The sequence below is a fragment of the Lampetra planeri genome, chromosome 16 (assembly GCF_965212315.1).
Source record: "Lampetra planeri chromosome 16, kcLamPlan1.2.h2, whole genome shotgun sequence".
Classification (NCBI taxonomy): domain Eukaryota; kingdom Metazoa; phylum Chordata; class Hyperoartia; order Petromyzontiformes; family Petromyzontidae; genus Lampetra; species Lampetra planeri.
The window spans coordinates 2,582,211-2,654,299 of record NC_136122.1 but is presented as its reverse complement, the minus strand read 5'-3'; the positions used below and the strand labels follow the sequence as shown (position 1 = coordinate 2,654,299).

Here is a 72,089-nt window from a genome sequence, read left to right as displayed (position 1 = left end):
CTTCGCCCGCATTATTTTGTTCTGTTTCAGCCGAGGACGGCTGGAATTTTCTCTACGGGGGAGGGTGGTGTAATGCGGGCGTAAATGGGCGGGCCGGATGTGACGATCCGAGAGGGAGGAGTCAGGGTCACGTGGGGGGAGATGGTATAGCGGGGAGACAGGAAGACATCTGGGTCAGTCGGGGGAGTGAAGAGTGGAGACTACGTTGGGTGGTCGCTGTGCCTCAGCCTGGTGGCTGAGGGGTCATGACGGCGCCAGCCAGCGGGGTGGAAGAGAGAGTGTGGGAGATAGAGTTACAGTGAGGCCACGCAGGGCGGAGGTCGAGGAGTGGCGAGATCGCCACACATACGGAGAGTAAGACTTGGCAACGTCGGCCAGCGGTGACCAAGCACGAAGGAACGACGGGCAGCGTTGGAGCTGCAGTGAGGGCAGCGGTGGAGCTGCAGGGAGTGCAGTCGGAGGACTGTACAGGAGTCTGCAGCGGAGCTGCAGAGGTGTGGAGGCTACGGGAGCGAGGGCAGCTACGGAGCTGCCAAGGGGAGAGCTCTGAGCGAGGGCCGTGTGGGAAAAGTGTAGGAACCCGAATAAAGGACACCAAGCCAGATACCGTGCTCGAGTCCTTTATTACACAAGGACAAGCGGGACGAGGGGGTCCAGGGTCCTAAGCTGGCTGGTCTTGGGTCTTGAGCTGCGACTGGCCCCGATCGGCTAGGGAGCGGCCCTTTTATCCCTCTTGCCCATCGAGGGTGGGGTTGTGTGGGCTCCCAGATACCCCACAGCCTCCCGTTGGTAGCGCCAAGGGGCTTAGCTGTCTGGGATCCTAAAGCCCGGCGCCGAGGGCTTAGCTCCCTAGGATCCTAGAGCCCCCAGCAGCCCCCCCCCTCTTGGGCTGGCACAGTGGCCCCTCCCCTGGGGGTCCGAGGTACCTGCAGATGGGCCCTGTCCACCATTGCCGGTAAGTATGGCCCATCTATGGCACTACATCACCCCCCTCCTACGAAGCCTCCAGCCGACCCGGCTGTCAAAAATACAATGGTACAATAAATTATTTGTTAACCATAAGAATGAGTGTATGCGTGTGTCAATGATTAAATGGGATGATAAAACAAGAAAAATGAGATGAAAGCGCCTCTCCCCCTCCTGTGGTCACGCGTAAAAAAAACAAAAATTCCAGGCCACCGATGCAGAACAACACTGTATAAACACATATATGCAGGACGAACGCACGCAGCAACCGCCCACTATACATGATGGCAAGGTGAGTGACGGCGCGTTGGGACGAGAGTTTGTGGGCAGGGGTCATGAAAATCTTTGAGTTTGGAGCGAGTCCAAGTGGCAAGTCCATCGGTCGCGACGGAGGCGGGAGGGGCCGACGACCCGCTGTTGCGCTTGTGTCCTGGGTCACTGATCCCGCGGGCAAGCTTGTTCCCGCTGGGTCGGCCGTGGCGGGTTTCATTCCCGAGGCACTTGAGGGCGGGACAGCGGGACCTGCCCGAGAGTTAGATCCAGCATCGTCGTGGCGCAGCTCGTTGGGAATGTCGCGCTCTCGGCCCCCGAGAAGTGTAGGGTTGGATGTAAGGTTTTAGGCGTGACGGGTGCACGAACCAACGGCGCTTGCCATGTTGGATCCTGACACACTGCGGGCGGATAACGCGAATAATAACAACCGGGCCTCTCCAAGGCTTAAGCAGTTTTGAGGAAGTAGCCAATGGTACCTGCGGGCAGTGGAGCCAGGCACGGTCCCCTTCTACCCAAACGTGGCGGGACGTGCGGAGTTTCCGCAACCGCTCGTTGGCAAGCTGACGGGCTTCTGAGTTATTTTGAGCAGCCTCCTGGGCATCCACGAGACGACGCACATTAGCGCGGATGTGGTCGGCAATCTTAGCCTTAGGTGCGGGCTGTTTAATGCGCAATTGTACGTCGATTGGGGGGCAAACCTCCCTACCATACATAAGATAAAATGGCGAGTACCCCGTGGCAGCATGGGGTGTCATTATAGACGGCCAAGACACCAGGTATGTGGAGATCCCAAACAGTCTGTGACTCAGACACCTGGTGGCTTAGCATGGAGGTAAGTGTCCTATATAATCGCTCGACCATACCGTCAGTCTGGGGGTGATATGGCGAGGTGCGAATTTTGTGTGTCCCTATCAGGTTGCACACATCCCGCAACAGGGTGGAAGAGAAATTTTTCCCTTGGTCGGTCAGCAGAAGTTCGGGAGCACCCTTATCCAGGACGTAGCCCTGGAAAAAGGCCTCCGTAATGGCTGCTGCAGACTGGTTGGGGAATGGCCAGGCCATGGCCCATCGGGTAAAATATTCCACCCCAACCAAAAGGTACTTATTACCCCGAGGAGTAGCAGGAAATGGACCCAAAATGTGGGGTCTGTACTGCTTTATGAAAAAAATGATAGCAAGCAATTCTCTGCGAGTCACGCAGTAACGTTGCTCCGCGGGCGACAGCACCCTGCTGCCATAGGCAACGACGCACCCCACTTCATTGACAATTTGCGACAGCACCCCTCCAATTCCGGTGTTGCTGGCGTTTGTATCCAGAATAAACGGAGTGGTAAAATCTGGATAAGACAGGGTAGGAGCATCGACCAGTGCTTTTCGGATGGCATTGAACGAGGCCTGTCCTAACTCTCCCCAATGGAATTTTACACCTTTGGCCGTTAATGCGTGGAGGGGCTTCGCGATGGATGCGAATCCCACAACAAATCGGCGATAATATGAGGCGAAGTCGATAGAACTCCGCACATCCCCAACAGAGGTAGGAGTTGGCCATGAGCGCACGCAATTTGTCTTTTCTGGGTCCGTGGCAATGCCCGAGCGGCTGACAACATGGCCCAAGTAACGAACCCAATCCCTCATGAGGTGGCACTTTTTCGGTTTGACTTTGAGGTTAGCCTTTAAAGGAAAACTGCCTTCAACCGCGTGAGGTGTTCATCAAAAGTTTTGCTGAACACGATGACATCGTCGAGGTAGATTAGGCAAGAAATCCCACTGGAGCCCAGAGAGGACCAGCTCCATCAGGCGCTGGAACGTCGCCGGGGCCGAGTGAAGACCGGAACGGCGAGGGTTGATGAGACCAAAATGGGCCCAACTAATTGGACGTCAGCAATGCGAATCTGAGCATTGATCCGTACGGTGATGCCCAACGAACCCCCATTTGCGGCATAGCATGGCACATCAACTGGCTGCAAGGGACGGCATTTATTGGGCAGAATGTTATAAATCATGTCTAAAATGATGATCGCCGACGCATCTGTGTCGATCAACATACGAACATCAACCCCCTCGATGGAACCCACTACGGCGGAGGACCCTGCCGCCATGGCAACGACTCTATAGGCCAACTCGGACGATTGACCTGGTCCGAGCGCCTGGTTGCTCAATGATGGGCCCGAATCCCCCTCCTCCGAAGCATGACCCCCCTGTGTGGTGTGAGGGTGTGAGCTTGGTGTAAGCGGGGGCCGAGAGTGTGAGGTGTCGCGACTCGCCTGGGTATGCCAAGGATACGGTGGTGAGCGAGGCGCTGGGGTCGGAGGTCCTGAAGTCCGGCGTCGGGGGACCCGGCAGCCGGATGCCACATGGCCCCGAAGGCCACAGTTGTGGCAGATGGTGGACGCCCCGTCCTAGCGCGAGGTTGGCCGGTCACGCTGGTGGTGATCCCGCTGGGATCGCCAGTTGGACGATCCGCGACTTCCTGTTGCCGCGAAGGCCTGATGAGGCCCCGAATGCACGTGATAGGCTTGTGCCTCAGGTGGGCCTGCGCAGGCGGCGATGGCCGTGTCCTCATCGCAATGGAGATGTGCTTGGATGCACCTGGCAGCACGTAGCGACGTGAAGTCGTCGTCGTCGGCTGCCGGCATGGCAACTCGAAGCTGCCGGGCCAAGCTCATGAGCTTCTGCAGCACGAGTGAATCCACAGCGTCTTCATCCATGCGAGGGTAGACAATCCCCGCCATGGCCACAAGCATGCTGTGGTACCCCAGCGCCGACTCGGATTCCTTCTTCTTCCTTGCATCGAAGCGGTGACGTACTTCGGACGGGGGTCCGTACATCAGCCGCATCTGATGAAGGGCGTCCGTCAGCGTGGCTCGTTTTGCCCTTGGCATCGAATGGAGTGCGGCGAGGGTGTCGTCGTTAAGCATGGCCGGAAGGACGTGGAGCGCTTCATCCTCCGACCAACTGGACGTCTCTATATGAGAGACGAACCGGCGTTCGAACGCTGCTGGGAATGGATTCTTTGCTCCGCTGCGAGTTTCCCTTCCCTACTCTCCCATTGACATATTTCGTTGCTTCCTCTTAGTATCTTTCACACGACGGTCAATGGTACAGTATATAATAACAAATAGTATAACATTCATATGCTTAATACAATGTACAAAGTAATATATAGTATCGTAATTCTATAGTGAATATACAGCAGTGTGATATACATTAGGGTGGGTAGAATAATACAGTGTAATATTACAATGTATAAGGGTGGTTTAAAGCAATACAGTATGTAATTTAATGTTGGGTTTGTCTATGGCAGTATATAGTACGGTGTAGACTCGTGTGATGTAAGAGAATAAAGTTTAGATGGAAGCACATTATATATTTTTTACGACGTAGAATTGTAATGTATTACTTACTGTTAGTAACTCAGCTTATTGTAGAGTACATTTAGTATACTGATGATACTATGTAGTTTATACTTTAGTTGTTTACATGGTGGTTTTAGTTACTGCAGCTACATACTATTAACACTCCTTCCCTTTGTAGTGACATAGAACGGTCACTACTGTGTCGGCCCGTACGAGGGCTGGGGGCCCCAAGGGGGTGCCTGGGGGGTCACGTGGTGGAGGGATCCGGACCTTCCCAGAGGTGGGGGAAGTGAGGCGTGTCCTGGGAAGGGAGGCGTGGCCTGGGCGGAGCCGGCCACGCCTGGGCGGAGCCGGCCACGCCAAAGCAGATATAAGTGTGGTGTGAACGCAGAGCGAGGCTGTTGGACTGTACTCCAAAGTGAAGACATCATCGGTCGTCAAGTCCCGAGTCGTCGTCCTGGGCCAGGCAGGCCGTTGCCTGCCTGGTCCAGTCTGTGTCGTGTTCCAGAGTGTTAGTGAGTTGAGAAAGGTGCTCACCACCTTATGTGCAGTGTTATATTACTTACCGTTTAATAAATAGTGTTGCCTCCAAGCTGCGTGTGTGTGCACCTAATTCGAACCCATTACATTTGGTGTCAGAAGTTGTGGAAATATAAATATTGCTAGGTGTTATCCTAGGGAAGTAAAATGGGCACACGAAAAACAAAGACAAAACTCATCTGGACGCCTTCGTACGACGGGGATGGTGTGACAACCATCCTTCGGACAGCCCCGGGGATGGCAGCCCCGGTGACAGAGAGAGAGAGATGGCGCTGCACGCGGAGCGGCGGGACTGGCATCGCACCGCTGCTTCGCCGCCATCGGGAATGGAGCGATGGAGCCGCGGGGAATGGACACCGTCGTCTCTGCGGGGGCTGGCGGGGGGAGGCCCAGGCATGCGGGCCACGCGGTGGGGCCGCCAACTCGGCGGCTGATCGTGGCGCGCTTCCCGCCAAACGCTGCTCCCGCCAACTCGAGGGCTGGTCGGGGCGCGGTTCCCGCCAACTCGAGGACTGGTTGGGGCGCGGTTCCCGCCAAAGCGCCGCTCCCGCCGACATCAACGCCTGCGGAGGGGGAGTTCCACACGTGCAGGTGGCGCCCCCGTCTTGTGGATGGGGGTTCGCAAGAGCAGGCCGTGTTCACCATGCAAGATTCTTCGGGCCGTCCCAGTGCTCCACCTTGCCGCCCTCCGATATTCACAGTTTGCCAGGCGAGTCGTGACATGACACGAGAAAAATAATAATAACTTCACCGATCTTGCGTGTGCCGGGTTGCGATCGCGGTTTTTTTTTTTACTCGCTGGTTTGCGGAGCGTGTTCGTCCGGTTGTGTGCGTGATGACGCGGCGACCATGCGGGTTTCTGCTTGTAACAGTGTTGTTGTTAATTACGGCGTCGAGATCGGTATCTTCTGGGTGTAGTTAATGATTAATTCGTTGTTGGTGTCCCGAGTTCCGTTGATATCCTGTATGTTGCCGTGTTAATGACTCGTGTTGTTACATCGTTGTGTTGCGAAATCGCCATTGTTATTGTGTATACTGTATGGAGTTTCGCTCGTGATTGTCACTTGTAACTGTCAGAAACTTTGATCGTCATTGTTGCCAATGTACAGACCGTATGGAGCTTTGCTTGAAATTGTTAACAGTGTAGGGACTGTTGGGTACTTGCTTGTGATTATTTACTATGTACGGATTGTCTGGAGTATTGGTTGTGTGTGTTGCCATGTGGGGACTGGATGGAGCATTGCGCCAAATGATTGACTGTACGAATTTCATATACTGCATATACTGTATTAATCAATTCGGCGATTCTTGGGGGTTGTGTATAGTTTTTTTGCTCTCAAAATTCGAATGCCCTGAGTCCCATGGTTAATGTTGAAGGGGTTTTTTAAATTACAGGTTCGGTGTGTTTCAACCTCACTGGTTGGCCCCTGTCCGTTGTTGCACAGATGATGTCTTTTGTGCGGGAATGCCCCTTGTGTTCTACATCGATCGGGGGTGCGTTTCCGTTAATTGCTGTCAAATTGCGTTGCTCTCTCCACTCGGTTGGTACAGCTGCATGCTGCAATGCGAGTCTCGGAGATGATGTGTACGGATACGGGATGTGAGGTGTATTGTTGTGACCATTGAATATTCGGGATCGTCACAAATTGTGCGTACCTGTTCGGCATTGGATCAGTTCTGTGGGGGATCATAATTCAAGTTGTATGTGTTGTGATGGTGTTAAATTGCGATGGTGACGTGCTGCCAGGAATTTGGAATTGTGCTGCTGGCTGTCACCTATCTTGGGGCGCAGGTCCTGACCAGGATGGCCCAGTGAGAGTTGCGTGTCTAACATGAATGTTGTGGTCCCGTCATGCTATGGCTGACGGCTTGACCTGACAGCCCAGAGATTGAAACACTCCGTGGTATGTCTAGCCTAGTGGGCTGTGCGCTCACAGGGCTCGGAGAGTGTGGTCCCGTCATGCAATGGCTGACGGCTTGACCTGACAGCCCGGAGATTGAAACACTCCGTGGTATGTCTAGCCTAGTGGGCTGTGCGCTCACAGGGCTCGGAGAGTGTGGTCCCGTCATGCAATGGCTGACGGCTTGACCTGACAGCCCGGAGATTGAAACACTCCGTGGCATGTCTAGCCTAGTGGGCTGTGCGCTCACATGGCTCGGAGAGTGTGGTCCCGTCATGCAATGGCTGACGGCTTGACCTGACAGCCCGGAGATCGAGACACTCCGTGGCTTGTCTAGCCTAGTGGGCTGTGCGCTCACATGGCTCGGGGAGTGTGGTCCCGTCATGCTGTGTCTGACGGCTTGACCTGACAGCCCAGAGATCGAGACACTCCGTGGCTTGTCTAGCCTTGTGGGCTGTGCGCTCACATGGCTCGGAGAGTGTGGTCCCGTCATGCAATGGCTGACGGCTTGACCTGACAGCCCGGGGAGATCGAGACACTCCGTGGCTTGTCTAGCCTAGTGGGCTGTGCGCTCACATGGCTCGGGGAGTGTGGTCCCGTCATGCTGTGTCTGACGGCTTGACCTGACAGCCCAGAGATCGAGACACTCCGTGGCTTGTCTAGCCTTGTGGGCTGTGCGCTCACATGGCTCGGGGAGTGTGGTCCCGTCATGCTATGGCTGACAGCTTGACCTGACGGCTCGGAGGTTGAGACCCTCCGAGGCGCGTTGAAACAGTGGGCTGGAGATTCGTAAGGTTCAGGTGGAGTTGTCCTGTTACGTTTAGACTGTATCCCTCAGTTGTTAGGGTGCATGTTGTGCAGTGAGTGAACGATTGGTCGTCTCAGCTTGGTCGGTACAGCTATATGCTGCGATGCGAGTCTTGGAGAGAGACTGGGTTAAAATCCCACCGATATGGCCGACGCGTGCTGCTGGTTGTGACGCCGCGTCGGAAAGGCGGTGGGGTGGTAACATGGAAATTCCACCCCCGATATGGCCGACGTGTGCTACTGGTTGTGACGCCGCGTCGGAAAGGCGGTGGGGTGGTAACATGGAAATTCCCCCCCCGATATGGCCGACGCATGCTACTGGTTGTGACGCCACGTCGGAAAGGCGGGGGGGTGCTAACGGGTGACTGTCATTGCATGCGTGATTCTAACGGGGGGGGGGGGGGGGGGGGCTGTGCTGGAGCGTAAGTGGGTTAGCCAGTTTTCATGTATATTTGTTGTTAATTTCCCGTTTTCTGTGCGGTTCCCTTTTACCCTCGTCGATTCTGTATATATTACGTGATTGTATTTCTTATCGGTCACCGGTCATTTATTGATGTTGCTGGTTCGGAGGCACACCTTTTCGATGTTTCACAGTTGTGTTACAGCCGGGGACGGCTGTGTGTTTATACAGGGGGGGTGATGTAGTGACATAGAACGGTCACTACTGTGTCGGCCCGTACGAGGGCTGGGGGCCCCAAGGGGGTGCCTGGGGGGTCACGTGGTGGAGGGATCCGGACCTTCCCAGAGGTGGGGGAAGTGAGGCGTGTCCTGGGAAGGGAGGCGTGGCCTGGGCGGAGCCGGCCACGCCTGGGCGGAGCCGGCCACGCCAAAGCAGATATAAGTGTGGTGTGAACGCAGAGCGAGGCTGTTGGACTGTACTCCAAAGTGAAGACATCATCGGTCGTCAAGTCCCGAGTCGTCGTCCTGGGCCAGGCAGGCCGTTGCCTGCCTGGTCCAGTCTGTGTCGTGTTCCAGAGTGTTAGTGAGTTGAGGAAGGTGCTCACCACCTTATGTGCAGTGTTATATTACTTACCGTTTAATAAATAGTGTTGCCTCCAAGCTGCGTGTGTGTGCACCTAATTCGAACCCATTACACCTTTATTAATGCTACCCATATCCCCTCCCTTTGATGCTGCTAATCCTGCATAATGCACGGGCATAAGTAGTACTAATCACATACCTGCATTTCCCATATCCCCTCCATTTGATGCTGCTAATCCTGCATAATGCACGGGCATAAGTAGTACTAATCACATACCTGCATTTCCCATAAATATGCTAAATTCCTCTTGATATGCAAATTATTTCGTCAAGGCGCCCTTTCCCCCCCCCTCCAACCCAGCTTAAATATATGCTCCAAGCATGGTGCTGTTTCATTCAGACGCCGTCGCCTCGACAGACCTGGTTTTCACCTGAGGACAGCTGCTTGCGTTGTGGCCGAAACGTCGTGAGAATTATTTTATTATGTTTTATTTTTATTATTTTATTACTTCCCTTCTACGTGACTTTACCGAAAGAACCAAGAAGAAGGTAAAATCTTATTTAATAATAATATTTGGATAAGTTCGGCGGGCCGGATTAAAAAGCCCAACGGGCCGTATATGGCCCGCGGGCCGTACTTTGCCCATGTCTGGACTACATAGCTTACTTTCGAGAGTGTGTTTGTGCCGAAAATAAAAGTATTACCACCGATTGTATGTGGCGTGGTGGTTGCGATTTCCGTGTGGAGCGACTGCGTGTACGTGCTGAGTCCTTTGTGCTGGTGGGTGACCACGCAGTGAGGGTGAACGTGGGGTGGCGCTCGCGATGTAGCTACCCCGGATACGCGAGTCAATTTTGTGGGTGGTTGGGCGCGTAGCGGCCATCGTGTGTTGGCCACCACGTACATGTACTCATTAATTGCACAGGTAGGGTAGAGCAGTTCGCGGCCTCTTGCCTGCGGCAGCTACGACATGCGTGAGCATGTTTTATGGTGGCCCCGGCCACCAAACAGCATGTTCCTTAGGGAAGGCTAGGGGGTAGAACGGGTTGACGTTGCGCCCCACCTTCCCCGTGAGGGCGGCGGGGTGGACGTCGGGTCCCACACCTACACACCCTACGTACAATAGAATCAGTAGTATACACTGACTCTATAGTAATATCTACTGACTCTATAGTAGTAACTGCACACATTGGGGTGGGGGGGGGGGAGAAGAGGACATCACACTGTTCAGTATTATCCTCAGCCTGTGCTTCTGTCGTGTTGCAGATTCTGGAGACGGATCTTGGAGGCAACACTTGTTTATTTATAACATACACAGTAACGGCCAGTTATACAGTCTAAGAATACAGCCTATGGCTAGCGTGCCTTGACGCTGGTCACGCTCTAGGGTCCTCTGGCTATGAGTTACCTAGGGGAGGCTATTCGTCCCGAACTAGCCAGGGTGCGGGTCCCAACCACTGGCCCGCTCGGACCCGGCCCTGATAAGGACGTTGGGCCGGAGGTTCCCAGGGTTCCACCACTGAACCGCACAGAGTCCCGGCCCTGACAAGGGCAGCGGGACTAGGGGTCTCAGGGTCCTAGCTGGCTTGCTCCGTCTTCTGTTTTCTCAACTGGCCCCGAACCTCTGGAGAGGTCCGTTTATATACGTTTTTCCCACCGAGGGGCGGGGCTGCATGGAATCATGGAACACCCCGCAGCCCCCACACGTTGGGAGGGGCTATGTGGGATCCTGGAACACTCCGCAGCCCCCACCCGTTGGGAGGGGCTGTGTGGGATCCTTGAACACCCCGCAGCCCCCTCCTGCTCCGGGGCTAGGGTTGCTGCAACTGCCCCTGTAGGTAAGTATACGTATTGTTGTGTCTATACCCCCTTTTTATTTTATTTTATTATTTTCATTAAGAATTATTCTGCCAATATATATAATACATTTTGTTTAATAGACACAGGGCAACTTGGGATCGAACATAGACGCGTGGAAAACCCGTTGTCCACTTACACAGATGCGCGCACACCTCAAAGGCCAGAAAGCATGAAAGAGGGCAATAAATGTCATAAAACTCCCCTAATTTCACACAAGAGGAACAAGGGAGGGGGAATTGCAAGCGGGGGTTAGGATGACATCCATTCTTTAAAAAAAACCCTTTGATAAATACAAAACCAGGCCACGAATATATATATAATTATATTCTTAACAAAGAAATAACATTGATAACAAGAAGCACAGACGGGTTTTGAACCATGTTAAATAAGCAAGTTACCAACTTAACCATGAAGATTAAACAAACATTATCTATCCTCACTCCAATTGGAAGCCAGACTACAGTCTGCACCAGGGTCGCGATTCATCATTTGTTAATTAAATACTGACCTTATTTACCTTAAATAATTTCTACGCGGCCAGGCCGAAGCATCAAAGAATAATTATGGCAGTCAGGGTCGCTCAAAAAAAAAAACATAAAACAAATTCCCTAGCCCGGGATATCAGTAAATAATAACAAGAAGTCAAATAATAAGCACAAAATTAAGGTGAATCTCCTAGGAGAGTAAGGGCGGAGAAGTCTCTCATAATTAACCAAGACGCAATACTCCATGGGAAGCGAGCAGCTCACAGCCGTCTTTGTCTTCCCGAGAGGATCTCCACACCACACACAAGACAGGAAATGACCCCAATAAAGTCGGAACAATGGCTCAGAAAGGAAATTAACACATGCATCCGAAGATAAATAAATAAACATACGCGCAGGGTGCTTCCACCACGGAGCACAGCCGTCTTTGTCACCCCGCAGCACGGACAGCAAGATTTGCACACGCGAGCAAATAACATTTCCATGGGGAGATCGGGCCACGATGAAATACCGTGAACACGGTTACGGCATAACTTGGGTCGCTTGCAATCAAATCACATGGAACTAAGCAGCAAATAAGTCGCATTTCAACTTCCAAACCAAAACAACTTAAGCTGTGTGAGACAAAAGATATAACGCCCAGAGCAAGGGAGGGGATCATTAAGCTCGCTTAACGCGTAGGTTTTCGCGACGAATAATTCATAATCGAAACATGGATTAGGATTTTTTATAACTCGGTGCGAACGCGAATCGTCGGTCTGGTTAATGGATAACTTAGGTGGCGCCGTCGCGAGGCCCCCACCCCTCCTTTCAGAATAATTACACAGCTGTGTCTTCAAAGCTAATAAACATACGGATGGACACGCACGCGACACATACGGACGAACACGCACACAACGCAGACGAACAAAGAGAAAAGTTATATGACACAGCCTTTGAACAACTCTGATATAAGCAGAGGCAAAATCCATTCAAACCATCTCGTCTCCAGGCTACGGCCCCCATCTCGTCTCCGGGCTACGGCCCCCACCAGGGATCTCCAGGGCTGCGGCCCCCACCTCATCTCAACGCCGACAACGAAGAAGCTCTTCCTTCATCCAGAATGACGAGGTTCGCGGGGTAGCGACGTGCAGCAACAAGCCGAGGTCTGCACCACCTTGAGAAGAATCGCTACCCTGAGTCGCCGAGCTGCGAGTGAAGCTGACGGAGACTCCAGCTATCACTCCCGAGCCAACAAAGACACCCAACGTCCACCCTGCAACGAACGAAGCATCGCTCCTCGTCAGAGTGACGACCAGCGAACAACCCGCAGGAAGGGCGGAGATCGCCAAGCGAGCAAAGCAGAGAGCACGAAGCAGTGGAGAAAGCCTGATCGAACGGCTGTGAGGAGGAGGACAGCACCATCGAAAGCGCCGTGTGTTTAAAACACACACCGACCAACGACCAGTGAGAACAGACTAGACGTCCAGAGCGACGGCGAGCATCGTGCCGACTCAACAATCGTCCAGCAGTGGAGAAGCCGGGGGCTGCCACCAAGAGAGAGAAAGAGCTATCAAATGCGCAGTGTGTTTGATACACATGTAGTGGTGGTGTTGACGTGCGCCGACTGTGACAGTGATGGATCACGGGGCGGCGCGAGGTGCGGGGTTGGGCACGCGTTGTGGGCGTGGTGTGGACGCGCGCGCCGGGAGTGACAGATGACGGGGCGGCGCGGCGTGGGTGCTGAGGCACGCTGAGATGTGGGAAAACAGGATCGTAGCCAGCGCCCAGTGATTGGTCGAATAGGATGGGTGCTCGCAGCGACGTCCGCAGGTGGGGTATAAAGGGGGACGCGCGAGAGCACTCGGGGAGAGTTACCCAGTTGAAGACCAGAAGACGGAGCTGAAGACCTAGTGCCCCGAGACCCCTAGTCCCGCCGTCCTTGTAGGGACCGGGGCCCTGTGTGGCTCGGAGGCGAGACTGTGGGACCCGGGGTCCGACGCCCCCGTGGGTCGGGCTGGGGACCCACAGTCAAGACGGACACCCCGGGCAGGGAGTGTCCCGAGTAGCTCAGTGGGCGTTAGTCGCCAGGGTAGCTAAGTGGGTGTTGGTCACCCGAGTAGCTCAGGGGCGTTAGTCGCCGAGTAGCTAAGTGGGTGTTGGTCACCCGAGATACTAAGTGGGTGTTTGTCACCCGAGATACTAAGTGGGTGTTTGTCACCCGCGATACTAAGTGGGTGTTTGTCACCCGAGATACAAAGTAGGTGTTAGTCACCTGTGAACGAGTTTGGTAAAATAAAGAGTGTGTTACCCGTGAAGTCGTCTCCCGCCGAGTTACTACATTACAACTGGCGTCAGAAGTAAACCTGTCTTCAAGAAGTATGGACACGAGGAAGACTACCCGTACCCACGAGCGAGGTCGGGACGACGACGGCGTACCGGGGACACCAACCTCGGGAGGAGAGGACGAGGAGTTGCCGCCGATGCAGCACTTCGCGGTGATGGCCGACGCTCCGCTCGCCTCCGACACCAGCCTCCAAGACGCGCACTCCCGGTTGGCGGAGTTGCTACTCGCCGCCGCCGCTGTCTTGGCGGACATCTCTGTTCCGGCGAGCGGAAAAACGGCTGCGGGGTTGGTGGAGAAAGCGACGTTGGAGGGATCCCGCCAAAAGGCGCTTCGCGCCAAAAGTCTGGAAGTTGCCGCCGTTTTTGAGGGGCCGCCATCGATTGGCGGGAAACACGGACACCACGTGGCCGGAGACCTCCGCTCAGCGCAGCCCACGTCATCAGCGCGCGCCGGAGCTCTCCATTTTGCGCCTGAGAACCGAGCCGACATTTTACACAACTACAGCGGAGCGCGGGAAAATCTCTCCGACGTCGACGACGATCGGGTCCTCCAGCAAAGATTGCCCGCGCTGTCGGCGTTCAAGGCGGATGGGGGCGACTGGGGAGCCTTCCAACGAAGGTTCCTCGCTCATCAGGAGATGTCGGGGTGGTCCGACACCACTGCCCTGCGTGCGTTGCCAGCGATGCTCGACGACGACGCGCTTGCAGCCTTCACATCTGCTGCAAGGTCGTCCCGCTCTACGCTCCAGGCCGCACTACACCTGATGGCGAAGGTGTTCGGACCGCCCTCCACGTGTCGCCACCAGTTCTACGATTGGCGGAAGGTGGCTGGAGAAACGACGCTCGCCTATCGCACGGCACTGCTCGCCTTGGCGGACGCAGCTTTTCCCCGCATGGATAAGGAGGGGAAGGACGCCATGGTGACGGAGCAGCTGCTGGCGTTGGCCCACGAGTTGGGGGTCCCCATCAATGTGGCGGACGAAATGGATATCTGCTCCCTGGCGATCGCCACGAGCATTCACGCGTACGAGGTCCTCAAACGCAAGCCGGGGGTCGTCTGCAAATGGGCGGGGAACGCGGCACTGGCCGCCACGATCGCCGAACCTCAGCCAGCTGCGAATCAGGAGCAGGCCTTCGCTGCATCGCGTCCGGGGGAGTGGAGAACGGGAGGTCGTTCGCCCACACGTTCATCCCGCAAGCTGGAGCAACCGAAACCTACGACGTCCCTCGTCGTCTGCTACAACTGCGGCCTTCGGGGCCACGTCGCAGCCGGGTGCCGGGCCCCGCGTCAGCGCGCCACAGGACCACGTCGGGACGACGACCAGGCCCACAAGTCATCCCAACAAAACCCGGCAAGTCGCGGCACCTCACACGTTCGGTCCACAAACACGGCACATTCGGGTCGCCGCTTGGCGGTGGGGGGTTCGCGGCTGGGTGCCGGGGGTTCACTTCGGCGAGGGGGGTCCGTACACGGCCCGCAAGCAGTCGAGTGGTCCGAATTGGCCCACAGGATAGTGGCTGCGTCGGCCGGGTCGTCCGTGGTGACGGGGTTTATTGACGGGGTTGAGGTCCGGGTGCTGGTGGACACGGGTGCGTCGGCCACTATCATCTCGGACCTTATTTATAACATTCTTCCCGTCCAAAGTAGACCCCTTCTGCCAGTAGACGTGCCATTTTATGCGGCGAATGGGGGATCCCTGGGGATCATCGGCCAGATTCGGGCGACTATTTGCATTGGTGACATCAAATTGGCGGGCCCTATTTTTGTATCATCATCGCTGGCCGTTCCCTGTTTGCTAGGTACGGACTTTTTGTCCAAAATGCCCATCAAAATTCTTATAGATCAGGCCTGCATTGAGCTTCCGTCAGGTCGGCGGGTTGCGTTCTTGACGAGCCCTACCAAAATACGCACGGTTTGTGCGACGGTGCAGGCGCTGGCAACTCACACTGTACGGGTGCCCCCGGGATCGCAAATGTTGGTACCCCTTCGGTTGAGGAAACCACTCGAGGTGGGTGCGGAGGCACAGGGGGTGCTGTTGGGGCCGTCTAACAGGGCCAGAAGGGGCCTCGATTTAGCGGTTGCTCAAACCATGGTGAGAGGGGACAGTGAGCCGTTCGTAATGGTCTTGAATACGGGCTCGCGGCCGGCCGTAATTGCGCAGGGAACGGTGCTGGCTCATGCCGCGCCGCTACCCGTTGAGGAACGGCTCGTGGCTCAAGCAGATTTCACTGTCGAGTCGCATCCTCCAAGTGATGAGGGGACTGAGTGGTTGGACTCGTTGTGTGCCGGTTCGGCTAACTTGTCCAAGGTGCAATTGGGAGCATTGAGGGGTTTGCTACTCGAGTTTGCCGACGTGTTCAGCAAACATAAGTACGATATCGGCTGCACTGACCTGTTGCGCCACCACATAGCTACAGGGGACGCGGCCCCTATTCGTCAGAATCCCTTCCGGCTCAGCCCAGCCGAGAAGGAGCATGTGCAATCGGCGGTTAATGATATGTTGGCGGCCGATATCATGTCGCCCTCTTCTAGTCCGTGGGGTGCTCCTATTGTCCTAGTAAAAAAACAGGACGGGTCCTTGCGGTTGTGTGTCGATTTCCGCCGCTTAAACAAAATCTCGATGGCGGATGCGTATCCGCTCCCCAGGATGGATGAGTCGCTGGATGCCTTGGCGGGAGCACAGTTTTTTTCCACACTCGATCTGCTTTCCGGATTTTGGCAATTGCCACTCGATAACGAGTCTAAACCTAAAACCGCTTTCCGGACACCTGGTGGCCTATTTGAATTCAACCGGTTGCCCATGGGCTTACATTCCGCTCCCGCCACGTTCCAGAGACTCATGGAATTGGTTTTGTCGGGCCTCCAATGGGATACCTGTTTGATTTATCTCGACGATATCATCGTCTTCAGTCGAACTTTTGAGGAGCACCTCCAGCGACTGAGAGCGGTGTTCCTCAGGATGCGTTCCGCTAAGCTTAAATTTAAACCGGCTAAATGCTTTCTGCTTCGGGAATCGGTCAGGTATTTGGGCCATATCGTGAGTCGTTCAGGGATCTCGACGGACCCTGCTAAGACGCACTGCGTCAGCTCATGGCCAACGCCAACCTCGGTCACGGAGGTTCGCAGTTTCATTGGTTTCGCCTCCTATTACCGTCGTTTTGTCAAGCAGTTTGCCACCATAGCCAGGCCCCTGCACGCTTTGACGGCTAAGGGTGTGGGGTTTCACTGGGGGGCGGAAGAGGAGGCTGCGTTCTGCTCCCTTCGTGACGCCTTGGTGCAGGCTCCCCCCTTGTGTTACCCCGATTTCACACAACCGTTTTTGCTTGACACAGATGCCAGCAACACGGGTATCGGGGGGGTGCTCTCACAGGTGGTCGGGGGGGTTGAACGGGTGGTCGCCTACGGTAGTAGAGTTCTTTCCCCCGCCGAACAACGCTATTGCGTAACTCGTCGTGAATTGTTAGCGATTGTGTTTTTTACACAGCAATTCAGGCCGTATCTTTACGGCCGTCATTTTACGGTCCGTACGGACCATGCGGCTCTACAATACGCTATGCGCGTGGCACAGCCATCGGGCCAATTGTCCCGATGGTTGGAGGTCCTTCAGGACTACCAATTCACGACGATTTACCGCAAGGGATTGCGACACTCAAATGCGGACGCCTTGTCGCGGTTGCCACCGTGCACGGACTGCACATGTTTGTTGGGATCGGCGCGGTGCAAACCCCCGGTCGCCGGCACCCCGGGAGTTGCGCTCGCCGCCACTGACACGCCGGGAGTCGACGCCCCCACGGGGAGGGATTCGCTGTTGTCGTTGCCCCTCATTGAGTGGGGCCGTCTCCAAATGTCCGACGGTTCCCTACTTACGCTACGTCAAAAAGTTGGCGCTCCCGAGGTAGGGGAGGCGCGGGTCGGTTCCTGGGTGTGCAGACAGGGCCTTTTGATGAAGTGGGACAACATGTCCCGGCGTCACGTGCTCGTTGTGCCTGTTGCTATGCGGGGTAGGGTCGTTCTGGCAGCTCATGAACGGCTCATGCATCTGGGTTTTCACAAAACGCTCGCCCTAATCCAGCGGGACTATTATTGGCCGGGGATGGGTAACGACGTGGCGAATATTCTTAAGGGATGCGTAGGGTGCGCCAAAAGAAAACCGCCACCATTGGCAGCTAATCCACCGCTGCAATCCATTCAAGTTTCGCGCATAAACGAATTAGTTGAGTTGGACATCTTGGGGCCCTTTCCTGCTACACCAAGGGGAAATAAGTTCCTGCTGGTTGGCGTAGAATACTTCACCCGATGGCCCATGGCATGGCCACTCGCCAACCAGTCGGCTGCAGCGGTGGCGGACGCCTTCGTCCAGGGCTATGTTTTGGACAAGGGCGCCCCCGAACGCTTGCTGACGGATCAAGGAAAGAATTTTTCGAGCGTTTTGTTGCGCGAGGTGTGCGACCTGTTGGGTACAAAAAAAGTGCGTACTTCCCCCTACCACCCGCAGACTGACGGGATGGTTGAGCGTCTGAACAGGACGATTACGTCTATGTTGTGCCAACAGGTCTGCGACGATCAGGTTGATTGGGACTTACAGGTGCCGGGGGTACTCGCGGCCTATCGAATGGCCCCTCATGCGGCGACGGGGTTTTCCCCATTTTTTCTTATGTATGGGCGGGAGGCCGATCCGGCCATGGACGTCCAACTGGGGATTTCCCAGCCACGTGCAAAATCAAAATTGGCAGACCACATCAAATTTAATATCGCCAAATTGACTGAAGCGCGGGAGGCGGCGAGGTTGAATTCGCGGTCTCGGCAAATTGCGAACGAGAGATTGCATGGGCGGAGGGTGCATACGCATGATTGGAAACCAGGCGATAAGGCCTGGCTGCATTGTCCACATGCACCGTTGGCTACGTCCCCCAAGTTGTTGAGACCTTGGAGGGGACCGGTGGAAATTGTGCGGGTTGCACGACCCCAGAGTATACAGATTAAATGGGAAAAACGCCGTTGGTACGTGCACCCCTCCCGACTGAAGCCCTATGCGGCACCGTGTGACCCCGTTCTGTGCCGTAACGACCGGGCGTGTGATGTGACCGTCGACTCGGGGAGGGAGGTGTCGCAGGCTGATCCTCACGTGTCTCCACCTGACCCACCCCCAGGTGCCTCGGGCTTGACGGCTGCTGACCGTCGGGAGCCTGAACCCCGCGGCACGCACGGGTCCTCGATGCCTGGCCGATGTCTTCCTGAACCGCCGGCACCACCGGACGTTCAACCGCGTCTGGTGCCGTACGACGGACCGGCAAGGCGGACTCGGGCTAGGGCACAACAATTTCCATGAAGACGTTTTTTTTCGACACCGAGCTCGCCCGGTGTTCCCCTCTGCCGGGGTAATGTCCCGTTGTAGGGACGCTCGGAAAGAATGGGACGCTGCACGAGTCGAGAGAGAAAAAGAAAAAAAAAATTTCCATTTATTTTTCTTGCTGCATACACATTGCTATTGTCACTCGCCGGATTGTATATATTGTTCTGTTGTCGCGGTGGCATTGGTTGATGGTTGCGGATGGTAGTGTTCGCGTTGTGTTGGGTTGTTACGTTAGTTGTTGTTCTTGTTGTTGTGTTGTGTTACGGGGCACACAGGGGGGTTTGTATATTTTTATAGCAGCCGGGTCGGCTGCGAGCTATGTGGTAGGGGGTGATGTAGTGGTGGTGTTGACGTGCGCCGACTGTGACAGTGATGGATCACGGGGCAGCGCGAGGTGCGGGGTTGGGCACGCGTTGTGGGCGTGGTGTGGACGCGCGCGCCGGGAGTGACAGATGACGGGGCGGCGCGGCGTGGGTGCTGAGGCACGCTGAGATGTGGGAAAACAGGATCGTAGCCAGCGCCCAGTGATTGGTCGAATAGGATGGGTGCTCGCAGCGACGTCCGCAGGTGGGGTATAAAGGGGGACGCGCGAGAGCACTCGGGGAGAGTTACCCAGTTGAAGACCAGAAGACGGAGCTGAAGACCTAGTGCCCCGAGACCCCTAGTCCCGCCGTCCTTGTAGGGACCGGGGCCCTGTGTGGCTCGGAGGCGAGACTGTGGGACCCGGGGTCCGACGCCCCCGTGGGTCGGGCTGGGGACCCACAGTCAAGACGGACACCCCGGGCAGGGAGTGTCCCGAGTAGCTCAGTGGGCGTTAGTCGCCAGGGTAGCTAAGTGGGTGTTGGTCACCCGAGTAGCTCAGGGGCGTTAGTCGCCGAGTAGCTAAGTGGGTGTTGGTCACCCGAGATACTAAGTGGGTGTTTGTCACCCGAGATACTAAGTGGGTGTTTGTCACCCGCGATACTAAGTGGGTGTTTGTCACCCGAGATACAAAGTAGGTGTTAGTCACCTGTGAACGAGTTTGGTAAAATAAAGAGTGTGTTACCCGTGAAGTCGTCTCCCGCCGAGTTACTACATTACACACACACCAACACCCAGTGAGAACCACAAGACGTCCAGCAGCGACGACGGAATCATCGCGCAACACGACGGCGAGCTTCGCGCAAAATCAATCGAGCAGTGGAGAAAGAGAGTCAAAGCCTTCCGAACGAGCGCCGCCGCTCACCTCGCAGCGGACCCGCACGGACAGAGGAATCTCCTGATCGGTCGTATCGCTTCCCCACACACAGACTCAAGGAAGCACACAGAGAATCTCTTGTCAAACCGGTTTCTTTGTCATAGAGTTTCGCCGAAGAATTAATTAAAACAGAGCCAGATTCGCTCTCCCACCAACACACACGCCCTCACCCACCATTGTCTCAAACATTCCGTTACCAGATTTAATCTTGCCAACGAATCGATTGAAGTATGCTTCGCTTTCGGGGTACAATAAGTGCTTTTATTGCCGCCATATGAATATTGTGTCATACTTGTTTTCAAACTCAGCCAGCCGCCGATTGTGATCGATACATGGGGAAACTAATGAGATGCCTGGTGGAAAGGTAAAGGTTACGATTGTTAGAAGAGTTAGCCTTCAGTTTAGTTAAATGCATAATATCGCAAATGAATAAGTGATTTTAGTCATCCATTTTCGTTACTTGCATAATCTTGCTAATGAATTTATTGACGCATGTTTGACCTGCATGCTAGAATGTCACATGTTGTTTAGAATAAATTGTTATCACAGAAGCATATCGAGTGTTCCTTCCAAGTCCGTGCAAAACTGTCTTATTCCTAAGAACTGTAGCCTGTGATGAGATATGAAGTTGGAGACCTAACATAACATAAACACACTAAGATAATCAGTAAATGTTAATCAATGATAATCGTGTTATCCTGATTGATACATCTCTGGATAAACGAAACTAAGCCTAATTATCATAACTGCTCACATTAACATAATCGCAAGCATCCGCATAAATTACTACAATTGTCTCCGTGATTATCATAATTTATGCATATAATTACACACATTAACATAATTAATGCGATTTGCACATTTTTTGGAAAATTATTAATTTTGATTATTTTTATCAAAATTTCATAACCCAACATATACAACATAATGGGGGCTCGTCCGGGATCTCTCGCAGACAGTGTTTTGCATGGATGATGGAATGAACCACTACGTGTTAACCAGAATATCGTGATCAAACATTGCATTGTGACTGTAAACGGGCGTAAAAAAAAAAAACGCCCTCTGAGGTTAAACCCCAGAATAGCAGGTTGGAACAAAGACAGTGGAATTAAGATAATATCATATCAAACCGATTGCATTCTGTGATAAATGGTGTTAGAGGTATGCACTCTGAATCGGAAAATAACAGAATAGCTCGAGTCAAACTGACTACACTCTGTGAGATAATTGTTCTATATGCACCCTGAAAGGGAATGTCAAAGTAGCTCTTGCCACACTTGAGATGCTAGGATTAAGAATAATTTTTGAATGGATTACGGAATACGGGAACTCGTATTAAAACGTACCGACCGATCTGTTACAAAGCAGGAAGGCAGAGAGACATGTGGGGAGGGAGCTGTATCTATGACACTAACACACTCCGTGGGAAACTAATTGACTGGATAAAATGCAACAAAGGCGAACACGATGTAAAAACATTAGGAAAGGCAGGACAGGACTCATTCCTTTTCACACAGGCATACAGACAGGGATTGTGGAATGAGGAAAAATTCGGAAAGGAAACGGGAGAGAAATCGTCTCTAATAAACGAGGAAAAATGTCCTCACACCCTCGAAAGGGAGGAGAAATCAGTTCTCGCGACACCAGCGAAACTCACAGACGTTGATCCACAGAATAAATTTGAAAGTAACAGTAAATCACACTCTTGGGTACGTGGACAGAGTCCAGGGATAGATCGCACAAAAGTTATGGATATCGAACAAAACATCCTTGACAAAGGAAATCCCTCACAATTCGAGAGAAGGGATGGAGAGATACAGATGCAAACAAAAACATGTGGGACTGACAACTTCACAGCTAGAGGGAGGCAAAATGTTAAAGTAAAGTCGGCAGAATATGCTTCACTAAGGGCAGAGGCAAAAACTGCAGGGAAATGGCAACACGAGCGACACAGCACAGAGCGCTAACACAAAAAATGCACGCCGCTAAAACACATCCGACACAGCACAGATCAAAGTGACAGATTGCCTGATGATAACTTGTTTGATGATGACGCTGACGGCGATCAACTTTCGGAATATTTATTCAACAGTAAAACCCTTGAATTGATGGACAAAGTTCTCGTCAGAATTCCCGATTTTGACCCACACAATAAGACCATGGATATACACACACATATCGCAACAGTAGAAGAAGAGGCAATGATTAGAGGGCTGATGAGACGGGATGAGAAAGCGAGTCTATTGAAGAGGAGCTTACATGGAGAATCTATACCATGGGTAAAGTCGCTACCATATGAAGTTAGAAATGATTTCAAACAACTGAGTCTGGCAGTGATTCGGAAGTTTGGAGAATATTCGACACTCACTGAGGGGTTTTATGCGGTAAAATCGATGACCCAGGGCATGGACCAAGACCCACGTGACTACCTTTAACAATTTAAAAGAGCGTATTACGCAGGCGATGTGAATCAATACCACGAAGGAGAACACATGTTCAAAATTATGTTTTTTTAATCCTTGAGCCCAGAGATTACAGAAAGGGTGAGAATGGTTGCTCCACATAGCCCATTTACACCCCTACACTTCTGCAGCAGTAATTGTGCAGTCTCTGTCGTCTCCATGCTTGCTGCCCTACAGTTTTCTCAGCCCATGCTGCTGAGGCGCCTTCGTTGTTTGTTTGCTGTTGGGACAGCCGCTGCTCCTCCACTGATTGTTTTGCGCACCACAGTGCCACTCTGTTTTTGTCTTGGAGAGACTTGATTTTTTGGGCATTTTTAACGCAAAGAACCTCCCTCCCATTTTAGTCGCTCAGCAAGCTTGTTTGCATTGCTAGGGGCAACCACGAGTCGGCGTTCCGCGCATATACAGATACGTGCTTTGGCGAGCTGAAAGTTATCATTACGATCAGTATACATTGTTACAAAGTGTGATTTTCTTAGTTTATATTGGACCAAGGGCAAAAACAAATAACTGTGATGCCGCCACCACGAAGCTGTTCAGCAGGCGCCCCATCTGCGGCCTCGCCACCACCAAGCGACGGAGCCGACCCCACGTCCCCCTCACCTCACCTCACATAAACACACCCGCACGCATCCCCCCCCCCATAGAGCGGGAAGGGGAGGACACCTGATCGACCGGTTTTTATCCGAGAAACCCTTATCGGGATTAACTCTCACGGTTTCCGGCGATCAGGGAATTGGATGACTTCCCCCGACGCTACGTTGCACCGCGGCGCTGCGACCGGCCTTAATATGGTGTGGCCGCGGCGAGGGGCATTCGGCCACCACGGTTGAGACGCATCCCCCACACACACCCCCCCCCCCCCATGCGTCGACGAGGCCAGCAGGGGAAGGACGGGACAGCATGAGTAGCAGGACCGCAGGGGCTCTTGCGCATAGTCGCGGAAGGTTGGGATAGTTGTGCTTGAGCGCGCAGGCACAATTGTTGGGGAGGGTAAATGATTGAGCTGAAGGTATGAATAGATCGGGAGAGGGGAGGCGCGCGGGGAGCCTGTGCACAGATTCCCACGGCGAGCCTTTGTGATGGACGCCGCCGCATGAACTGCAATAATGGGGGGGCCTGCGTGAGAAAGGGATTGATTGGAATTTGCGCTGCGCAGGTTGAGCATTAATTAGCATATCAAAAGCGCCCAGAACCGCCGTGCGCGTGCCAGAGGGTCGCGAGCCTATTGTTCAGAGCCGCATCCCTTTGAGGTAGGGAGGATAAATAGGGAGCGCAAAGGGGAAATCGCTCTCTTGTCTCCAGCACCAGAGGACCAGCAGCAGCTCCAGCCAGCGACCCGGACGTCCGTGCGACGCACCGAGGTACGCTGTTAGCACAAGGATCAGCGGACCGCCGTGGACACTTGACGGGGAGTAAGGAGGTGAAGTAGGATAATAGCCGATAGATAGGGAATAGGTACAGGTTTAGTGGAACAGGCCAGCCTCGTCGACCCACTGATTTAACATCAATTACCAGGTAGCAGATAATAAATCATTAATAGCGAAGCGTGGCCTCGCGTGATCTTGTCGAGCAGTGTGAGCGTGTGGATGCGCGTGTGTACACAGTGGTTCGCCACGTGAGTGAGCGCTGCGCGGAGCTGAGCGCTTGGGTGAGCATATGTACACAGTGGTTCTGTAGTGCTGCGGCTCGCCTCGGGGGAGCGCTGCGCAGAGCGGTGCGAGAGTGGGTGTCGCGTGTGTTCACTCCGTGTGTGATACAGGTGCGCGATCATAACGCGAGTATTCAGTGGTGAGTGAGTGCCGCGGAGAGCTGTGTGCGTGAGTGCGCATACGTTCGTTACGTGTCGGATACGGATGCGCATTGGTAACGTGGTTATTCGACGTGGAGGCGAGTGCCGCACAGGGCTATAGACGGGCACACGCTCGCAGTGTGCGAGAGCTGTACGTAGCGGTGTAAAGAGGGGGAGTGTGGCGTTTGATTGATGATGCTGTGCGCACGTATGCTCACAGCGTGGGAGCGCGGCGCGAGGCTGTAACAGTAGGGGTGTCGCGTTCGAATGCCGGCGAAACCGTAGCGGGTAATAGGGAGGTGGGGTAACGTAAACGGAATAGGGGATGCAGGCGGGAGGGACCCCGGGGGCCAACGGCCCCCACATATTGGTGTCAGAAACGGGACGATCCCCCGCGCCCCCAAGGGAGAGAGACCCCCCAACCCAGATTAAAATCAAATGCACATTTACGGGCAAAGGAATTCCATCATGGAAATCGTTTGCCCGCAGCATCAGGGGGGCTAAAAAAGTTAATGGGTGGTCAGATGAGGAGGCGTTGCAGCAGTTAGAGCTACATTTAGATGGGCGGGCAGCTGACTTTGTGGAAGCTTTGCCCGCAAGCGCACAAACTCAGTGGGAAAAATTAATGTGCGAACTCGAATGGCGCTTCGGCGCCTATGACGAGGAGGATGCGCAAGCGGCCTTAGAGGCACGGCGCCGCCAACCCGGCGAGGATCTACGAGATTACGCCGAGGACGTACGCATGTTGACCCAGCTCGCGTACCCCGAGTACGAGGCCAAAATAATTGAGGGCCTCGCCGCCGGTAAAATCCAGCGATATTTGGCACGCACCCCGTGGTGGCAGCCAAATGTCGACGGTGCACGCCTCTCCTTTAACACCCTCGTCGAGCGCGCGCGCAAGTGCGAGAAACTCTCGGGTGAGCGCGCGCATCCTCGAGGGAGGGGACGAGAGTGCGCCGTAGTGAGCCTACTCTCCGACGAGGAGGAAGAGCTCGCCATCGCAATAAGGGGACGGGCAAGGGAGCCCCAGAGACCCGGCGAAACAACCCCGGGTTGGGTAGCCGGGTTACAGACCGGCATAGGAGATATGGACGGTAAGATAACCAACGTAGGTGAGAATATGACCAAGCTGCAATCCTCCGTTGAGACCATCCGATCCGAGATGGGGGAACTAGACTCCACGGTAGGAGGGCTAACTGGAAGGATAGCCCGACTAGAAGCAGAGCAGCAGCGCACTGGGGGAGGAGGGAGTGGGCAGAGCCCACTACGGAGCCGCCACCCCTCCCCGGGCGTGTTATGTGTGCGATCGGCGAGGGCATCTCAGGAGGGACTGTCCTCAGGTCGCCCGAGCTAGACAAGAGCTAAGGTCAAACACTAAGGCCCCCCTAGAGAGGGGACCACCGGGGGGTCAAATCGACGTAGCCCTGACACAAACAAGTTGTGAGAATAATGGCGAGCGAGTGATCTCCACACAGGTTCTAGCAACAATGCCAACGGAAACGGTGACTCATGGCGACTGGCTATGGGAGCTGGTGGCGGGGATCACGGGGGCCACGTTGCTGGTGGAAGGGGAGGTAAACAGAGTGCGTACCCGAATCCTGCTGGACACGGGGGCGGTGGCCTCGCTCGTGAGCGCAGCGCACTGCAGCGCGATCGGGGTCGACGTGCGTCACCTGCAGGCCCCGGACCGCGCGCTGCACACGGCGAGCGGAGCCGGAATGGGGCTGCTGGGGAGAACCACCCTAGAGGTCCGCATAGGCAGCCAGGTGTGCACCCAGGAGTTCTACGTGTCGAGTGCGTTGTGTCACGAGTGTATCGCAGGTACCGACCTCTTAGAATAGCTGGGACTCAACGTGCAATCCCGCCAGCGATGCGCCACCATGGAGAGCAACGGCGAGCGGATTCCATTCCTGGGACGAGAACCAACGCGCCCCCGCTTTGCACCTGTGGCCGCTATCCTGGCGATGGCAGTCACCATCGGGCCGCTCACCGAGATGCTGGTGCCGGTGGCAACATCCCCCACCGACCCCGTGCTCCGACCATCAGGAGAGGTAATGCTAACTCCTCACCCGGAGTTGGCAAAACGGTATGGGGTCGTGGGATCCGCCACGTTGGTAAACGCAGATGGGGACCGATTGTTTATGCGGATGTTTAACCCGCACAATACCCCAGCGATACTGCGACGGCGCACCCCGATCGCCACTGTACACCCCCTGCACGCACGCCACTCTGACGAATCGGTGTTCGCACTCTAGGCTGAGGACCCCGGTCGTTCGGAGGGTGACCAGGACCTGGCCTGGCGAGTCGGCCCGACTCCCCGAGCCGAGGTCGTCCCCCTGCTCGACGCGTTACATGTGCCATGGGCGGATTTACCTAAGGGAGAGGCCGATCGGCTGCGCGAGTTACTGCGGGAGTATGCCGACGTGTTCAGTGAACACGACTCGGACGTGGGTCGGACCGACCTTGTTAAGCACCAAATTGACACCGGTGCAGCCCGACCCATTAAACTCCCTGCGTACCGAGTGGACGCACCCGAACGCACCCAAATCAAAGAGGCAGTTGGGGACATGCTTCGCGATAACATAATTCAGCCCTCGGCGAGCCCCTGGTCAGCCCCAGTGGTACTAGTAACGGAAAAGGATGGGTCAACCCGGTTCTACGTCGATTACCGTAAACTGAATGCAGTCACGCTCGGCGATGCCTTCCCCATACCCCGCATCGACGACACCTTCGACAGCCTCGCCGGAGCGCGATATTTTTCCACCCTCGATCTCGCCTCCGGGTACTGGCAGGTGGAGATGGCGGAGGAGGATCGGCCGAAAACCGCATTCACCACCCCGATGGGGCTATTCGAGTTTCGAGTACTCCCGTTCGGACTCACCAATGCGCCCGCGACGTTCCAGCGGCTGATGGAGTTGGTGATGCGGGGCTTGCAATGGGAACAGTGCCTGATTTACTTGGACGATGTGATCGTGTTCAGTAGATCTTTGTCTGAGCATTGGTCCAGGCTACGAGAGGTGTTCCAGCGACTGCGAGCGGCTCATCTCAAGCTCAAGCCACGTAAGTGTTACATCGCACAACACGAGGTGGGGTACCTCGGGCATCGCGTCAGCGAGGCAGGCGTGCGCACCGATCCGGAGAAGGTACGCGCCGTAGTGGAGTGGCCACGGCCAAGGAATCTGACGGAGATCAGATCATTTTTGGGGCTCGCCACCTATTATCGTCGATTTGTAAAGGGATTCAGCGAGATTGCACGCCCCCTCACCCAACTCACCTCCCCTAAGCACCCCTATCAGTGGACGGGGGCCTGCCAGACGGCCTTCACCACTCTCAAAGACCACCTCACCCACGCCCCCACCCTCGCTTTCCCCGATTTTACCACCGATTTTATTTTGGACACCGACGCCTGCAGCAGCGGGCTGGGCGCGGTGTTGTCACAGGTACAGGATGGGACGGAACGAGTCATCGCGTACGCCAGCCGGACCTTGAGTGGGGCCGAGCTGAACTATTGCGTGACCCGCCAAGAGTTGTACGCCGTGATTTTTGCATGCAAACAGTTCCGGCCGTATTTGTACGGCATGAGATGTCGCGTACGCACTGACCATTATGCTCTGCAGTTCCTTCTTACATTCAAGGAGCCGCGGGGGCAGATGGCCCGGTGGTTGGCGCAGTTGCAGGAGTACAACCTGCAAATCGAGTATCGGGCTGGCCGGACGCATGCAAACGCGGACGCCTTGTCGAGGCGGCCCACGGTGTACGCCGAGACAAGGGCGGAGGAGGCCTGCCCGTGTTTCACGGGGGGACACTGCCGGCAGGCAACAGACCCCCGAGAGGCCGCGGCCACTGACCCCCCCCCAGCGAGAGAGAGTGCAGTGTGCGCCACAGAGACCCTCACAGGTGGCACCAAGGATCCCGTCGACCGCCCGGCAAGCGCGGGACCCGCGGCTCGGGACCCGATCGGACGGATCCAGGAGGACGTCGGCTGCGCCTTCCCGGGCCTAAACGACGAGCAGCTGAGACAGACCCAGCAGCGAGATCCGGATCTGGCGGCAGTGGAGGCGGCACTGCGGGAGGAAAAAAGCGCCCTACCAGGACCCTGGAGCGGTTTGTATGCCCAGTTGTGTGTGCAGAACGGAGTGGTACGGGAGTTAACCGAGGCCGGCCAGCCGGGGTGTATCTGTGTTCCTGCCCAGGTGCGACCCCAGCTGCTACGGCTGGTGCATGACCACCCACTCGGGGGCCACGATGGGGAACGACGCACTCGAGAGACCCTGCGTCGCCAATATCTCTGGCCCAAATTGGCACAAGACGTGGCGGCCTGGGTACAGGGCTGCCGCGCCTGTCAGCAGTGCGGGCCGAAACCGGCACGATACCAGGTACCCCTAAGGCCGTTCCGCGTCAGCCGCATCGAATCAGCTGGTCGGGATCGACCTACAGGGGCCATTCCCGCGATCCCATCGAGGCAACCGGTATATCCTGGTCGCAGTAGAGTATTTCACCCGCTACCCCGTGGCAGTGGCCATCCCTGATAAAACGGCCTTGGTGGTGGCCCGGGCATTTGTGGAACATTACGTACTGAAGCACGGGATCCCAGAACGAGTCCTCACCGACCAGAGTAGCGATTTCGAGGCCGAGCTGCTCCAGGCACTGTGCCGAGAATTCGGAATCCAGAAGGACCGAACCACAGCGTACCACCCCCAAGCGAACGGTATGGTAGAGCGCATGGATCAGACCCTAGCGGGGAAACTCAAACGTATGGCGGCCGCAAATCAACGGGATTGGGACGAACACCTCCCCTACGCCCTTTTCGCCTACGCCACCACCGTACACACGTCGACGGGACAAACCCCGTTTTTAATGATGTTCGGCCGTGAGTCTCGTTTACCCGCAGATCTGCTATTCGGCGTCCCTTCCCCCCAGCCGGAGGAGGGAAGCCGCCCCGTGGAACACCTGTTGGAGACCCTACGAGAAGCCCGAGGCCGAGCATACCCGCAAGGGGAAGCCGCGCATCGGCGGCAGGAACAGGGCACCCGACCCCGCATGGAACCCCCCTTATTCCTGACAGGCGCTAAGGTGTGGCTACACACCCCTCGCGTCGGGGCCGGGCAAGTGGGGAAACTGACGACCTACTGGCGGGGACCCTGGACCGTGGTGCGACAGATCTCCCCCTGGACGGTACTAATTTATGGCGGGGAGAGGGATCGAGAGACGGTGGTCAACGTCCGCAGCTTAAAACCGTGGAAAGCGGCCCCGGCGAGAGAGAACCCCGTCACCCGAAGGCCCCGAAATCCCGGAGTACCCGCACCCCTCGTGTTGGGGGGCCTCGCACCCTACATGGGCCTCGCCGGGCCCCCGAGACGCCCCGATCCAGTCAGGAGACGACGCGGACGACGGCCCCTAAACCCTTCCGCTGCTGAGTTTGTGTCCCAGCCCACAGGTGCCGGAGGACGGGGAGAGCCGCTGGAGTGGAGGAGGAGGCCGCTGCAGGAGCCACAGAGGATGGAGCCACCCGCCCCGAGACCAGCCACCAGGTCCGGACGGATCCCCCGGACCCCACAACGTTTCCTCGTGGGCGCGGCCCAAGCAAGGTGCTCCAGTCAACCCGGGACGGGGACTGGCACCTCAGGGGGCTATGTGATGCCGCCACCACGAAGCCGTTCAGCAGGCGCCCCATCTGCGGCCTCGCCACCACCTAGCGATGGAGCCGACCCCACGTCCCCCTCACCTCACCTCACATGAACACACCCGCACGCATCCCCCCCCCCCATAGAGCGGGAAGGGGAGGACACCTGATCGACCGGTTTTTATCCGAGAAACCCTTATCGGGATTAACTCTCACGGTTTCCGGCGATCAGGGAATTGGATGACCTCCCCCGACGCTACGTTGCACCGCGGCGCTGCGACCGGCCTTAATATGGTGTGGCCGCGGCGAGGGGCATTCGGCCACCACGGTTGAAACGCATCCCCCACACACACCCCCCCCCCATGCGTCGACGAGGCCAGCAGGGGAAGGACGGGACAGCATGAGTAGCAGGACCGCAGGGGCTCTTGCGCATAGTCGCGGAAGGTTGGGATAGTTGCGCTTGAGCGCGCAGGCACAATTGTTGGGGAGGGTAAATGATTGAGCTGAAGGTATGAATAGATCGGGAGAGGGGAGGCGCGCGGGGAGCCTGTGCACAGATTCCCACGGCGAGCCTTTGTGACGGACGCCGCCGCATGAACTGCAATAATGGGGGGGCCTGCGTGAGAAAGGGATTGATTGGAATTTGCGCCGCGCAGGTTGAGCATTAATTAGCATATCAAAAGCGCCCGGAACCGCCGTGCGCGTGCCAGAGGGTCGCGAGCCTATTGTTCAGAGCCGCATCCCTTTGAGGTAGGGAGGATAAATAGGGAGCGCAAAGGGGAAATCGCTCTCTTGTCTCCAGCGCCAGAGGACCAGCAGCAGCTCCAGCCAGCGACCCGGACGTCCGTGCGACGCACCGAGGTACGCTGTTAGCACAAGGATCAGCGGACCGCCGTGGACACTTGACGGGGAGTGGGGAGGTGAAGTAGGATAATAGCCGATAGATAGGGAATAGGTACAGGTTTAGTGGAACAGGCCAGCCTCGTCGACTCACTGATTAACATCAATTACCAGGTAGCAGATAATAAATCATTAATAGCGAAGCGTGGCCTCGCGTGATCTTGTCGAGCAGTGTGAGCGTGTGGATGCGCGTGTGTACACAGTGGTTCGCCACGTGAGTGAGCGCTGCGCGGAGCTGAGCGCGTGGGTGAGCGTGTGTACACAGTGGTTCTGTAGTGCTGCGGCTCGCCTCGGGGGAGCGCTGCGCAGAGCGGTGCGAGAGTGGGTGTCGCGTGTGTTCACTCCGTGTGTGATACAGGTGCGCGATCATAATGCGAGTATTCAGTGGTGAGTGAGTGCCGCGGAGAGCTTGTGTGCGTGAGTGCGCATACGTTCGTTACGTGTCGGATACGGATGCGCATTGGTAACGTGGTTATTCGACGTGGAGGCGAGTGCCGCACAGGGCTATAGACGGGCACACGCTCACAGTGTGCGAGAGCTGTACGTAGCGGTGTAAAGAGGGGGAGTGTGGCGTTTGATTGATGATGCTGTGCGCACGTATGCTCGCAGCGTGGGAGCGCGGCGCGAGGCTGTAACAGTAGGGGCGTAGCGTTTGAATGCCGGCGAAACCGTAGCGGGTAATAGGGAGGTGGGGTAACGTAAACGGAATAGGGGATGCAGGCGGGAGGGACCCCGGGGGCCAACGGCCCCCACACAACGTGTTTATCCAGGGGCTTAGTTTGTTGTATTTGTGTACTTTGTTAATACGCAAAAAAATGGTTTGTCAGTTAAATGCGTTACAAGGAAGCCGCGCGCATACACACACCACAAAGACAGACAAAAAATGACGTTTATAGGCAGGATAATAAAAGCAAATGTTGTGTCCCGGCTTCTCCTTGGTGGCTGAGGGAGGGGTGGGACTCGTCCAAGAGCAGCCAATCAGCAGTGCCACACTCTCCGATCCTTATCTCTGCTATGAAAGCCGCTCACGGGCACAGCTGAACCTCACAGTTCATCTTCATGTTGTCGGTCGTACATTGTGTCCTAGTTCTCATCATGTCTGGACGCGACAAGGAAAGGTCCAGCTCTTCGCTTGCCTGCATGCAGTTCCCAGTGGGCCGTGTACAACAGGCTGCTCCGACGGCGATTACGCCCAGCGAGTCGGCGCTGCGGCACCCATCTTTACCGGGCCACTGTGCTCGAGTACCTCTCCGCCTAGATCCTTGAGCTGGCTGGCAATGCCGCCCGCAACAACAAGATGAGGATCACCCCCCAACACCTGCAGCTCGCCGTGCGCAATGACGAGCTCAACGGCGTAACCATCGCCCAGGGTGGTTCGCTGTATTACGATAAAGTGGGCATCTTTGCCCATCTATGGTGTTATGGATCGCAAATTGTGATTTGGAACATCGATTCTGCCCTCATAACATCGATTCCGCCCCATCGAAGCCGCCATATTGAAAATGTCCACTTTTACTTCAACTTAAAATCCACGGTTATCGGAGAAAAAGTAAGGGTTTTAATGAGATATTTTAACTTAAAAATTGCCAGTTTAGGAGCAAGAGCGGGGAGCAGCGCGAGCTGGCGTTGTGGGGAGATTGTGAAAATTATTAATTACATTCAGATACAATTTGCAAGAACATTTTTCAAATTCCGCAGGGAAATCATTGAGCACAATCCCTAATATATAATCAATGACAACGATTAATTCGTGGATCGAGATGTTTCTGTCATGGTCAAGTGGCATGCCCCCTTTCTTTGATTGGCTAAGCGCCGTTTTCATTTCAGTCAGCTTTTATAGTATTAGTGTGGGTAATAAATATTCTGCAGGGGGCGTGGGTTAACCACGCCAATGCAGCAGCTGCCAAGGATAAACTGGGTCAAAGGTGAGGACGAGGCACCGTGAGAAGACGGGATTTGAGGCGAGGATTTCACAACCACTACACTGGAAAACGTGGGTTTCTCTTAAAATGAGACCTCCACCGAGACCGCTCACCAGTTGAGGCGTTTAATCCACCAAACAGAGAATATGCTTCCGTGGGCGCCACAGTGGCGAAATGTTAACTACCACTACCTCTCCTTTTATATAGGAGGTCGCAGGTTCGATTCCAACCCTGATGCCTGTATATATTTGGAGTTTGCATGTTCTCCCCGTAGTCGGGTAGATTTATCTTCAGGTCCTCTGTTTTTTTCCCCCTTAGCATTTAGAAACACGTGTTTAATAATACATTGTTTAAATGCATGCCTACACAGGGCACCATACTTCAATAGGGATTACCGTTGGTATGGCTATTTTAATACACACAATGGACAGGAAAGACAAGATCAAAGGGCTCGCATAATGCGCATGCATAATGTACGTTGGCTCATTAACCCCCCCCCCCCCCCCGCAAGAGCGCAGAAGTGTGGTCTAGGCCTCGGCAAGGTAAGGTACAAGTTAAACGGTAAAAACGAGCCTACCTTTACCCTACCTTTTACCTTACCACAATACAATCACTCTACCCTACCTTTTACCCTTCAGCAGGTAAGGTAAAAGGTAATAGGTAAAAAGCAACGAGCCTACCTTTTACCCTACCTTTTACCCTTACCACATACAAATTACCCGATTACAGGGTAATTACTAGGGTACTACACATGAACAAGGCTTCTAACGGTAAATGCTAGGCAGAGCGCTTTATTCATATAGAATACTCTCGATGATTCCAATTTTACACGTTTGTTGTCGTTGTTGTATCCTCAAATCTTGTAACTCAATTTTTACCCACTTCCTAATGTGGTATCGACTGCAAACTTGGTATATTTATGTCATACTGATGACAATACTATATTCTATCATAAAAAAATGTTTTTAAACATTCTTTTTTAGATCTTATGTTTCGGCTTGGGTCTAATTATCCACGCTCAACTGATGTTGGCTGTAATTGGCCACATTCCCTTATGTGATGGCAAGCTTCGGGGCCACTTCCTGGAGTCGTGGAGTTCTGCCATTAATAATACATTTAATAAAAGCATGTTTTTTAAAAGTTTGTTTAAATATTACTTGTTAAATTGAGGTCACGGACTGCACCACGGAGTTTTTAGCGGTAAACAAGGTACCGTATTTCCCGGGTAATACTTTGCGCTTCCTTTACCCTACCGGGTAATTCTTCCGAGCTACCTTTACCCTACCCTTTACCTTATCCCTTGGCATGTCAACACCTTTACCCTTTACCTTTACCCTTTTACCCGGTAAAAAGGGTAAATTACCTTACCTTGCCGAGGCCTAGTGTGGTCACCACATCTACGCCTTTAAATAAGGAACAAAAGAGGAGGACTTCACAAATCTGTCGCCTGATGAAGCTAGTTGTAATTACTGGCGAAACGTCATACTCAGATTGTAAATGTTGTGGCTTGGCTCTCCAACACACCGGTGTGCTGTACTAGCAATGAATTGGCATGTTCTATTTATGTGACAACCCTCACCACGCGCGCCACCCCCACACATGTCCGCACGGGCGGCGTCCTGCGCGCGTTTTTTTTCTGCGTCCGCGTCAACTCGGGAAGGTTTTTCCCGTGATGGCGTGGAAGAGGCCGTGATGGCGGGGAGGAGGCCGTAATGGTGTGGAGGAGGCTGTGATGGCGGGGAGGAGGCCGTGATGGCGGGGGAGGAGGCCGTGATGGCGTGATGGCGGGGAGGAGGCCGTGATGGCGTGGAGGTCGTGATGGCGTGGAGGAGGCCGTGATAGCGTGGAGGAGGCCGTGATGGCGGGGAGGGGGCCGTGATGGCGGGGAGGGGGCCGTGATGGCGGGGGAGGCGGCCGTGATGGCGTGGAGGAGGCCGTGATGGCGTGGAGGTCGTGATGGCGGGGAGGAGGCCGTGATGGCGGGGAGGAGGCCGTGATGGCGGGGAGGAGGCCGTGATGGCGTGGAGGTCGTGATGGTGTGGAGGTCGTGATGGCGTGGAGGCCGTGATAGCGTAGAGGAGGCCGTGATGGTGGGGAGGCCGTGATGGCGTGAAGGCCGTGATGGCGTGGAGGAGGCCGTGATGGCGGGGAGCATGCCGTGATACACTCATCTTACACTGACTCACTCATCAAATGCTGACTCACTCACAATATTCACTCACTCACACAACACTGACCCATTCACTCATCATACACGGATTCACTCATCATACGCTGACTCACACATCATACACTCACTCACACTACCACTGACTCACACTCACATCATACACTGGGAGTCTCATGCTGCCAGCCATGGCTGCAAGTTTGGTCGTACATGTTATGTATATCGTTTATTGTTAAATTTGAATCTCAGTTCCTATGATTACTGTTGTTACATTGTTTTTATAGCTTTATTTTGGTGATTTTGAAAACATATGGTTAAGCCATGTTTCTTGCGGAAGTGCAGAGTTGACCTGATAACTTTAATCTAAATTGTCTTATGGTTATTGTTTGACTTGCATCACACTGGGATTTTTGCACACAGCGTTGTAATATGGTGGGTTTTTTTTCTGAAAGATTTGCTGGTTTATCCAGGATGTTACTGTTGCGCGTCGTCGCTTTAAGATGTTCTCTGTTCATATTTTGTTTGTTGCGGTTGCACCCGACTCAAGAGCCGCATGGCTCACAGGGCTATACCTAATAAATGAAATTTGAAACTTACTAGTTGGCTTTGTTGGGTGGTGGCGGGTTTCAATGACACATGTATATATGTACGCGATCTAACCCAAAACAACCTCTACGATGGATGATATTGGTCACGAAAACCTACGTGTTAAAAATGATCAGAGCATGTTTGCAGACGTGATGCCTTGAAAAAGCTATGTGGTGTTTGAACATGTGAACACCTGTTTTATTGCCAGAAAGGGTAAAACCTATTCTTATTTTTCAGAAATTTGGGATATTGGTAAAAAAAACTCCCATAGATATGAATACCTTCACAGTATCTTTAAAAAAACAGATTGATCTCTATAAGATGAAATATTTAATGACAAGAGTCAAGTGTGGTACCAGTACATATGGTGCACATTAAGCATGTAACGGCAGGTGTACACACAATTTCGGATGGTAAGAAACGCAACCTGCTCGAAATGCTGGTTCCCACGTGTTAAACCAGCAGGCCACATCAAACTCCGGAAAGAAAAAATAAATCTCTTGAAGCGCTGATGCAGAAGAATCTGTTGAATCAGAGTAAACGATTGTTTAAAACGAAAATGCAACAAATTAATAATTTCATTTTATATCGCATCATTAACATCTCAACCTGTTGAAACTGTACAATTAAAAACTGAACAATATAATAGGATTTAATACACAGTAACTAAAACAAACCTGAAATGAGCATGTATACAGCAACGTGAAAAATGGGGCATTATAGTTAAACATAGCCCTTATGGCTGTACCGGAGCCGTGGGTGGTGTTGCGCGTGTCGGTGAGGCCATAGCATGCACGGATGCTTTCTGGAGCGGTGTGGACGGCACGGAACACCTTCGTGGGTCCCATGAGCTCCCGCCAGGCTCGCACCGCATCGTGGTGTGCCAGGACGTACACCCGTATCGGCCCACTACCGTACAACACCATCAGACAGGCTGCGTGCTGACATCATCTAGCATACATTGTTGGCCAAATTTCAACACCTGTCTAGAATGTGAAAAATGAAATGCTTGTAATAAAAAACGTATCATGCTTATCTATGGGACCTTTTTCCATCATCAAAGTATTAAAAAGAAGAGAAGTTCTACCCTTGTGACAATAAAAAGGTGTTATGATGTTCAAGGAATCAAGTCTGAATTAACTACACCTACTTGTGGTATCTATTTGAAGTCTGAAAATCTTAACACCTATTTTATTGCCAGAGGGTAAAACCTCTTCTTATTTATCATGCTTAATTCACTAATTTATAGAAAAGGTTTGTACATTTAATTTAATAAATATTCATTTTTTCAAGACAAAAAATTAGAAATATGACATAAGCACTGCTTCTTAACCTTCTGGACCCATGGACCATTGTCAACCTTCAAGAAAATGTTTTGGATCACTATACAATAAAACTACGTGGTATTTTACAAAAATTCTACGGGCCACTTAACACACATGGCCTTGAAGACCACTGGTGATCTGCAAATCACAGGTTTGGAACCATAAACACAGAACACAGGCAGTTCTCAACTTACAAACACCTGACTTATGAACACCCATACTTACGAACCAGCTTCCATAAAATAAAAATAACATTGATTTAAAACGTGTTACATGCAAATTTACAATATTTAACAATGCTTCCCTTCTCGTTGAACTGTAACACATTTAATAACATTGATCATATGGGCATTTAAATAGTGCATAATTGTGTTCCGACTTACGAACGGGTCTCAGGAACTAATTATGCTCGTAAGCCGAGGGCTGCCCATACAGTACCTAGGGTAGTAAAAAGGCAGCCCAATACTGTGCACAAAGGGCACCTTGTAAAGGCATCACCCAACGGTAAAGCAAATTTAAATTAATGAAACCAGGTGGCACATTTCTCACTGCAGTGTTTGCTCAAGTGAAATCCAATCACAATCTATCAGCGTATTTCTATAAAGAATACATCCACGCTTCACTTAACTGCACATGCAATCAAACGTGCAAAGTGTTTCATTTTTATTTGTAGGTATAGAATGCACGAATATTTAGTTTTGCTGATTGACTAATGTAATGTAGTTACACTTATTCCTGGATTACCCCAATTCCCAAAGGAATTATGTTGGTTTTTCGAGCATCGATACCCAAAATCGTGAGATTCCCTAACCATGGCCAAGACAGACACCTTTGGGATTTGCTAAATGAGCATATTTTGGTGATCATATTTTGGGGACATTAACTGTGGTTGTCCACCTATGTGATTGTCCCATAACTGTGGAATTGTTACTAATGGGGAAGTAGATGAGCAGCTAGGAAAATAACAAAATGACAAACACTGACTTATTGGTTCCTCCGAGTAAGCTGACTCCAATGCAATCTAATAATTACATGAAAATTCAGATATGCAGTTTTAGATGTATACTCTAAAAATGATCACAGCCCTTTGTCACATTACAAGTGTATATATAAAAAAATGATGGAGTGCATTGCTTTTTATGATCATCTGATCCACTTCATAATCAAGAAATAAGTGCAGCTGTATTTCATAATGGTGTCAGAAAGCCAGTTATCCAACATAGCCAATGGACACAACTATAACTGTTTAACCAATACCAATAATATGCATATACATAGATACACACAAATGCACAAAACAGGTGGAGTGTGGAGCAGATGTGAGAATAGCAGGAGCTGGTTTACACGATTGTTGCATTGTGACATCACCGAAGGTGGATGCTTAGGCAGTTCATCCAGCAGTAGAATGACCATGCATACACATTTGGTCTAAATGTACTTTTTCTGGGGTATATATTATATTGAACCTTTTTATGATTTAACAGCCTTAATGTTGGACTCCTGTAAATGGACTCCTGGACTCCTGTAAATGAAGAACTTACGAATCCTGAGGCTGTGTGCTATTTCCCGGAGACTAATCATCCCACTTATTTATAATTACCATTACATTTCCCTCCATGATACAAAACGCTGCCACTATTTACGTCTCTTTCCTTTGCTCACCACCTCATTTTATCCAACTGCATCCTCATATGTTATTTCTCCCTATCATCTCCATTTAAATAAGGTTCAGAAATCATGAAGCAGTGACATTTTTATGTAATTATATAATATGCATTTCTGACAAATACTCGTTTGCATACTCAGTGGCAAATTTATTATAAGTTCTATTTTATGTGTTGGTAAGTTTGATTGTTTATACCAGTTTCACTCGCTTTACGCAGTACACATTCCAAAAAGGGGATGCACAAAGCGAAATTGCGTATTATAGACCGCATATGACACACACAATGTTGTCCTACATCGTCCGCATAGGAGTATTGGAGTAAATTTAAACCCATGGAGCAAATTCTGGGTGGAAATGGGTTTTCCGCATATACGCAAAATCGCACAAACCGAACCCACATCAAGTGACAGAAACGTGTCTGTTTGATACTGGACAATAATATTTTGGTACATCCTCAATTATCACCAACATAACTAATAAAAGAGGTATTTAACGTCTTCAAATAACAAACATGTATAAATATACTCTTTGTTTTTTTCGGTAAAGTCACGTAGGTGAAAACAATGAAAATGAAAACATTTTTACTTTGTTTTCACCTACGTGACTTTATCGAAAAAACCAAAGAGTATGAATCCTTGCAGTCACGAAAACTTCAAATCTATAATGTATAAATATGCTACATTTCAATGTTGTCAATATCTTACTGCTTGTGCCTGTTGAATAGCCAATATATAAAACGTGGAGTACCGTATTTTCCCGCATATAACCCGCGGGGTAAACCACTTTTTACAAACAAAACAAGACCCTGCGGGATATATGGAGGTGCGGGCTATCCCAATAATATTTTACACGTGTAACGTGTCGTAACTCGTAAAAAAATTTCATGGTAGGACTATCCACTATGCAACACTTACCTTTGACTAAAGCACTGCTGAATAAACCACTCACACTAAAATTACACATGTTATCACGTTTTAAATTATTCGAATTGTTTGTACAATAAAACGAGAATGTTTGAAGTGGGCGCAATTTGTTTACTGGGGACGGGGGAGCTGGGGGAGAGGTAGGGGGTGCGAGGCAACGGCGTTACCGAAGTGCCACTATTATCTGCACAGTGCACAATCTACCAGTGCTAAAACTGTACTTATCTACCAGTTATGTGTTATTTATTGGATATTTACTTAATCACTGTTTTAAGTTCACTCGTTTTCGGTTCATTTGATTTCTTTGTGCACGTTATGATTGTAATGTTAACAATTAATAGCGGAATGTAATACAAATGTAAACTTCGTATTAATGATGGAATTAAGCGGCGGTAACGACGTTAAAGATATTAATGCATGCGGGATATATGGAGGTGCGGGCTATCTGAAATGTTTTACACAAAATGCTATTTTTGCGGGGTATATGCATCTGCGGGTTATACAGTGGTACCTCGGAGATCGAACTTAATTCGTTCCAGAAGGCCATTCAAACACTGCTTTGTTCGAACACCTAATTAATTTTCCCCATAACAATTAATGTAAATGACATTAATTGGTTCCAGACACAAGCAATCTCTCATTATAAAGCATTTTTACACGAAGTTTACAGTAATTACATGAATAAAATCATAAAAAAATACAAGCAACACAACAAATAAATAAATGGAATCAATGAAATAAATGATCATTGAACTTCACTTTACCTGTAGTAAGGAGAGTTGATGGCTTGAGTGGAAGGTGGTAAGGAGGAGGTGGTAAAACCTTTGTCTGGGCAAGCATCATGCACGCTGGCCATACGCGTCTCAGCCGTACAGGTTCTTTCAAGTCGCGATTGCCCGTTCGACCTCCGAATTTCGTTCGGTTTCCGGGGCAAAAAATGTTCGGAAATATCGTTCGAACACCGATTTGTTCGAGTTCTGGTGCGTTCGATCTCCGAGGTTCTACTGTATGCGTATGCGGGCTATATGCGGGAAAATACGGTAATTCTATACTGTGCATGTTCAATCTGGTTGAATAGTGTCTGCAATCGATTGCTCTCGTCTGGCGGGCACAAACCACGTGTAGTTAAATATCACATGCTGTATTTAATAAGTTATAGATATTTGATTTTCGGCAATATATTTAAGACATATTCAATATATTCAAAAAAATCTACATTAAATATGCAAAATGTTTATAACCTCGAATCCCACTTGGTATGAACAAAAATACTTTCCCTCCGCAACTCAATCTTTATCGTAACTTATTATTCTGTATCCTCATTCAGACCTACAGCTGCAAAGCTTGCACTCCAAGCATAAATGCAAAATGCATCTGCACGAGTTGAGTAAAATTGTAATGGCTGTAAACGCATTCATGTACAGCATTTGTGTTTCTACTCACCTTGCCATAAACTCCACCAATCGTTGAAAAAAGAATCTCCCTGAAAAGGACAAAAAAATAAATCCTTATAAAGAAAAAAACGAACCATATACATTAAACAATGACGAACAAATACGTTCATGGGAATGCTGTATAGACGTTGAGTTCCATTGGTTCTAACTTAGGTCAGGCTTCGTTAAGCTGAAAAAAACTTCAACAGGCTCAGAAATAATGTTGTTCTAACTGCCATTAGGAAGCATGAGGAACATTTTAACAGAAGCACATTTTGATAAACTTGCAATGAACTTGCAAGAAAGGATTTGTTCACGCACTATAACTGCCACTAAGAGGTCCTTTATGGGCAAAAGGTACACCACCTTTCTAACAGCTATTTACACATTGCAGCAAGAAGGGGCCTGGGTTTAATTTCCGACTCGGGCACCTGTGTAGAGTGTGTATGTTCTCTCCCACTGTTCTGCAGAGTGTGTGTGGAGTTTGTATGTTCTCTCTCATTGTTCTGCATAGTGTCTGTGTGCAGTTTGTATGTTCTCTCCCACTGTTCTGCATTGGTTTTCTCCAGATTCTCTGGTTTCCTCACATGACTGAAGATCATACCCATGCAACTGGCATTGCTGAAAAATGACCTGTATATAACTCAATTGAGATGACACGTAGCAACATCGCCCCCCTCCAGCGAAGAACTCGGCAGGACCATACTGAAGATTAGTCTTGAGACTCAGTGAGGCTTTCATGGGTAACCAACCAAGCGAATTAATAATAAAATAATGAACATCTTCATGTCCCTGTTGGCTTCAAATATCAGTGGTCGTTTTTTATCACATAGCTCTCCAATTGCAATACCACGATCAATACAAGTGTGCAATACAAACAAATGTTGGTCATAGACTTGATAAACAGTATAAGTATGCTTACCTGTATAAACTAGGGTGATAATGTTAATATTTCAAATAGTGCTTGAAACACAGAGATAACAGTCACTCACCCTTATGCGCTGCATAGAAGCACTCCGAATCCCTTCTCTTCAATTTTAACTCTTTGGATTTCACTATTAAAAACTTGTTCTTTAAAACGTCCTGGTGCACAGCCTCAAAACACAGTACACACATACAACCATTAGACAGGCCTCCCCATGTCGTGTGGATTATTTGACCATACTTCATCGCATCCATCAGTGCGGGTTGAAGGTGTGGAGCATAGACATGGGAGCAAAGTACAACACAGCAATGGACTTTGCTACACTGTCCTCTGCTGACAAATAATGTAGCCTCGCAGCAGCCAATATTACCTGTTATGCATGGCCATTGTCCATCCAAGCACTATTCAGGCATAAACCTACAAGGCTTGCGATATGTCATGATTATTGAAGGTAATTTAACGCCACGGTGGCTAGACGTTTACTACCTCGCCTGGTTTACAGGGTCCCGTAGATTCGATCCCTACCTTGATGCCTGTATATTTGGAGTTTGCATGTTCTCCCTGTGGTCGTGTTTTTTTACACGGGTCCCCCGGTTTTTCCCTTCACATTTCGAAGCATGCATTTAGAGTATTTGGCTGCTATAAATTTCCAGATAAGCCACTTCGAGCTATAAATCATGGCCAAGTCACTTCTAAAAAAGAGCTATACAGTTCAGTGGGCTTTACCTGATAAAATAAACGGTTTAGTTTAATTTGGTTATTGACCCAAATGAAAACCAATAAAATTATTTGTATGTCTATCATCCTGTACCATTCCAGTTAAATTCTTGTAAAGGCTTGCCATGTGATGTGCGATTCTCTTCATTATCCAGTGTACAACACGGTTTAATTGACCGGTTGGTCGCATCTGGTGGATGCCAAATATAATCAACCTCAATTTTACTTCTAAACAAGAGCTATACAGTTCAGTGGGCTTTACCTGATAAAATAAACGGTTTAGTTTAATTTGGTTATTGACCCAAATGAAAACCAATACAATTATTTGTATGTCTATCATCCTGTACCATTCCAGTTAAATTCTTGTAAAGGCTTGCCATGTGATGTGCGATTCTCTTCATTATCCAGTGTACAACACGGTTTAATTGACCGGTTGGTCGCATCTGGTGGATGCCAATTATAATCAACCTCAATTTTACTGCTGTCAAGTTCTCATTGCTTGCTCTGTATGACATTTTCATTTATTTAATGTGCTGTGTTCTCCGATTATTTCTTCATCATTTTCGGAATCATTTTGCAGAGTTCTATGTATTCTTTGGCATCTTTGCGTTTTCATTTCTCCACTAATTTGTCTCCCTTTGCTTTCATTACATTACCCTCATCTTGAATGCATTCTCTATGACAGCTATTGCATCATTTAAAAAAGCATACACATCCAAAAATCGCGTAGCAACCATAGTCTGAAGTCGACAGATTCTCCAATTCAAGCAAGGTTTTGCGTTAATATGGAAAAAGGGCTCAATGTTATCGTGCTGTTAAGTGCCAGGGCCACACAATTGTAGGTTTGTTCACCAACCTCCCAGGCAATGCCGTGCGCCAACGCGTCTGGTTTCAGGAGTGCCAGCGTGAGTTGCAGGCCTCGGCCCGCCATGACGCGGCCTGCACCACGCGCCACCGCCACCCTGCCGACGCACCGGCAGAGTTTGCTTAGCGGAAAATCCCCGAGTCCTAGGCTACTGCATTAGCGTGCAAGGCCCTACTCGGAAACCATTTTTAGAATCGATGACCATTTGCGAAAGTTAGGAAACAGGCAAACATACAAACCGCATGGCAGCCCAAGTAAATGTGTCCTCAATGCTCAAGTAAAGGTGCAAGCCGGCAATGTGTTGCTCACGTCGCGACTAACGGAAGAGCCTCCGCTAGCACTGGAGGGAGCTCTAGAGGGGTATTTGCCTGCTCTTCCATGCTAACCAGATAGCTTGGAAAACTATAGGCATACCCACACTTTACTCCATCACACACAACTTGTCAATTAAATGACCGTGGTGTATCAATTTTTCTGTTAGCAGTGTTGAAAACTTGCACGTGACGTCAGCAGGGGCTGGAAGATGTCGCATCGCTTTTGACTTGTTAAGAGAGACGGTTGTTGTTGTTGAAAGATTGTGGTTTTGAATATTAAAGAGGTATTGATTTATTGTCACGAGACCATCTCGAGTTCAATCACATTAGACTAGATCATAAGCAAGGTATCGGGGAAGAAATCTTGACAACAGGTCAAGCAAACTATGGGGGAGATTCAGCGAAATTCCCAAGTGTTTCAACGTCTGCGCCGGGAGATAGAATTGAACCAGTGACCTCTGGATTGCAAGTCAAATGTGCAAACCATTACAATCTGTTTCTCATTTAAAAAGGTAAACATGCTATGTTTGTTGCGAGACATGTATACGTGAAAAGTTACAGAATCAGTCACGTAGCAGTAAAATCCAGAAAAACGCATGTCAAAAATGTTATAAATTGATTTGCATTTTAATGAGGGAAATAAGTATTTGACCCCCTCTCAATCAGAAAGATTTCTGGCTCCCAGATGTCTTTTATACAGATAACGAGCTGAGATTAGGAGCACACTCTTAAAGAGAGTGCTCCTCATCTCAGCTTGTTACCTGTATAAGACACCTATTCACAGAAGCAATGAATCAGATTCCAAACTCTCCACCATGGCCAAGACCAAAGAGCTCTCCAAGGATATCAGAGACAAGATTGTAGACCTACACAAGGCTGGAATGGGCTACAAGACCATTGCCAAGCAGCTTAGTGAGAAGGTGACAACAGTTGGTGTGATTATTCGCAAATGGAAGAAACACAAAAGGTCAATCTCCCTCGGCCTGGGGCTCCATGCAAGATCTCACCTCGTGGAGTTGCAATGATCATGAGAACGGTGAGGAATCAGCCCAGAACTACACGGGAGGATCTTGTCAATGATCTCAAGGCAGCTGGGACCATAGTCACCAAGAAAACAGTTGGTAACACTACGCCGTGAAGGACTGAAATCCTGCAGCACCCGCAAGGTCCCCCTGCTCAAGAAAGCACATATACATGCCTGTCTGAAGTTTGCCAATGAACATCTGAATGATTCAGATGACAACTGGGTGAAAGTGTTGTGGTCAGATGAGACCAAAATGGAGCTCTTTGGCATCAACTCAACTCACCGTGTTTGGAGGAGGAGGAATGCTGCCTATGACCCCAAGAACATCATCCCCACCGTCAAAAATGGAGGTGGAAAAATTATGCTTTGGGGGTGTTTTTCTGCTAAGGGGACAGGACAACTTCACCGCATCAAAGGGACGATGGACGGGGCCATGTACCGTCAAATCTTGGGTGAGAACCTCCTTCCCTCAGCCAGGGCATTGAAAATGGGTCGTGGATGGGTATTCCAGCATGACAATGACCCAAAACACACGGCCAAGAAAACAAAGGAGTGGCTCAAGAAGAAGCACATTAAGGTCCTGGAGTGGCCTAGCCAGTCTCCAGACCTTAATCGCATAGAAAATCTGTGGAAGGAGCTGAAGGTTCGAGTTGCCAAACGTCAGCCTCGAAACCTTTTATGACTGGGAGAAGATCTGCAAAGAGGAGTGGGACAAAATTCCTCCTGAGATGTGTGCAAACCTGGTGGCCAACTACAAGAAACGTCTGACCTCTGTGATTGCCAACAAGAGTTTTGCCACTAAGTACTAAGTCATGTTTTGCAGAGGGGTCAAATACTTATTTACCTGATTAAAATGCAAATCAACTTATAACATTTTTGACATACGTTTTGCTGGATTTTGTTGTTATTCTGTCTCTCACTGTTAAAATAAACCTACCATTAAAATTATAGACTGATCATTTTTTTTGTCAGTGGGCAAACGTACAAAATCAGCAGGGGATCAAATACTTTTTCCCTCACTGTATATAGTTGTACGTCGCCGATGTGGCTGTTTGGGTGGATCAGCTATACGTAGCCCAGTGTGTATGTTACTCAGCGACCCTGTCCGTAAAGTGTTGAGAAATAAACAAGGAACCCTCTACAAGTTGTGTATCGGATGTCGCCTCATTACACATGTACGGCAAACTGGTAACCAGTATTTTACCGGTATATCCCATTCGGTGAACGGGAATGCAAAACACGATTTTGCCAACCCAGCGGCAGACGCAGAGGCTGTGCTCAGCAGGTAGAGCGAGGCAATTCAAGGGGGCCCTTGACGGCACTGGGGTGCCCGCCTGGTTACCAGGGTTATTCTCACCTCCGAGCCTCGTGTCGACATTGAGGCTGAGGTGCCACTTTAAGCTACTCCTCACTCTCCAGCTGTGCTGCTGCAGCAGGGGCGGCGTGGTGCAGCCGCAGTGGAATGGCACGTCCATTCCCAACTCCTCCTTGCGACACAGCCATGCTCAATCAAGTGGCAACTTCCAAAGGCCTTGTGCGCTGTGCAGTAACCCGCCCCGTTACACCACGCAACAGCAGGTGTACGTTCAACTTCTTTCACACCGTGCGTAGCCAACCGTGCTAAACACCCTGACCCTCATCCGGCCAGCAAAGCTGTATGGATGTTACTGCACCAGTTAGTCCAGGGGTCGGCAACCAAAATAATAAGTAACGCAGGTTGCCGACCCCCCGAGTTAGTTGATCAGAAAGCAGGTCGCGTGCGGGGGGTAAAGTGTGGGTACGACCGCCTCCTCTTCCTCACATCACACTGGAAACGGCAATCGATTCTCAACACCCCTCGTCACTGATGATGTCTTCTCAATGCCCGCGCAATGGAGGGCTAAGCAAGGTTACTACGTGCACGACGCCAATTAACTCATCACCGGACCCAAACAACCACCGCCAACACCAACCACCTCCATCCACCAATATCGACTCTACGTGGTGAGCTTTACGCGGTAAGTACGTGGTGAGCTACACGTGGTGAGTGTACGTGGTGAGCTGTACGTGGTGAGCTACACGTGGTGAGTGTACGTGGTGAGTTATACGTGGTGAGTTACACGTGGTGAGTGTACGTGGTGAGTGTACGTGGTGAGCTACACGTGGCGAGTGTACGTGGTGGCTACACGTGCTGGGTAGCCAGAGTGTTACTATCCGCGCAGAGGCGACACTCACTGCAGGCCCGCTCTGCGCTGCCTTGTTGTTGGTGTTGCTGCTGCTCAATGCAGCCACCAACTCAGAGTGAGGGACTCAGACTCAGCGACCCGGACACTCTGGAACCCATCCATGGACTCGGGGACCAGGGGACCAGGGGACCAGGGGACTCGTCGCAACGCAAGAGCGGCGTGGGCCTGAGACAAAGCCACTTGGGCCGCCAGCGCCGAGTTCCCAAGGCCGCGGGAATCGACGGAGCGACTCCACGTGAGGAAATATCTTACGAATCGATTCCGTGACTCTGAATTAATCATAATCACGATCCGTGTGCAGATAGCCCCGTAGGTGTCTATTGTTATTAAACTTAATTTGGAGCTTTCGTGACTGCAGGAATTACTCTTTGGTTCTTTCGGTAAAGTCACGTATAAAGATAAAATAATAAATTAAATACTAGCATACGACGTTTCGATTGCAACACAAGCAATCATCATCACTCTTTGGTTATTTCGGTAAAGTCACGTATAAAGATAACATAATAAATTAAATACTAGCATACGACGTTTCGATTGCAACACAAGCAATCATGATCAGGTATAAATGAAATAGAAACACAAATCTAGTATACTTAGAAATGTAATGTAATACAACAGAGAGTCGGATAACATAACAGTCAACACCCTACCTGGTTGATTACGTTCTTCCTGAGAATGCTAAATTTGAGAGAGAGATAAAACACAGAACCAGAGACATATAGACAGACATATAAGCAGACATATATCACAGAGATACATAGAGAGAGACAAAGCATAGGCACACAGAGAAACCACGCCTCTGTGTCGAGGCATCTGTCTGCTTATATGTCTGTCTATATGTCTCTGGTTCTGTGTTTTATCTCTCTCTCAAATTTAGCATTCTCAGGAAGAACGTAATCAACCAGGTAGGGTGTTGACTGTTATGTTATCCGACTCTCTGTTGTATTACATTACATTTCTAAGTATACTAGATTTGTGTTTCCATTTAATTTATACCTGATGATGATTGCTTGTGTTGCAATGGAAACGTCGTATGCTAGTATTTAATTCATTATTTTCTCTTTATACGTGACTTTACCGAAAGAACCAAAGAGTCTATTATTATTCTCGTCCATCCAGAATCGTCCCTTACATCTGTGACGTGTCCTGCCCAAGGCCACTGAATATTGTTAGCAGTTTGGATGTGGTTAACATGTGTATGTTCCACGTGTGCCTCTATCAGTGGAGTTCTAAGCATGCATCTCTGTGCACTTTTCAGTTTTTTTGCGAGACGTTTAATGATAATGTTCTGAACCGTCATAGCAGGCAGAACATGCCGATTTCAAATGTTCTGCTCTCATCATCATGATCCATGGACAGATAGGCCGTCATTTCGTCATTTGTTTCCACTTTCCTCTGTCATATGCTAATATTATCAATACGTACCACATCTTCCCGGCACCAATCTCTTCTTTCGTCGTCAAGCCATCCTCTATCTTGATTTGAAGCTTTCGTGATTGCAGGAATCCATACTATAGTTCTTTCGGTAAAGTAACGTGACTTTACCGAAATAACCAAACAGTAAGCCATCCTCTGTTCGGTCTTCCTCTCTTTCCGGTTCCTTCCATTTTCCGAACAAACTTTTCATTTTCCTGTTGTTGTCCATCCTACATGTGTCCAAATAGTGCCAGTTCCCTTCTCATCACCACCTGCATCATCATCAGGTTGTCTTATTTTCTGTTCAACCTTTTTCTTACTTCTATGTTGGTCACTCTTTGGGTCCAGCTTAGATACAGCGGCATCTTTCTGTAGCAATACATTTCGACTCTGAATTCTGGTAAATTAAATCGTCTTCATTTACATCATTGGTAACCGCATGAAACCCCCCCCCCCGGTAAAACACTGACGCCTTATATGAATGTACACTTACACCATCAACCCCTGCACATAAATCCTCTCATCAAGTCGCTCGTACATTGGACAAAAAACAAGTACGACGATGACGTCACAATAACTCGATTTTTTTTTATTTTGCCAGGTAAGGCTCACTTAGCTATATAGCTCATTTTTTAGAAGCGACGTGGCCACAAACGATGGCTCAACGAGTGGCTTATCACGTTGACATTTATAGCAGCCAAACACAGTACAGTACGTCCTCTAAACGCGAGCACGGAATGTCTGAGTGCAGTGATTTGGCTTACTGTGCCCGGTGAGTAGTCCGGGCCCTTGTCGTTTCATAAAAGAGTTGGAGCGCTCAGAGCAGTGGTCTTCACTCATTTTCAGAGGGAGGCCACGTTCGCCGATAAGACACAATCAGTGTGAGGGCTGCCACACATTTGAAACCATTGGGGTTTGACACCAGCACGATGATGGGGTGTGTTTTCATTTTGTGTTTTGTTGGGGGCCGCACGTCAGAAGCCGCACCAAAGGCCACCAGGGACCGCCAGTGGCCCACGGGCCTTACAATGAATAACACTAGCTCAGATGGCCCTTCGGGCTAATTGGGGCAGAGAAAATGTCCGGTTGTGGGAGAATGCTTGGCATACTGCAGTTCATTAAATAATACGTTGCTACGAAATGTCAATTCGATGTGCACGTGATTAATACTTTGTATAATTCAATTATCACTTGGCAAAACACGGAATGCTTATAATGTGATTTTTAAATGTCATCAGCATTGATCAATCCACTGCTGAACCTGGAATGTAACAATGCACATTTAGCCAATCTCATCTGCCATGCCCATGGCAGTGTAAGTCCTCTCGCATACTCTCCCTTGGCTTCCACTCCGTCAGTCTCGGCATTATCTCTGCAAGTCACCAGTTTTGCGCAAATATACTTTTTTCTCTTCAAAACGATGTTGGAAACATTTCCTCTCATGCATCCTTTTACAGTGTTGTATCTCTCCTGAATAAAGCTTAGAAATCACTACCTGGGTCACATGACTTACTGCAGGTTTCCGATTAGACGTCATTTTCCAAACATTCCCTCTTTCATTACAAACAATGCATGTGTAGTGAGTTCCAGGGAGACTGACGACGGAGTCGAGGCACACTCTTTTATTAAACTCAAGGGCAGTACAATACTTGAAGGGGTAACGGCCCCTTCACCCGTACTAGATGGGAAAACACCCCTAGCACTAATTCCCCTGTCCTGTTCCCAGTCCTCCTCTAATAGTGCTATGGTAGGCTGTCTGATCCGGCCCTGGTAAAGCACGGATCCCGGCACCCAGCTAACCCGGCCTTGCTCTTACAAGAGCAGAGGTCCGGAAGCTCTTGGGGCTGCTCCACTGGCTTGCCCAGCTCGGCCCTGACAAGGGTAGCGAGACAGGGGAGTCCCAGGGCCTCTTCTGCCAGTCTTCAGACTTCACTGGTAAGCTTCTTCCACACTGGCCCCGAGCTCTCTGGCTCCCTGCCTTTTATAGTAATCCCCTCCGAGGGGTGGAGTTATGGGGGATCAAAGAGCCCCCATGGCCCCCCAGTGGTTAACGGATGCGGACATGGATGTAGAGATCCGTGTGTGTGTGCAGACACCCTTGTGTTTTCTGTCCGCCCTTCTCCCCGTAATAACCCCTACATCACCCCCCCCCCCCCCCCCCTGTACAGCCCGCAGCCGTCTCGGCTGCAACAAAACCCCTCAAAAAACAACAATAAAGACTTAACACAGTCAACATGTGTGTGCCCCGTAACAATAACAAGAGTAACAAACAACCGACGGTCCCCTATAAATACCCCAGCCCCAACATGCAAACATATGTACAGAGTGTGATTCCCCCCCCCCAAAAAAAAATAAAAAAAGGTGAGCCAGCCCCACGGCAGCGGACCACGCGCGGGAAGCAACTCACAACAACTGGTGCGTCTTGGCGCGTGTCCGTGCAGCGGGTCTGTCACAAGGGCCCGACCCGGTCGGGCCGGTGGCGGGTGTTGACAGTTCAGGCGCACGGCCCTCCGGCTTCCCAGACGAGCCTGCGCTGACCCCCTCGGGGGAGGCCGGCGGCCGAGAGGGCGTTAATCCTTGGACCCCTGAAGGCGGAACAGTTATCAGCGGATCAGAGGATGGTGGTGAACCCGCCCTCCAGGAGTCAGTGGACCCCCCACATGTTCGGCCATAGTTGTGAGAGGAAGCATGTGGCGCAAAGAACGGCTTCAACCGTGAAGGGTGGACGAACCACCGACGCTTCCCCCATTTAATGCGAACACATTGGGGTCGCACAACCTGCACAATTTCCACGGGGCCTCTCCATGGTCACAACAGTTTAGACGAGGTAGCCAATGGCACCTGGGGACAGTGTAGCCACGCTCTGTCGCCCGGGTGCCATTCGTGCGTGTGTGACCGGCGCAATCGCAACCTTTCATTCGCCTTCTGGCGAGAGTCAGAGTTTTGAATAGCCCCTCCCGTGCCTCAGCCAACTTGAGGATATTAAATTTAACATGGTCAGTCAATTTGGACTTAGCGTGTGGTGTGGAAATTCTCAGCTGAGTCGCGACAGGCGGGTCAACTTCGCGGCCATACATTATAAAAAATGGCGAGAATCCGGTCGCCGTGTGAGGAGCCATCCTGTAAGCTGCCAGAACTCCCGGGATCTGAAGGTCCCAATCGGTTTGGGACTCAGATACCTGGTGTGATGGACGTAATAGTCCTATGCAGGCGTTCTACCATCCCATCCGTTTGTGGGTGGTAAGGGGAAGTACGAATTTTTTTCATACCGAGAAGCTCACACACCTCGTGTAAAAGGGAACTAGTGAAGTTCTTTCCCTGATCGGTCAACAACCGTTCCGGAGCGCCCTTGTCGAGGACATAGCCCTGGACAAAAGCCTCCGCAACGGCTGCTGCCGACTGGTTGGCGAGGGGCCAAGCCATAGGCCATCGCGTGAAATATTCCACGCCAACCAGTAGGTACTTATTAACCCTAGGCGTGGAAGGAAATGGCCCCAAAATATCAAGAGCGACAAGCTCATTAACCCGGGAGACCGAAATAGACTGGAGCGGTGGGCTGGCTCCCCTTGCTGGCGGCTTCCGTTGAGCACACTGGGTACAAGACTGCAAGAGATCGTCCACATCCCTTGCCATGCCCAGCCAAAAGAAATTAAGCTGGAGCATGGCAAGGGTTTTGTGGGTGCCCAGGTGCAGGAGCCGCTCATGAGCAGCCCATACAGCCCTACCCCTCAACGTGGAAGGCACCACCAGCCTGTGGCGGCGGATCGTCCCGTCCCAATGCATGAGGAGGCCCTGGCACAACCCCCATGAGTCAACGCCCGACTTCCCCTGACCGGGTCCTTCCACGCGACGCCGTAGCACCAGGAGGGAAGTATCCTCCATTTGGAGGCGCCCCCACTCCACACCTGACAACCCCAGTAGGGAATCCTTTCCTCCCATTTCAATAGGGCCAACGCCCGAAGGAGCCTCAACGGCGGCCGCAAGGACCCAATCCTGGCCGTCGCTCGCAGATTTGCAACGCCCCGAGCCCAAGAAACAAGTGCAATCCGAAGTGGCCGGCAGGCGCGACAGGGCATCGGCATTAGTGTGGCGAATCCCCTTGCGATATGTTGTTTCGAAATCGAAATCCTGAATGATCTCCAGCCATCGGGACAATTGCCCCGATGGCTGGTAAATACGCAGGGTATACTGCAATGCTGCATGATCTGTACGGACTGTGAAATGCCGGCCGTACAGATATGGCCAGTACTGTTGAATAAAGAAAACAATAGCCAACAGTTCACGGCGGGTGACGCAGTATCTTTGCTCGGCAGGAGACAATACTCTACTACCGTAAGCCACAACGCGCTCCACGCCACCAACAACTTGGGAAAGCACGCCCCCAATCCCTGTGTTGCTCGCGTCCGTGTCGAGCACGAAAGGTAGAGAAAAATCGGGGTAACTCAACGGCGGGGCCCTCACCAAGGCATCACGAAGAGAGTTAAAGGCGGCCTCCTCTTCCGGCCCCCAATGAAATTTCACCCCCTTTGCCGTTAAGGCATGTAACGGCTTAGCGATGGAAGTGAACTCCGCGACAAACCGCCGGTAATATGAAGCAAAACCGATGAAGCTCCTAACCTCCCCCACCGAGGTGGGAGTCGGCCAGGAGCTGACACAACGCGTTTTGGCGGGATCGGTTGAGATACCTGACCGTCTGTCGATGTGACCCAAATATTAACAGATTCGCGGAGCAAATGGCATTTTTGTGGTTTAAACTTCAAATTAGCTGCGCACATTTTGAGAAAGACGGCCCGAAGCCTATCAAGATGTTCCTCGAATGTCCTACTAAATACGATCACGTCGTCTAGGAAAATCCAACAGACCTCCCATTGCAAGCCAGCGAGAACCAATTCCATTAGGCGCTGGAACGTTGCGGGAGCTAAGTGGAGCCCCATAGGCAAACTATTAAATTGGAAGAGGCCGTGCGGTGTTCGAAAAGCCGTTTTGGGCTTCGATTCGTCATCCAAAAGAAGTTGCCAAAAGCCTGACAGCAAATCCAAGGTGGAGAAGAATCGTGATCCAGCCAGGGCATCCAGAGATTCGTCCATTCGAGGAAGCGGGTAAGCGGACGACCCCGCCGACGCAGCCACAACACGGTGAGCCAACTCGGACCATTGGCTCGGTTGGAGCGCCCTCCCCATCAAGCCGCGACCCGACGCATCAGCACCCGAACCCCGAGAATCGTGTGTCGGGGCATGTGAGAAAGAAGTGGGTGTGCGTGCAGGCCGAACATGTGGGGTGCCACGACTTGCCGGAGGATGTTGTGGAGGCTTTTGAAGAGGGCCGTCCTCAGTCCCAGTTCTTGCTCCGCGCTGTCGAGGAGCCCGGCATCCCGAAGCCACGTGGCCCCGGAGGCCACAGTTGTAGCACACGACGAGTGCTCCAGAAGACTTGGGCTGCTCTCGGTGGCTCGGTGCGTCCCGAGCCTGTCGCCCGTCAGACCGCCATCCCACAGAACGGCCCGCAGCGAAGACCCCCTCGGATTCGGAGGTGGTTGCCGCCACGGTGTAACCCGCAGCTGCCTAGTTGGCCTTCCTCCGTTGGGAAATCAGGTTGGCATGGATGTGCCTTGCAGCCCGCAAAGAAGACATGTCCGCATCATCCTGCGCCAGGATGACGAAGTTCAAGTCGTCGGCCAACAGCAGAATTTTTTCGGCCACCATCGCGTCCACCCCTTCCTCGTTCATGCGCGGGAAGGCCGCCTTCGCCAACGCCAACAGGGCCATGCGGTACGCGAGTGGTGACTCCTTGTCGCCCCTCTGCCGCTTGTAGAAAAGCTGGCGACAATCGGAAGGCGGCCCATAAACCGTGGCCAGCACTTGCAGCGCCGAACGAAGTGTGGAGCGTGCCGACCTGGGTGCAGCGGTGAGGGTGCCAAGGGCGTCGCTATCCAGCATCGCCGGAAGAGCACGCAGCGCCTCGTTGTCCGTCCATCCAGCCATCTCTTGGTGGGCAAGGAAACGGCGCTGAAACCCACCCCAATCGCCGCCGCTTGATACGAATTCCTGCAGGGCCGGCAGGCATTGCTGAAATGTCGGCTCCGTCTCCGACGATCGCCGAGCACCCGTACTGTCTCCATGGACTGTATGGCGAGCAATGGTGGACCCTAATGAAGGTTGCGCCGTCGGTAACGCGCTGGTTTCGGCTTGGTCGGTGCAGTTGTCCGCTGTTGATGACCTGGCGACCGCTGATAGGTAGCCACTGCGACCTGCCCCCGCCGATGACGTGGTGCTTGCTGGTTGGGCCCCGTTGCCCGCGTGACGTGCTGGGGACCCTCCCTCGGCTCCTACTGTACCCGTGGCGGGAAGTTCAAGCCTCCGGCCCATCGCAAAGGCGGGAGTTTCTGGCAGGCGCTGTCCGTCTTCACGCTGTGCCGCTCTCCCCGGCCCCAGGCTGGTTATCTGCTCCAGCGTGGCGGCCGCTGCATATAGGAGCTCCGCCAATCGGGAGTGGGCCAATGCCAACTCATCAGCCGACGTCCCGGCTCTCTCCGACTGCCCTGCAGGTGGTGGAACCGGCAGTGGTTGGCCAGGTACGTCGGCGGCGATATCTTGCACCGCCTCTCCCAAGCTGTCGTCCTCTCCGGGATCTTGGGTACGAGTTGTCCATCTCGTATCCATTCTTTCGACCACTTCTGACGCCAGATGTAGTGAGTTCCAGGGAGACTGACGACGGAGTCGAGGCACACTCTTTTATTAAACTCAAGGGCAGCACAATACTTGAAGGGGTAATGGCCCCTTCACCCGTACTAGATGGGAAAACACCCCTAGCACTAATTCCCCTGTCCTGTTCCCAGTCCTCCTCTAATACTTCTTTCGGAGGCTGTCTGATCCGGCCCTAGTAAAGCACGGATCCCGGCACCCAGCTAACCCGGCCTTGCTCTTACAAGAGCAGAGGTCTGGAAACTCTTGGGGCCGCGCCACTGGCTTGCCCAGCTCGGCCCTGACAAGGGCAGCGAGACAGGGGAGTCCCAGGGCCTCTTCTGCCAGTCTTCAGACTTCACTGGTAAGCTTCTTCCACACTGGCCCCGAGCTCTCTGGCTCCCCGCCTTTTATAGGAATCCCCTCCGAGGGGTGGAGTTATGGGGGATCACAGAGCCCCCATGGCCCCCCAGTGGTTAACGGATGCGGACGTGGATGTAGACACCCATATGTGGGTGCAGACACCCTTGTGTTTTCTGTCCGCCCTTCTCCCCGCAATAACCCCTACACATGTACACTCGTGTTAAGCGCCCAATAGCTAACACGGGAATAACGAAAATCGTGCAAATTAAACAATTTATCGGGGTTAACATTGTGTTTTAAACCAACCTAGCGCCGAAACTACAGCATCCGTTTCGCTTAACGTGGTACACTGTATCACTATACTGTGGGGGTTGACGCCCCCCTCCTCCTCTCGCCCCTCCTCCTCGGCCACTTCTTGCCGGGCCGCCGCCGATCAAGTGATCGGCCCCCCACACCAGCACTAATCCGGAGGTCGCTGCGTGCACGCGCGTGTCCGCGTCGGCACACGTCGCTCACCACGGCTCGCGCTAAAAATAGCTGTATGAATATGCATGCGCCCCTCCCCCGTCCTGTGGGTCGGCCTTAATCTGCTGCTGCTGGAGCGTGAGCACGTGTACACAATGACGGCCAAGTAGAAGGGGGTCTCCACACGGGGCCGGGCGCCCTGCTCTTGCTGCTGATGTGCGGCCTCCCCCTGTTGGTAGGCCCGGCCACGGGCCCCTCGCAGGGTCCCCATCAGGTGCTCCACGGGCTGGCTCCCTCTGGTTGTGGCGAGGGAACGCCGAACAACACATCTGCTGGTAGGCGAGACTCACGACCAAACATCATTAGGAACGAGGTCTGTCCCGTAAATGTGTGTACCGTGGTGGTGTAGGCGAACAGGGCATAGGGGAGGAGTTCGTCCCAATCCTGTTGATTGGCGGCCGCCATACATTTGAGCTTCCCGGCTAAGGTCTGGTTCATACGCTCCACCATACAATTCGCCTGGGGGTGGTATGCCGTAGTTCGGTCCTTCTGGATTCCGAACTCCCGGCACAGTGCCTGAAATAGCTTTGACTCGAACTCTCTACCCTGGACCGTAATGCCTCGTTCGGGGATCCCATGTTTAAGTACGTACTGCTCCACAAATGCCCGGGCGACCACAAGGGCCGTTTTATCTGGGATGGCCACCGCCACTGGATAGCGCGTAAAATACTCCACCGCCACGAGGATATACCGGTTGCCTCGGTGGGATTGTGGGAATGGCCCCTGTAGGTCGATCCCAACTAGCTGGTTCGCCCGGCTGACGCGGAACGGCCTCAGGGGCACCTGATACCGCGCCGGTTTCTGCCCAGACTGCTGACAAGCGCGGCAGCCCTGTACACAGGCGGCCACGTCTTGCACCAATTTGGGCCAGAGATACTGGCGACGCAGGGTCTCGCTAGTGCGCCATTCCCCATCATGGCCCCCGAGCGGGTGGTCGTGCACCAACCATAGCAGCTGGGGCCGCACCTGGGCGGGAACACAGATCCACCCCGGCTGCCTGGCGTCGGTTAGTTCCCGCATAACCCCGTTGTTTACACACATCCTGGGCATACAAACCACTCCAGGGTCCCTGTAGGGCAACCTTTTCCTCCCGTAGGGCAGCCTTCACTGCCGCCAAGTCTGGGTCCCACTGCTGGGCCTGTCTCAGCTGCTCATCATCCAGGCCCGGGAACACACAGTCGATGTCCTCTTGGATCCGACCAGGCGGGGCCGAGCGGTTCGTCGTGCCCCTGGGTGTGAGCTCCGTGCCCGCCGGCGGCCCATCGGGTCCCCGGCCCCTTCCGCAGGGACCTCCGTGGCACACACGGCACTCTCTCTCAATGGAGGGGGGTTAGTCTCAGGGCGTTCCAGGAGGCCGTTGCCTGTTGGCAGCGTCCCCCCATGAAGCACAGGCAGGCCTCCTCAGCCCGTGTCTCGGAGCACACCGCGGGTCGCCATGACAAGGCGTCCGCATTTGCGTGCATCCGCCCAGCCCTGTACTCGATCTGCAGGTTATACTCCTGCAGCTGCGTCAGCCCCCAGGCCATCTGCCCCCGCGGTTCCTTGAATGTTAGGAGGAACTGCAAAGCATAATGGTCAGTGTGCACGTGACATTTCCTGCCGTACAGATACGGCCGGAACTGCTTACATGCGAAAATCACGGCATACAGTTCCTGAGGGGTCACGCAATAATTCAGTTCGGCCCCGCTCAGGGTCTGGCTGGTGTATGCGATGACCCGCTCCATCCCATCCTGCACCTGTGACAACACCGCGCCCAGCCCACTGCTGCAGGTGTAATGGGTTCCGGAGACACTTGTAGAGGTAACTTCTTTATTACAATACAAGACTCCAACAGTCCTGATACTCTATTACAGCCTAGGGACACAGCCTAGGAACACAGCCTAGGAACACGGCCTAGAGACACGGCCTAGGGACACAGCCTAGGGACACAGCCTAGGGACACAGCCAAGGGACACAGCTTAGAGACACAGCCTAGTCTGGCTAAGCTCTCGGGTCCTCCGGCTACAATTACCCTAGGGGAGGCTACCTGACCTGACCCAGCCAAGGTGCGGGTCTAGACTCTGGCTTCCTCGGAACTCGCCCTTATGAGGGCGTAGAGCCGGGAGTCCCAGAGTCCCTCCACGGGCCCGCACAGCGTCCCGGCCCTTACAAGGACAAGCGGGACGAGGGGGTCCAGGGTCCTAAGCTGGCTGGTCTTGGGTCTTGAGCTGCGACTGGCCCCGATCGGCTAGGGAGCGGCCCTTTTATCCCTCTTGCCCATCGAGGGGTGGGGTTGTGTGGGCTCCCAGATACCCCACAGCCCCCCGTTGGTGGCGCCAAGGGGCTTAGCTGTCTGGGTTGTCTGGGATCCTAGAGCCCGGCGCCGAAGGCTTAGCTGCCTAGGATCCTAGAGCCCCCAGCAGCCCCCCCCCTCTTGGGCTGGCACAGTGGCCCCTCCCCTGGGGGTCCGAGGTACCTGCAGATGGGCCCTGTTCACCATTGCCGGTAAGTATGGCCCATCTATGGCACTACATTACCCCCCTCCTACGTAGCCTCCAGCCGACCCGGCTGTCAATGATACAATGGTACAATAAATTATTTGTTAACCATCAGAATGAGTGTATGCATGTGTCAATGACTAAATGGATGGTAAAACAAGAAAAATTAGAAGAAAGCGCCTCTCCCCCTCCTGTGGTCACGCGTAAAAAAAAAAAAACTCCAGGCCACCGATGCAGAACAACACTGTATAAACAGATATTTGCAGGACGAACGCACGCCCCAACCGCCCACTATACATGATGGAAAGGTGAGTGGTGGCGCGTTGGGACGAGAGTTCGTGGGCAGGGGTCATGAAAATCGTTTGAGTTTGGAGCGAGTCCGAGTGGCATGTCCATCGGTCGCGACGGAGGCGGGAGGGGACCGACGACCCGCTGTTGCGCTTGTGTCCTAGGTCGCTGATCCCGCGGGCAAGCTTGTTCCCGCTGGGTCGGCCGTGGCGGGTTTCATTCCCGAGACACCTGAGGGCGGGACAGCGGGACCTGCCCGAGAGTTAGATCCAGCATCGTCGCGGCGCGGCTCGTTGGGAATGTCGCGCTCTTGGCCTCCAAGAAGTTAAGGAGGTGTGTAGGGTTGGATGTAAGGTTTTAGGCGTGACGGGTGCACGAACCAATGGCGCTTGCCATGCTGGATCCTGACACACTGCGGGCGGAGAACGCGAATAATAACAACCGGGCCTCTCCAAGGCTTAAGCAGTTTTGAGGAAGTAGCCAATGGTACCTGCGGGCAGTGGAGCCAGGTACGGTCCCCTTCTACCCAAACGTGGCGGGACGTGCGGAGGTTCGACAACCGCTCGTTGGCAAGCTGACGGGCTTCTGAGTTATTTTGAGCAGCCTCCTGGGCATCCACGAGACGACCCACATTAGCGCGGATGTGGTCGGCAATCTTAGCCTTAGGTGCGGGCTGTTTAATGTGCAATTGTACGTCGATTGGGGGGCAAACCTCCCTACCATACATAAGATAAAATGGCGAGTACCCCGTGGCAGCATGGGGCGCCATTCTATAGGCGGCCAAGACACCAGGTATGTGGAGATCCCAAACAGTCTGTGACTCAGACACCTGGTGGCTTAGCATGGAGGTAAGTGTCCTATATAATCGCTCGACCATACCGTCAGTCTGGGGGTGATATGGCGAGGTGCGAATTTTGTGTGTCCCTAGCAGGTTGCACACATCCCGCAACAGGGTGGAAGATACATTTTTCCCTTGGTCGGTCAGCAGGCGTTCGGGAGCACCCTTATCCAGGACGTAGCCCTTGAAAAAGGCCTCCGTAATGGCTGCTGCAGACTGGTTGGGGAGTGGCCAAGCCATGGGTCCTAGCTGGCTGGTCTTGGATCTTGAGCTGCAACTGGCCCCGATCGGCCAGGAAGCGGCCCTTTTATGCCTCTTGCCCCTCGAGGGGTGGGGTTGTGTGTGCCCCCAGATACCCCACAGAGCACACACAGCCCCCTGTTGGTGGCGCCAAGGGGCTTAGCTGTCTGGGTTGCCTGGGATCCTAGAGCCTGGCGCCGAGGGCTTAGCTGTCTAGGATCCTAGAGCCCCCAGCAGCCCCTCGCCACTTGGGCTGGCACAGTGGCCCCTCCCCTGGGGGTCCGAGGTACCTGCAGATGGGCCCTGTCCACCACTGCTGGTAAGTGTGGCCCACCTATGGCACTACACAGGCATTGGTGTCCAAAATAAAATCGGTGGAAAAGTCAAGGAAAGCCAGGGTGGTGGTATGGGTGAGGTGGTCCTTGAGGGTGGTGAAGGCCGTCTGGCCAGAACACTAGTCTGAACACTATTCTGGCAAATCGCCCGATGATGCTGGATATCATTACCAGCGAAACATCGTACTCAGATTGTAAATGTTGTGGAGTCACTCTTAAACACACCGGTGGGCTGAAGTAGTAATTATTTGTCTTTTTGTTCACGTGACAAATCCCTTACTGATTGGCCTTGTCGGGTGATGGAGGGTTTCGACACATTTATACTTACGCTATCTAACCCAAAAACCTTTATTATGAATAATATTTGTCGTGAAAACCTACATGTTAAACCGTAGTATTATACTGTTATCATAAAAATAACTGAATTGTTTACAGTATAATCACGTAAATAAGGACAGTATTAATAATATATGAATAAACACATATAAGAGACTAGCAGGAAGTACCCGGCGTTGCCCGGGCGAAAAAGACAGACACACATATCGACCTACACACACAGACATTGACCCACACACACAAAGACATCGACTTACACACAAAAACATATGGACTCACACACACAGACATCGACTTTAGATACACACGCATGGATACTCTTTGGTTCTTTCGGTAAAGTCACGTAGTAGAAATAAATTAAAATAAAACAAATCACGACGTTTCGATTTCAACACAAGCAATCATCATCAGGTGGGAAACCACAGCAAGAACACACGTGGAGTTACACACGCAAATTGACATACACACATACAGCGACTCACACGCACACATATCGACTAAGAGACGCACACATGGACTTAAACACGCACATGGACCCACGCACACACATCGACTTACACACACACACACATGGACTCACACACATATACATAGACTCACACACACATTGGCCTACACACACATATACGTATGGACTCACACACACACATACATAGACTCACACACACATTTGGCCTACACACACATACACATATGGACTCACACACAGACATGGACTTTAGATACATACACATGGAGTTACACGCACATATCGACTCACACACACACATCGACTGACACACACATATGGACTCACACACACACATATGGACTCACACACACATACACATCGACGTACATGCCCACATCGACTGACACACATAGACACAGACACACAGTGACTTACACACTCACATGGAGCCATGCACACACATCGACTAACACACACAGTGACTGCCACACACACATGGACTGACACGCACACTTGGACTTACACCCACACACACATCGACGTACACACACAGACATTTGGCGTTGCTCGGGCAGAAAATACACAGACACACATCGACTTACACACACACATGGACCTAAACACACACATATGGACTCAAACTTACACACATCAACTCACACACACACATCAACTTACACAGCAATCCCCGATGATGCCACAGCAAGAGCAATTTTCTCTCTCTGGCGAGCCTTAGCGAGGAGCAGTTTGAAAACAAAGGGCTTCCCAGTACTGGCAGGTGCATCAAGGAAGCAAAAATACTAGATTTGTAGTCTCAATGTCTTCCAAGATTTTCGTGTAGGCTTCTATTTGTGCATCCATCAGCTTTGGTTAATTTTCCTAAATAAAATTTCGATTTAAAGCTTTCGTGACTGCAGGGATTCATCTTATTGGTTCTTTCGGTAAAGTCACGTTGAAGGGAAATAATAAAATAATAAAAATAAAACATAATAAAATAATTCTCACGACGTTTCGGCCACAACGCAAGCAGGACGGCTGCTTGCGTTGTGGCCGAAACGTCGTGAGAATTATTTTATCTTGTTTTAATTTATTATTTTATTATTTCCCTTCTACGTGACTTTACCGAAAGAACCAAGAAGATTTCCTAAATAAATTTAAGAAGCTGTAAAGCATCATATTTAATGTAGGATCTCTTGAGCAAGGGCATGCAGGTTTTCCCTGTAGGGTGTTGGTAGTCCCATAGACGTGAGGTATTTTCCACCAATGGAGTGCAAGTTTGTCCTGAAGGAGGATGAGAGCCTGTTTGAAGATGACATCAGAATCGTTTACGTCGAGGTTTGTATTTTCTCATAAAGCTCCGTAGAGGATGTCCTCACTCTAGCCCTCTTTGTATTTTTTCCAGAGTCACATGAGGATAGATGGGCTGCAAACTTGAAGATGCATGCAGAAGAGCAATGCCAGTTGGAAAGGGGACTGACCAACAGAAGCTTCTGTCATTGCTTTATGAAGATGGTGATCATACGCAAGAATTGCACGAATTTTGCAAGCTTCCCTGTACGTTTGACAGACAACTCGTTCCACTGATTAGAGGTCTAGGAAAGAGTTGTGCCCTTTGGTAATATGGAGAAGCGTTGGGAGAAAGTAACAATGCTGATTGTTGGGATGAACTGTGTAGACTCGTCCTAAGGCATCCGATTCACTGTCAGCAGCACGTCGCTTCCATTTTTTTTAGCAGTCTAAGTTTGAGCTCAAGCACACTTTGCTCCTCTGTTTTGTAAGGCAAAGGCAGCCATGTCAGAGCCTTTGTTGATGTATTGGCAAACATATTTGATGGCTTTTTTTAGAATAGCAGAATTTCACGTTAAAGTGGGCCTCAGAGATCTTGCACAGAAGAGGGCAGTTGGGAACGATCCACCAGTTGTGAACCTTAATTAGCGAGTTAGTGACAGGTCTGAGCGTTGTTTGAAATCCACCATGCTCAGTATTTCTGTGAAGATAAAGAGGATAGCCATCATGGGGCGACTGAGTGTCTTTCAAATAGTTCCGTGGATACCTCTTGGTATACATGCGGTCTTGCATACATGGCGCATTTGGATAGAACTGGCCACATGGGCCATGGACCATTTTGTTGCAGACCACACAGAAAAAGGGCAGGATCTTGATGGGGGTAAGGTAGCTCAGCACTGAAAAATGTGTAAATGTGACTTGCATGAATTGTTTCCCTCATCCATAGCGAAATGTGAGCATGAGGAAGACGACGTTTTTGCCACCCAATGGTGTGCAAATTACTGCTTTTCTATGCAAAGATGCCGCCTTCGTTGGTCGTAATAAGCATCATGAGGTCATAAACTTTGAGTTTTAAGACCCTCGCTAAGATGTGATGTCTGTCTGGTGGCTTTATGGTTTGGATAAAGGTAAACCTGGATCTCCTTTCATTTGGGATTGCAAGTGAAGGTGATGAAGAGATGGGGCGTGCCATATTGGCTGATGTACGTCACGGCATCCTGAGTCTTCTCATGCATGTATCTTGGTGGAGCTGTGAAGGATGAAGGAAAACTAACTAATCAGCCCACATTGTGACCGTTTGCATCTCCTTCGGCACTGATGGTGTCCCAGAGATGAGCATACTGTTCACACGCAGGCGGGTTTGATTCAGTTGAATGTAAAGAACGCGCTCACTCTCAAAGTTGGCATACTCATCGACAACATACTGTTGAAAGAGGTTGGCGCGCCATAATATATAGTTTCCTCCTCTGTCCATGATCACGAAGGAATAGAAGTTTTCTTTCAGGAAACAGTTTTGTGAGGATGTCTTTGTCCTGCAGCTTTGTAATTGGATGAATATTGATGTGGTACCCATCTTAGCTTTGCAACAGAATAATGTGTTATTGTAGGGCATCGTATGCTCTGTTAGTGTCAGGAAATCGTGCGATGGTGTTTTCTTGGTATGGAAGAACAATGTCTCTCTCACAATATTCCTCACGTACCGTAAGAAAGCAACGTCAACAATATTAGGGGCATTGAACCTCCCTGCGTGCTCTCCGCTTTGGTGGAAAGTAAAGGTGCTGTACGGCAAAATTTAAATGGGTGATGTTCCCAAGAATGTAATGAAACGATATACGAAATGCAATGGGCTGTAGCTAAGAAAGTCCAACGTATTTAGCAGTATAACATATAAATCAGCATCGTAGTACTACGTATCAGTAAATACCGTGACGTGAGCAATCGAAACAATATAAATGCATGTTTAGTGTTGTAAATATTGACGAATAAACTTCTTTATGAGGCACACTATATTTCATGTCTTTTTTCGACACAGTCCCTAACACACAAGGGGTATGACGGTCCCCTTACCCGGTACCTGGGGAGGTATGGCCTCCGGACTCGGCGGGACCTAACACTGGTGACCGTTAACCTAATATCCTCCGGCTGGGACCTAGGGGAGGCTAACTGACCCGACCACTTGGTCTGTGGGTCTTGACCACTGGCTTCACTGAGCCCCAGCCCTTAGAAGGGCTGTAGAGCTTGGGTCCAGGGTCCTCTTTATCGGGGACCTATTTTTCCCCCGACCACTTGCCTCTCTGAGCTCCAGCCCTTAAAAGGACTGGGGTCCAGGGTCCTATCTTCAGCCCGGGCTTCAGTCTACGGTGTGGAGATAACTGAGCCAGAGCTCTCAGTGCTCTGGCTTATATACCGGTTCGTGGCTGGCTCCGCCCTAGCCGCGCCCCCTTTCTGGAACCTTCTGGTTTATCCTGGGAGGTGACATCATTCCTCCAGGATCTGTTACTGGGATCCGCCGTTACCCTCCGTTTGACCCACGGCATTTCCCCAGTGAGGTAACGCTGCTGCACCCTGTTGACACTCAGTGGTACTGCAGGACTATTGCATGGTGAGTGGCAATGACCCCTACATCACCCCTACACATTGAAGAAATAAGCTGAAATAAGTGTACATTAAAGAGCAGCAGTATGCACAGGTAAGTTGAGAAGCAGACTACAGTCTAGATTATAGACTGCCAGTACGCCGACTCAATAACATAAGCATTGCTACAGTGGACATAAAAAGCTGGCAATATGCTCGGCAGCTGAAAAGCAGGATACAGTCGACATGAAAGGCTGGCAGTACACCGAGTGAGGTAAAGAAGCAGGCAACAGATTATAGACTGGCATACACTCATAATGGGCAAAAGCAGTCTAATAGAGTGCCAGTGCACTGACCTTAATTAATCAGCAGGCAGCAGGTCACAGCACAGACTGGCAGTACACTGTCGGAGCGTCATAAAAACACAGCTAAAAAAGGAAATATTTAGCAACCTAATAATGAAAATGTAGTTTTGTGCACACAAACATTATTATTGTAATATCTACCAACTTATTTGTTTCATAATAGTAAAGAATGAACCTGAGTTCTTATCTGCACACAAACATTATTATTGTAATATCTGCCAACTTATTTGTTTCATAATAGTAAACAATGAACTTGAGTTCTTATCTGCACACAAACATTATTATTGTAATATCTGCCAACTTATTTGTTTAATAATAGTAAACAATGAACCTGAGTTCTTAGCGAAAGATTCAATAAAATTGTACTTTACATTGCCGTGGTGAGGCCTAGTCCCGTGCAGAGCCCGCGGCCTCGCCTACATTGCCCAGCCGGAGGAGGTGACACATTGCCAGGCTGGGGGCTGGGCCGCTATTCCCGCCCCGCCCCACCATTCCTGCGCCCGAGCTACAATAAAACTATCTAAGCGCTATAATATTAGTATCTACCGACCCTATAGTAGTAAGTGCACGCATTGGGATGGGGGGGGGGTAGAGAAGAGGACATGACACTTTAATGAATTTATCTCAGCGTTGCGTGTATTTTTTTTGCATTTTGAACACGGAGAAATCCCCCCAACCCTCCACCGATGACGTGCGTGCGTTGCCAGGGGCAACCCCCGTGTAGCTTGAGCGGGTCGGCAAAAGCAAGTAAATAACAAAATAAAGAGAAATCGCACAAAACCGCTATTTTAACTACTTTAAAATTTACGGATATTAAAACGGAATTGCCTATGCCAAGCACGGGGTTTAAAGCGTGGTACCCGGCTAGAGAGCCAAATCCCTCGCAATTACGCGTACACAGACCGACAGACGGATAGACAGACAAAAAATGCCTTTTATATATAAGTCTAGCGGGAAGTACCCGGCGTTGCCCAGGCGAAAATATATTTCAAAACTTCTCTCTTATAAACCTTACATATACATACACAGATATTAAGGTATTATGAAAGCCTGGTGGGCCGTTTGTCCATTTCTCCACCAACAAACTTATCAGAGTAGTATCTACTGACTGTATAGTAGTATCGACTGACTTTAGCAGTATGGACTGACTGTCGTGGTATATATTGACTGTTTTAGTATCTACTAACTCTATATAGCAGTATCTACCAACTCGATAGTAGTGTATACTATCACTACAGCAGTGCATACCGACTGTGGTGGTACTTGCTATCACGACAGCAGTGCATACCGACTCTGGTGGTATCCTGCTATGACTACAGCAGTGTATACCGATTGTAGTGGTACCTGCTATGACTGCAGCAGTGCATACCGACTTTTGTGGTACCTGCTTTAACGACAGCAGTACATACCGACTGTGGTAATAACTGCTTTCACTACAGCAGTGCATACCGACTTTGGTCATACCTACTTTTACTACAGCAGTGCATATTGACATTGGTGGTATCCTGCTATGACTACAGCAGTGTATACCGATTGTGGTGGTACCTGCTATGACTACAGCAGTGCATACCGACTTTGGTGGTACCTGCTTTAACTACAGCAGTGCATACTGACTGTAGTGGTATCCTGCAATGACTACAGCAGTGTACACTGACCGTTGTGGGACCTGATTTAACTACAGCATTGCATACCGACTGTGATGGTTCCTGCTATCACTACAGCAGTGCCTACTGACTGTGGTGGTACACGTTATCACTACAGCAGTGCATACTGACTGTGGTGGTACCTGACATGACTACAGTAGTGCATACCGACTTTGGTGGTGCCTGCTTTCACTACAGCAGTGCATACTGACTTTGGTGGTACTTGCTTTAACTACAGCACTGCATACCCACTGTGGTGGTACCTGCTATGATTACAGCATTGGATACTGACTGTGGTGGATCCTGCTATCACTACAGCAGCGCATACCGACTGTGGTGGTAACTGCTATCACCACAGCAGTGCATACCGACTGTGGTGGTACCTGCTATCGCCACAGCAGTGCATATTGACTGTGGTGGTACCTGCTATGATTACAGCAGTGCATACTGTGGTGGGACCTGCTTACACTAGAGCAGTGCATACTGACTGTGGTGGTACCTGCTATGATTACAGCAGTGGTTACTGGCAATGGTGGTACCTGCTATGATGACAGCAGTGCATACTGACTATGGTGGTACCTGCTATGATTACAGCAGTGCATACCGACTGCGGTGGTACCTGCTATCGCCACAGCAGTGCATATTAACTGTGGTGGTACCTGCTATGATTACAGCAGTGCATACTGTGGTGGGACCTGCTTACACTACAGCAGTGCATACCGAATATGGTGGTACCTGCTTTCACTACAGCAGTGCAAACCAACTGTGTTGGTACCTGCTATGACTACAGCAGTGCATACTGACTGTGGTGGTACCTGCTTTAACTACAGCATTGCATACCGACTGTGGTGGATCCTGCTATCACTACAGCAGTGCATATCGACTGTGGTAGTACCTGCTATCACCACAGCAGTGCTCTCTGTGCGTTTTTATGGGTATCTGTGCGGGTCTGTGGGTCTCTGTGCGTCTCTACTGCTGTCTGAGCGTGTCTGTGGGTCTCTGTGCGTGTTTGTGGGTCTCTGTGCATTTATGCAGCTCTCTGTGTGTTTGTGGGTCTCTGTGAGTGTCTGTGGATCTCTGTGTATGTTTGTGGGTCTCTGAGCGTGCCTGTGAGTATCTGTGCGTGTCTGTGGGTCTCTGTGTGTGTTTGTGGGTCTCTGTGAGTGTCTGTGGGTCCTTGTGCGTGTCTGTGGGTCTCTGTGCGTGTGTATGGGTCTCTGTGCATGTCTGTGGGTCTCTCTGCGTGTCTACCGCTATCTGAGCATTTCTGTGGATCTCTGTGCATGTCTGTGGGTCTTTTACATGTGAAATAAACCACTGCAACGACGATCTGGGCTTGTGTCTTCGTCTTTGTTATTTCTTTCCACAGCTAGACAGCGCCGCTCTCTCTCTCTCTGGCACGGCTGCACTCCGTTCCGCACGGCTGGGTGGTTACTCGCGCCTGCTCTCTCTCAACCGCTCCCGCGCACCGCTGACAGGCGGTGTGCTGGGAGGAAGCCTCCGGCCCGCCACGTGGCCGCTGGCGTTCCAGAGGCGCGCGACGTGGTCCCACTCTCTGACTCCACACACTGACCCCGAGCTCTCTTCTGCTTCCCCTTATATCCCCTGGCCTACGTCACCAATCCCCGCCTATAGCCACGCCCCCTCACGAACCTTCGAGATGTTTACTTCCCCCGAGCCTTTAGAGCTCCGCCCCTAACCTCGGCCCATCCCTCTGATTGGGTGATGGCCCAAGCGGCGGAGCCTATCCACTGATCGGCGCTCGTCAGTGAACTCTTGTATTACATCACCCCCCCCCCCCCCCGGTGTAAAAGGACTAGCCGTCCCGGCTAAAACAAGCAACAACAATACGAGAGCCATAGAGCATGAAGACAATGCTACGGCAAGAAAAATAAAAAGGCGCCCCACAAGCGCACAAGGCAAGGGCAGTAAGAACACAATTAACTCAACAACAGTATCAATAAGATGCATATTAACGAAAGGGAACAGATTTTGAGCGTGTACGCGACGCAAGACCATCCCCTGCCACAGGGTGACGCGCCACCAGTCCTGATGTCGCAGGAGACGGGAGAATGGGGCGTGGAGCGTCCGACTTGGCGGAAGAAGATCCCGCCGGTGTCTGTGGGTCTGTGGAAGGCAAACCAGACCCCTTCTGGGGATCAACCGGCAACCCAGGCGGCCCATCCGGCGCATCAGACCCCGGCAGGGTAGTTAATGGGGATTAGGGAGCAGCCCGCAGCGCAAAGAAAGGTTTTAACCGTGAAGTGTGGATGAATCAGCGGCGCGAACCCGAATGAATACGTACACATTGAGGGCTCCATACCTCGATCAACTCAACAGGCCCCTGCCATGGCCTATGTAATTTGGGAGAGGTACCCATCGGTACCTGGGGACAGTGGATCCAGGCCCGGTTGCCCACGACTCATGGCATCTCACGTTGCGATCGACGAGCGCACCGCTCGTTACGGGCCTGGGTTCTCACCGTAGGAAGTCTCGCCGCTTCCCGCGCTTCCATGACCCGGCGAATCGAATCGCGGATATGTTCTGGCAAGCTTAGCGCAGGTTCTTTAGTGGGCGTCCCTAGTTGCACATCAATCAGCGGTACGTTTTCCCGACCGTACATGAGGAAGAACGGTGAGTAACCCGTGGAGGCGTGCGGGGTCATACGGTAGGCGGACAGTATGCTAGGAACATGAAGGTCCCAATCGGCCTGTTTTTCGTGCACCATGTGACAAAGCATGGCAGACAAGGTACGGTTGAACCGTTCCACCATTCCGTCCGTTTGCGGATGGTAGGGTGACGTGCATATCTTCTTAGTGCCCAAAGCGTCACACACATCACGCAACAGTTTTGATGAGAAATTTCGGCCTTGGTCAGTGAGTAGCCGTTCCGGAGCCCCCTTGTCCATCACATAACCGTTCAAGAATGCATCCGCAATGGACGCCGCCGACTGATCGGGCAAGGCCCAAGCCATCGGCCAACGCGAAAAATACTCCACCCCTACCAACAAAAATTTTTTGGCCCTGGCAGAAGAAGGAAACGGCCCAAGGATATCAAGAGCTACAAGCTCATTCATTCTTGTAACCTTAATTGATTGCAAGGGTGGAATATATTTCGAGCGTGGGGGTTTTCTCCGAGCACATTCAGGACATGTCTGGATGGCCCTGGTGACATCAGCCGTCATGCCAGGCCAAAAATAATCCCTTTGCATTGTGAAAAGTGTTTTCTGCACGCCGAGGTGCAACAACTTGTCAGCGTGCAGTGTCCGAATCAGTCCCTGTCGAAGCGTAACGGGAACCACCAGGCGCCAATGGCCCAGCATGTCATCTTGCCACATTAATAGGCCCTCACGAAAGGCAGCCTGGTGGACCCCGTCCATGCCCGGGGCCCCCCTGGGCCTGTTAGCCCGAGTCCGTAATGAAACCAGTGTGTCATCCAACAGCTGCTCATATATCCACACCGACCGTGGCAGGTTTAACACACCATCGGCTGGCCATGGCTCCGCGCGTTCTGCGGAGCGTTCCATGGAATCCACCTCCGCGGACATGACTGCCTGAGGGGCCCGAGCGCGTCCGCTTTTCCATGGCGAGTACCCTTACAGTAGTGTATCTCAAACGAGAACTCCTGCAACGTTTCAATCCAACGTATTGCAGAGCAGCGTGGTCGGTGCGTACAAGAAATTTCCTACCATACAAATAAGGCCAATATTGGCGAACGAAATGCACGATCGCCAGAAGCTCTCTGCGCGTAACACAGTAACGAGTCTCTGCCGGAGAGAGAATCCTGCTACCATATGCCACGACCCTTTCCACGCCGTTCTTGCATTGGGACAGCACGGCGCCGATGCCCGTATCACTGGCATCCATGTCCAGAATAAAGGGCAGTGAAAAGTCGGGATAATATAGCGTCGGCACAGACGCCAACCGATCCCGAAGGGTTTGAAAAGCTAACTCCTCCTCGGGTCCCCATCCGAACTTCTGATTCTTACCCGTTAATACGTGCAGGGGTCTAGCGATGGTAGAAAAATGTGGAACGAAGCGGCGGTAGTAGGACGCGAACCAGACGAACTGACATACCTCACCCACGGAGGTGGGGGTCGGCCAATCACGGACACAAGAGGTTTTGTCCGGATCCGTGGCAACACCGTCAGAGCTCACAATGTGACCCAAATAATGCACAGATTGTTGCAGAATGGCACTTCTTAGGTTTGAATTTCAGATTAGCAGACCGCATTCTGTCAAAAACAACCTTCAAGCATTGGAGGTGTTCTTCGAACGTGCGACTAAACACAATGACGTCATCCAAATATATGAGACACGTGTCCCATTGCAGTCCCGCCAATACCAGCTCCATCAGCTGCTGGAATGTGGCAGGGGCAGCGTTCAGCCCCATGGGAAGGCAATTAAATTCAAATAGGCCCTGTGGCGTACGAAACGCTGTCTTAGGTCGCGACGCCTCCTCGAGGGGCAGCTGCCAAAATCCCGCCGAGAGATCGAGGGTGGAAAAAAAATTCGCTCCCGACAAGGCATCCAGGGAGTCGTCCATTCGTGGCAGGGGGTACGCATCTGCCATGGATACCTTATTCAATCTACGAAAATTTACACAAAACCGGAGGTCGCCATCTTTCTTCTTAACAAGCACAACCGGGGCACCCCAAGGGTTATTTGATGGTGAAATTATGTCAGCAGCGAGCATTTCGTCCACCGTCCCTCGCATATGGTCCCACTCAGTGGAACTCATGCGGTGTGGATTCATCCGTATGGGGCTCGCTACCCCGGTATCTATGTGATGAGATAAGAGTGACGTACGACCCAAGTCAAGGTTACTCTTTCTAAAGACATCCGTGTAATCCGACAGCAGCGCTCGCAGAGCGTCACGTTGGCGGCCGGATAACGACAAATTTTCCCAGCACAGCTCGGCGATCCACCAATTGTTGGAATTAGCATCGTGGCATGTCCCCACGGCCAAAATGCGTGGACCATTCTCCTCGCAGTCCGTAAATGCGGTGGTGGCGTGAGCCAAGACCACACCGGCCGGCACCACTACGCCATCCGGGCCCCCGTTCAGCACTTGTATGAATGGGGCCTGGCCGGCACGGACGATCGTTTGCACGGCGACAAAAGAAAAACTCCTGGCGGCGGACTTAGATAGCAAAATTCCGGCCGACGCGTCCACGTCCCCCAACGGTTTCTGGTAACGTAAGGGTATGAGCATTTGCGCGCCAGGTGGAACCTCCACCGTGACATTCGTTATAGCCTGCACGGCAAGGCACGGCAATGGGCGACCCAGTGGTGATGGCAAAAAAAACATTTTC

The 72,089-nt window shown here is 51.7% G+C and overlaps 1 protein-coding gene across 3 annotated transcripts; it reads right to left on the bottom strand.

The window, feature by feature from the left end:
• Positions 1-35,159: 35,159 nt before the first annotated feature.
• Positions 35,160-47,194, bottom strand: NME6 (NME/NM23 nucleoside diphosphate kinase 6). 3 transcript variants are annotated; one of them, XM_078601348.1, is made up of 7 exons: positions 46,947-47,194; positions 43,386-43,491; positions 41,880-41,982; positions 40,898-40,937; positions 40,219-40,359; positions 36,289-36,449; positions 35,160-36,063 (listed from the first exon to the last, which is right to left on the bottom strand). In XM_078601348.1, exons 2-7 carry the CDS (start codon positions 43,458-43,460, stop codon positions 35,915-35,917), a joined length of 669 nt encoding a protein of 222 aa, XP_078457474.1. In that variant the 5' UTR covers positions 43,461-43,491; positions 46,947-47,194; the 3' UTR covers positions 35,160-35,914. The 3 variants fall into 3 exon arrangements, with proteins under 3 accessions (XP_078457474.1, XP_078457475.1, XP_078457476.1); XM_078601349.1 differs by lacking the exon at positions 40,219-40,359 and having other exon boundaries at positions 35,858-36,063; XM_078601350.1 differs by lacking the exon at positions 43,386-43,491 and having other exon boundaries at positions 35,858-36,063; positions 46,947-47,036.
• Positions 47,195-72,089: the final 24,895 nt, after the last annotated feature.

Bases quoted from the DNA above. Each gene is read 5' to 3' on its own strand.
- NME6 (XM_078601348.1), bottom strand. From the start codon at position 43,460: ATGGCGGGCCGAGGCCTGCAACTCACGCTGGCACTCCTGAAACCAGAC. The intron at 40,938-41,879 runs GTGAGTGACTGT...TGTCCTTTTCAG, and splicing joins CTTCTATGCAGCGCATAAGG to GGAGATTCTTTTTTCAACGA. The intron at 36,450-40,218 runs GTAAAGTGAAGT...GTTGTACGGTAG, and splicing joins ATCAACTCTCCTTACTACAG to TGGGCCGATACGGGTGTACG.